At 38.0% G+C, this 72089-nt stretch overlaps 2 pseudogenes; both read right to left on the bottom strand.

Moving 5' to 3' along the window:
- Nucleotides 1-44731: 44731 nt before the first annotated feature.
- LOC141502201 (THO complex subunit 3 pseudogene) lies at nt 44732-45678 on the bottom strand (annotated as a pseudogene).
- Nucleotides 45679-50601: 4923 nt separating this feature from the next.
- Nucleotides 50602-51769, bottom strand: LOC141498642 (tRNA-dihydrouridine(16/17) synthase [NAD(P)(+)]-like pseudogene; annotated as a pseudogene).
- Between the last annotated feature and the right edge of the window lie 20320 nt (nt 51770-72089).

The following is a 72089-nucleotide window of genomic DNA, read 5'->3' as shown; positions in this document are numbered from 1 at the left end:
TTTCTTTATTCCACTAAATCTTATTTTCTCCTTTTGTCAACCTGTTATTGCTTATAACCTGATAAGCACGAAGACATATTCGATTTTTAAAATTATAACTGATGTTTCCATGGAGAATAAAGGCTTACAAAGCACTTTATCTGCATGATCTCCCTTGAGCTGTAAAACAAGCCTGTGAAATAAGTTCTTTATGTATTATTTTCCCCATTTTACCCATAAGGAAGCTGAGGCTTAGAGAGGTTAGAGGGTCATCGTAGAGCTAGCTAGAGCCAGACAAACCTCACAGGCCATCTCATCTACCCTCTTCATATTCATGGAGGTGACTTGACCTCCCCAAAGTCCTACAGGAAATACCAAAGGTAAACATGAACCTATGTCTCTCTGATTTCTGTGCCCAATCCTCTACTATTTTCCTTAAAGCACAACTGCTTATAGTTCCATTTGTGACAAAAATAAAACATTGAAAAGTAAATTTAATTAGGAAATTTCTAATTGTTTCTGGATAAGTTAGGTATTTTTAACATGCTAATGATTTTACGAGGACCCAGTTTTATAAAGCATAGTTTATGTTTTTAATTACAAAAATGACTTAAAATCTATCTTTGCTAGGGGAAGTAGGAAGGGGGACCAGAGGAAGTGACTCTGGGCAAGTCACTCTATCTGGGCTTCAGTCCCCCAAGTACAAAAAAGAAATTTGATTAGATGATTTTTAGGGGTGGCTTCTAGCTCTAATATTTTATTTCAAGTAGTTTATGTTTCATTTTTTTCTCCAAATTGCAGTCTGTACTCTCTGTCTCTCTAAACAATAGTTCTAAAGCATAACCTACCATGAGGTTGTTTTCTCGTGGCTTTAACATTTTTGGAAAATTTGGGTTTTCAAGAAGCCTTGATCCTTGAGGATGTGGTTGATGGGAACATTTCAAGAGGGATATGTTAAAGTCATTGTTCTCCTTCTCCCACCTCCTGCCTAGTCACCTCTTCCATTTATAAGATTATAAAACATCGTTTGTAAAGAAAGGATCCTAGGTAAAAATGAAAAGAATTAAGGAGGATAAATATGATGTTAAGGAACAGCTATAAATTTTAGGCCCATTTCTGAAATGGTAAAAGGACAGCGAAGCCTATGGGAAAAGGACAAGAAAGGCAAAGGACTTTTACGATTATAAATTAAGAGCTGGAAGAGACTTACTAAATAATCTAGGCCTCATCCTAGGTGAAGTGACTTAGCCCAGGTTATAGACTTGAAAGAAGAAGAACCTGAATTCAAGTCCCTGACTATTCTTTCTATCAGATAGTTGTGATAAAACTGTTATGATCTATATTTATAAACCTTTTAAAATGTTTTGTTCTAGCAGTGACAAACTCTTTTAGAAAAGATTTGTATTTATCTTTCAAACAACAGTACATAAAAAGCTGTTTAGGTGGAAGCATTTAAAAAATACCAAAGTGTATACAGAGAAAGAACTGTGGAGTTTGAACAAAGACCAAGGACTATTACCTTTAATTTAGAAAAAAACAGATATCTTATTGTCTGATCTTGCTATCTCTTATACTTTATGTTTCTTCCTTAAGGATACGATTTCTCTCTCATCACATTCAATTTGGATCAATGTACACCATGGAAAAAATGTAAAGACTGGAAAATTGCCTTCTGTGGGGGGTGGGGGGAGGGAAGTAAGATGATGGGGAAATCTGTAAAACTCAAAATAAATAAAATCTTTAGAACTCTAAAATAAATACCAAATTGGGAAGTTACTCTCTTTTGGAATTATAATGACAAAGATATCCTCATCTACACTAGAAACTGGACTTGGTTTTTCTTCTCCATGTTCTCTTCAGAAGATGCAGACTGGAAAAGGGGCAAAGTGAGACTTCCTACACTTAGATACTATCAGTCAGTTGATAAACATTATTAAGTGCCTACTATGGGACAGGTAGTGTGCTATGTACTTTCAGAGCTCTTAGTAGAGGTTCATATAGTATACAACCACTCCCAAGTTGGTAAAGTAGACAACATTAAATTAGATTCATTTTAACTCATTAAAGGAGGGCTGCTAGGTGGTATAGTGGGTAGTAGATGTGTGGGCCTGAAGTCAGAAACCTCAGATTTCACATCCGACCTCAGATACTTATTAGCTGTGCGACCCTAGGCAAGTCACTTAATATCTCTTTGTCTTCATCCACTGGAGAAGAAAATGGCAAGCCATCCATTATCTTTGCCAAAAAACTCCATAAAAGTATTGGGGTATTATGGTTTATAGGATCACAAAGAGGTGGATGTGTCTGAATGACTGGACAACAATTATTATATTCTCTTGAGAGGTTGACACTTAAATCATCAAGACCAAATACAGAGAGGAATGACTGAACAAGTTGTGGTATATGATTGTGATGGAATACTGTCATGCTTTTAGAAATGATGAGGGGAATGGTTTCAGAAAAATCTGGAAAGACCTATGGGAATTGATGCAGTATCAGGAGATTATTGTACACAGTAAATCGATCAATGGTGAAAGACATATCTTCTCTTATCAATACAATGATCTAATACAGCTCCAAAGGAGTCATGATAAAAAATGTTGTCCACTGCCACAGAGGCAGCTGATGAACTCTGAGTGCAAACTGAGGTCTAACTTTTTTCACTTTTTTGTCCTTTTTTTCTTTTGCAACATAGTTAATATGGAAATGTTTTGAATTATTTCACATCTATAATTAATAAGTTTCTTGTCTTCTCAATGAGTGAGAGAAGGGGTAAAGGAGGATAGAGAATTGGGGATTCAAAAATTTAAAAATATGAATGTTAAAAATAAATCATAAAAGTTTGTGAACAGAGGGAAATAGACAATACAGTTTGTGGGACTGGTGAAGAGGCATTTTAACTTTTGCCTTGGTTTTGTGCCATCTGAACAATTTTCTCCAGGTCCATGTCATCTGGAAAACTAGGCCATGACTTAGGCTCCTCTTATTGACAATTATCTTATTCTCTCAGAAACTCTGAAGTAGATGCAGGGCACTTACTAGAGTGCCTCTGATCCTCAGTGAGGATTCAGTATCTCCAGTCCTTGTGAATTCACAAACCTGCTTCCAAGATTGGACATGTCCATTTTGGCAGTCCTGTTAAGTCATCTAAGAAGAAAAGATGACTGGGGCCCCATTGCCTAGGTTTGATGCACTTAGTTGAGCTTGTGTTTTAGTTGCATGTGGAGCAAAGGAGGCCCTCCCTTTCCTACTCCATTGTGAGAATCTGATTAGGGGAGTTATGAGGTGAAGGTGAGGGTCAGAGGAAGAGAGAATCAGAAAGTGAGGCCACTCATTCTAAAGGCTTACCAAGTCAAGTGTCTTCATACTGACTTATGAGTATATTATTTCATCTTCTCTAAGCAACATGTCCTTCAGAGGTGAGTGTGTTTTTCTAGAAGGATCCAGGTCCATTGAACATAGTATCCATTAAACAAGCTACTCTTGTGATTTCTCAGATAATACAAAAATGATCTCCAAGAACACTTCCAGTGACCTAATGGAATTTCTGAGGGTCATTTTCTTGGAACCAATGGAAAGCAATTTTTAAAAATTTTGCTCTCCCGACCTTATGATTGAGGGCAGCATCTTAGATGGGACCTTCAGCTTGGATATTTAAGGTGAACGGTAGTTCAGCTGGATTTGAGTGAGGACTTTGCTTTGTATTTAGTATGAATGATATTGGGGAAATGTCAAATTTCTCGGTAAAGATTTTGACCTCTTTTGAAACAGACTGAGCAGTCTGATAGTACACATGATGGTATAATGAGAAGGTATGGCAGAGACAGTATAGACAAAATTGCTGACAGAATATAATACAAGACTGAATTTAATAAGATGACATTTAATAAGAATAAATGATATGCTGTACATGTGGGTTAAAAACAATCAACTTCACAAGTCCAAGATGTAGGAGGCATGGTAGAACTGCCCTGTCTGAAAAGGAACTGTGGTTTCTATTGGTGAATGGACGAAACACCATTCTTTAGAATATTTAACTAAACTGACAACAGCTATGGTAAAAATAAAAACAACAATGATTATCAAAACTAATAACATAATCCCAGTTCTCTCATTACCACTCCTTTGGGACAAGTTGTTTTTCACAGGCATTTTTTTCCCATTGTACCTTTAATCTTTTCAAAGATGATGCTTCCCTAGAAGTAATGACTCTAGAAACTGTGTGGTACTGAGTTGTGGGAAAGATGCCAAACATAGGACCACCACCAAGGAAGTCATCTTGACCCAGAATCCTCTCAAATACCAGTGCTGGGGCTGTTCATAGAGTGTTCTTTGACAATCCTTTAGAAAAAGTGTATGCAGAGCGAATGATGGCATAACAGAGTCTGAAGGAAATTAATGAACCCTTCATCTTTCTCATTTTACAGATCAAAAAATCAAATCTTAGAGCAGAAAAAGGATTGGCTCAAAGCTAAATGGTTAGTTAGTGGCAGAACTGAGACTAGAGCCCACAAGTTCTGGCTCCCATTCTAAGTCCTCTTTCTGTGGGTGGGTATAATTAATTCGATTGGTGGAGAGAGAGAGAGTAACCAGATATTGCGGTGTGTCTATATCTTTACTATTTACAAACTCTTGCCTGTATGTATGTAGGTGTCAGGGCCTTCATGCATGCATAAGCAAAACAGCTTTTAGAACAGTTAGAAAATAATGCATGAAAAGTGACAGTAGATAGTCTGAAGGTTTCAGTTGGAATCTTAGTTGGGTCACTTATTAATTGAGTAGCAGACCATAGATGTTGGCCTCATTTTTCTCATCTTTAAAATTGGAATGGTCATACCTTATTGGGCTTTATGGAAGGATAACATTCCTTAAACTTTAATGTCCTAGAGTACTGTGAAGTTGTTTTAAGTATCTCCTATGTGCCAGACTTTGTTTTAGGAGCTAGAGAGTCATAGGATAATAGAGCCAGAACTGGAAGACTCTAAGAGGCCACATGGTCTGGTAGCCTCACACTACTGAGGCCAGGAGAAAGTAAAAGTGATTTACCCAGATCATTCAACTAATGAAGCTGAAGCAGAATTTGAACCAAGGTCTTTCCAACTCCAGGCCCAAAGCTCTATCCGCTACACTAGTGGTGTAAAACTCACATTAAAATGGGGCCCACTGGGGGTGGCTAGGTGGCACAGTGGATAAAGCACCGGCCCTGGAGTCAGGAGTACCTGGGTTCAAATCCGGTCTCAGATACTTAATAATTACATAGCTGTGTGGCCTTGGGCAAGCCACTTGACCCCATTTGCCTTGCAAAAACCTAAAACAAAACAAAACAAAAAATGGGGCCCACTAATGTGTATGTAAGGATCCCTGCAGGCTGCCTATATACTTAATTTTAAAATACAATATTATCCTTGTTTTATTCTTATTTACTTTGTTAACCATGCCCCAGTGAAATTTTAATCCAGTTCAGGTGGAACTGGAGTGTTGTGGGCCTTCAGGCCATGTGTTTTACACTATACAAAATTTTCCCATCTCTTCCATGGGGTATATAACATGTGCACAGCTAACTATAATGCTAGGTAGAATGAATTGAGGATAAAAGAGATACCCAGACAAAATAGTCCAAGAAATCTGAGGAAGGTGAGAGGACTTTCAGTTGAGGTGCTTAGAGAAGGCTTCATCTGGGCCTTGGTACCTGAGCTAAAGGAAGAAAAGGACTCTGACAAAGAAAGAATGTGGGAATACATTATGGGCTTTGGGGAGAGCCTGTACCAAAACAGAGAAGAGTAGCCCACAGTTCATTTTGGTTGGAATCTAGAGAACATAATATGTGATATAAAGTTATAAAGAGCTTTGAGTGACAGCCTCAACATTTATTTATTTTTTTACTAGGCTCAGTAGAGTATTATTGAAGATTTTTAAGCAGGGGAATTAAAAATAGTCAGATTTTTGCCTTAGAAATATTATCTTGGGGCAGCTAGGTGGCACCGTGGATAGAGCACCGGCCCTGGAGTCAGGAGTACTTGAGTTCAAATCTGACCTCAGACATTTAATAACAGACATTTAATAATTACCTAGCTGTGTGGCCTTGGGCCAGCCACTTAACCCCATTTGCCTTGAAAAAAAAATTATCTTGGTAGTTCAGTGTAAAATGGATTTCAAGGAGGCGATGACTTCTTTTGAGATCTATTAGAACATTGTAGGTGAGTGGTAGTTCACCTACCTCTCAGTGGCCTGAACTAGAGTGATGCCTGCGTGTTATCTGGAATTAAAGAATTGAGCATATATCTACTTGCCTTTTTTTTTCTTTTCAGTTTAAAATTATCAAAAAGATAGGCCATAGGAATATCTATACACCTTCCTCTTGTGCCCCACTGTCACACTGTGAGCCTGGTCTTTTAACAAAGAATAGTTAAGTAAAATCTACTGATAGAGTAACCACATCTGATTGTATATGCAATGTTTCATACTCATAGTCTCCCATCTCTCTAACAAGGCGGGGAGGGGTTATTTCCTCATCTCTTACCTGTGAAAAAATTGGGTGGTTAATCTGATTGTTCAGTGTTCTGGTCATTGTATCATTCTTTCCATTTATATCGTTTGTAAATATTGTTTGCCTGATTCACCTTACTCTACTCTGTAGTAGTTTCTACAAATTGTACTATGGTTCTTGGAGTTCCTCATATATGACATTTTCTATGATACAGGAACATTCCATTCACATATTGACACATGTTCATCCCTTCTCATATCAATGATATGTATTTTGTTTCTAATTTTTTTGTGACTGAAAAGAGTATTGCCATACATACATGGTTTTTTTTAGGTTTTTGCAAGGCAATGGAGTTAAGTGACTTGCCCAAGGCCACACAGCTGGGTAATTATTAAGTGTCTGAGGTTGGATTTGAAGTCAGATACTCCTGACTTCTATCCACTGTGCCATCCAGCTGCCCCTGCCGTACATGTTTTGATATTATGTAGAACTTTTGTGTCTTTGATATTCTTAATATTTAAGTTCAGCAGCATGATCTCCCTGTCAAAGGGTGAGAATAATTTAATTGCTTTTCTTGTGAAATTCCAAATTGCTTTCCAGAACAGTTGAACCATTATATATGCAATGTATTCATATACCTGTCTTCTCATGGCCCCTCTAATGCTGACTATTGCCATTCTTATTCATTTGCCACAAAACATTTATTTTCCATGACTCCACTGAATTTGTATCATCACATGGGCAATTGGAGCCAAGGACTGAGGGGAAGAAATAGGTTGTTTGGATGAGAGTGAAGGGAAATCACTTGGAGCAGACTCCCTTCAGATTGTTATCTGATGGGATAGTTTGGGGCTCTCTAAAACAGCTGCTCTCCTTTAAAAAAAATCCCCTAAGCACAATTGTTGAAAGCTGCACTATCTCACAGTAGGTTGGATTCTACATGGAACAGCACATAATTACATTTTTGACCTGGACCTTTCATTCAGAGGTATAAAGATACAGTAATCTCACATGTGACACACAGCTCATTAGCTTTGGCTGGTTAGCTCACTTGATTGGAGCGTGGGGCAAACAAGGATAAAGAAACAAGCACTAGTTCTATGTTGGGACAGTTGACTTTGCTCCCTTCCCTAGCTTTGACCTATAACTCTAGTCATGTCAGCCACTGCTCTAATGGGTACTATTAGAGTCTAAGAAGATCTGGGTAAGAGTATGGCTGGCCTTGTAGACTCTCAAAGGGCATGTCCTACTGATTAAAAGTTAATACTGTCTTTGGCTTTATATAGAAAATATCATGGGCTTACATAAAGGAATGTACCCTCTCGTCCCCCCTGCCAGATGTCTGTAGATTGCCTTATGTTTTATATTTATTTCCATTTTTGGTATACATTTTGGATTTGTTTATATATATAAAATTCCAGGTTAGGGTGGATTCTGTTTTGCTTTTAGTTCATGGCTGATCAAAATGTGCTGAATCAAATGGGGAATCTCAAGTTTGAAAGGATTATTCAGCTATTATGTAGTGCAAGGTAAGATTGCTCACTTGTTCACTCTCTTGATAGATTACCTCTTAGAGTTACTGGACTGCTAAAACAATGAACTTTGCATTGGCCATTTTTGAAATCTTCCTTCACCCCCCCCCCCCCCGTTTCTAAAAGAGACTCTAGATAGACTGGCAGTCAGCCAGATCATTTAAGGATGGCAGATATTCTAAAATGTTTTTATTCACTTAAATGTTCCAAAGGTCCTTGCAAAAAAGAAATCTTGATGGTCTGCTTAGAATGTAGACAATTTTCCAACCCTTTCACCTGCATTCTGCTATATATACTCAATCAATTAAGCTTCATGGTAGTAAAGTTAAGGAAGCTGAGAGAGAATTTGCTGAAAGAGATTAATTTATCAAACTCTTCCATGATGACAATGGTGATTTAATAATAAAATCACTTTTCTTTAGAATCTTACTAAAAATGTATGTGTGAATGTCTCTGAATAATTGAGCTGTTTATAAACTTTCCCCATTATTTCCTTGGATACCATAGCAAAGCTTCACTAACTCAGACTGACTTTAAGATAGAAATCAATGAATGATCTCTAAGACTCATGCAAAGCACCAACCCCTAAGACCTTTCCTGACGAAAGCATTTTGTACTTTTCATGTATTTATCATACTTTACTGTATTCTCTATTTATTTATAGTTATATTTTGTTTCCCTGCCTAGATTATAAATTCCTTGAGAGTAGGAACCCATGTTTTACTCATCTTTTTCTAGTCAGTGCCTAGAAGAGAGCCCTGTATATAGTAGGCACTTGATAGATCTTTAGAAGATGAATGAAATACAGCATTCATTCAAACATATGATTAAATGTTTAGAAACAAAACAATTAGCTGGTAAAACTTCTATTAATCTTCTGCCATTGTCCTACCCAAAACCTCATTTGACATCAGTGGGACCCTGAGTACTTGACTACTTTTTGCCAGAGAAGCTTTTCCTCAGGGTTTGATGATGAACTATAAGTCTGACACAGTATAGGTGGTTCATCACCAGAGCATGCATGAGCCATGAAATGATGAATTTTTCAGCCAGATTAATGGAAGACCATCTAGCCAGGCATGGAGGATCTCTGTCATTGGATGTAGTGAGTGCTCATTCCAAAGAACTCATCCTGAAGTCCAGGAGTAAAGGTACTGCCAGTAGAGGGAGTTGCAAATCCTCAAGCAAGGTACAAAAGGTGTGGTCAGAAACTTGAAAGCAATAAGTGTCACTAATAACTGCCAATGTCGGGAAAATTTACCCACTGCTCTTTGAAAAATGACTGTATCATGAAAGGTATTAAGGTCTCTGAAGTCTCCTTTTTGTTCTAAATTTGTGAGCTTAGGAGAGTTAGCATCTAAATGTTGGCCTACATTTTTTTTCCAGACCTGTTGCCTTTGGCAAGCGTGTTTATTGGCTGGGATCCTGGGAAATGGCCTTTCTTCACTTCAAGGGTAACTATCCAATGGCCTGAAATAACTGACATCACCTGTGAAACAAGAACCATTGACTTTTCTTCCCCTTCATGGAATTAGTATTATCATTTGGAGTAATCAGTGAATGAGCAACTAATGATTACCACCCATGGCAACTGTTTATGCATTTAACATCTTGATTTTTGACCTTTAGATAGCATGACATGACATAGTGAATTAGAGTTGACTGAGTTCCTATGTTTTGCCTCTCTACAGCCATGAATGGGTCAAAGTCTATCCTAAGTCTCATGCTACCTTCCCTAGACAATAAATTACAGATAGAGGGTGATGTGTGTAATTTTGGGGTTTGATGTTTTGGATCCTTAATTTTCCTCACCCTCTCACTCTCCTTCCTCGCCTCACACCTCTTTCTCCATCCCAACCACCCCCCCAATGGTGATGGAAAATTATATTAACAAAGGCCATTTGTACAGAGTTTGGCCAGCCTTGGAAGAAAGGTGTTGGATACATGGGCAGTATTATTACTGTATGTTGAAAAATAGCCAAATCCTTTTCTTTCATCCTTACCACAGGCACAAATTGCATGTGGTGTGTTTTTGATTCCAAAAACTACTTGCATTTCTCAGTGATTTTAGCCCATTAAATGGACCAACATATGAAAAAAACATAGGAAAGAAATATAGCTCTTGATACTGATCCTACCAGCAAAGGCACTAGCGATTGAGGCAGCTTCTGATAGCTCCTGGATGCTAACACTTTTGTGGCAACACAATACTGAATATGTAACTTAAATTTATTCTAGTATCTGGAGACACTGTTCTTCCTGGCATATGAATACTAAGCTGTGTCAGATACATCTTGCTGATTTTGCAGCATGTGGTGAGATCCATCAAAAACCTTAGTGTTTTGAGACAGTTAGGCTGACCTTTTGCTATAATCTCAGTCAAATGTAGTTTCATCTGCTCCTGGGAAAAAAGGAAGGCCTTGATAGCTCTCTGTATATTTGTTAGAAGTAGTTGGTGAAGTTTGCCATGCTCCAATGTTATAGCTGAAATTGGGGCTTCCTTGAAGGAGAGAAACATCTCCTCAGAGCAGGGAGAAAGCCCCATTCTTCTTCGTACTATTTTCTGAAATGCAAGGGTCCCTAATATGACAGCAATGGTTCCATGATTGTGCTTTTAATGGAGTGAGCAGATTGCAGTAAGAATGTGATGCTGTTCAGTAAATGTAATGACTTTATGAAGATAAATGTTTCCCTTCCGAGGCCCCTTCTTGTCAGGATACATTTAATACCACCATTGCTTTGAGAACTAAATTCTTGTAGCACTTTGCAGCATATTAACATGTTTTCTTCACCACATGAAATTGCACAAAATAATAATGTTTCGGCATCCCCCTGTACATTTTTATTACTGCCAATGAATAGGAGGAAATTAACCATTATGGCCAACATTATTCACAGGGACAAATTCCTAACTCATTTCCCAGCGAATAATAAATAACAAAATGAATAAGATGCCTTTAATTTCACATGTGAATTATCAAAGATTCCTCCAAGCTACAGAAGAGAGCTAGTCATGTTTATCTGCAAAATACAAATATATGGAAAACATTTACCATGGCTGCCTCAATAATACCCAGTCTTCCCTGGTCTCTGTTAAACAGCAACAAACCACTTCCTTTGAATGTCCCAAGGGAACTGTAGTCTCATTTCAAGATCCCCTAGGCAGGGCAGGGCTTCTTAACCTTCTTTGTATCATGGTCCCCTTTGGTCATCTGAAACACATGGATCCCGTTCTCAGAGTCATGTTTTGAAATGAATAAAATAAATACATAGGATTACAAAGGAATCCAATTATACTGAAATAGAGTAGTATATATCTATATATAATATAAAGAAAACAAACCAAAAAACCATCAACAAGATCCCAGGTTAAGCACCCTTGCTCCAGGGAAATTTGGCATACCCTCTAATTATAATCTTGAGAAGCTATAATTAACTTTGACATTTTGGCCAGAGTTTGGAATTCTCATAGTGACGATTTTATTCTCTAGACTACCTAGAGGCAAAAATTAACATGGGTCAACTCTATAAAATTAATTCCATTATATGAAAAACAATTCATTTTGCCACTCTCTTTTAAAAATTTTATTGTATACTGTTTTAACATTTTTTTCTTTTTAAATTGAGTTTTGAATTCTTTCGCTCTCTTCCACCCCTCCTTTACCAACTGAAAAAATGAGCAATACAATATCAATATGCTTGTAAACTAATGTAAAACCCATATGTCTATAATAGCCATATTGCGAAAGAAGAAAAATAAGGTGAAAAAATTATATTTCATTTTGCACTTAGAGTTCATTGACTCTTTCTCTGAAGGTGGATATCATTTTTTCATCAAGAGTCCTTTGGAATTGACCTGGATCAATGTATATTATTCAGAGTATCTATGTCTTTCATAGTTGATCGTTACAACATTGCTATAACTGTACTTAATGGTCTCTTGGTTCTCATTTCACTTTGTATCAGTTCATATAGGTCTTGCCATGTTTTTATGAAACCACACCCCTTGTTATTTCTTATGACCCAATAGTACTCTATCACAATCATTGGCCATAGATATTCTGCTATTCCCCAATTGATGAGTATCTACTTGATTTCCAATTCTTTGCTTCAATAAAAAAATAACTGCTATTTTTATACATATAGGTCTTCTTCATTTTCCTTTTTCTTTGATCTCTTTGGGATACAAACCTAGCATATTGTTGAATTTAAAGGATATGCACAATTTTATGACCCTTTGGGCATAGTTACAAATTGTTCTACTGAAGGAAAGACCCAGTTCACAACTTCATCAACAGTTTATTGATAAACCTACTTCTTTATTTCTGCCAGCATTTGACATTTAAAATAAGTGTGAGGTAGTACCTTGGAGTTTTTTATTCATTCTTTTTTAATCAGTAGTAATTTAGAACATTTTTTTCACATGACTTTAGATAACTTTGATTTTCTTCTTCTCAGAATGGCCTGTTTATTCCCTTTAACTATTTATAAATTGGAGAATGACTCTTATTTTTACAGATTTGACTCAGTCCTATACTCAATATGTATTTGAGAAGTGAATCTTTTATCAGAGAAATTTACTCTAAATTTTTTATCTTATTTCATTGCCTATGTTACCATGTAGCAAAATGTAGTTTCACTTATTTTCTCTTTTAAATTAGGTATATTTTTTTGCTTTTGCTTTGTCTGAGATCATAATTGCTATCCTAGTCTTTTTTACTTCAACTGAAGCATATTTTTTGTGCTCCAGTTTTTAATTTTAACTCTGTGCCAATTTCAAGTGTGTCTCTTGTAAGCAACATATTGTTGGATTCTGGTTTCTATTCCATTCAGCTACTGTCTTGTGGATGAGCTCATCCCATTCACATTCACAGTTATGACTAATGTGTATTTCCCATCATTCCATTATTTTCTGTTTTTTCCTTCATCCTATCCCTCCTCAAAAGTCTATTTTGCTTCTAACCCCTGCCTCCCTTAACCTGTGCCCCCCCCTGTATCATTCCCTACTTCTTTTCCTATTCACCTTCCCTTTCTATTTCCTTATTGAGTAAATTACATTCCTGAGAGTGAGGTTTGAGCATGGCTTGCTACTACATTTTCCCCTATAGTGTAAAAGCTATTTCTTGTACACCTCTTTATGTGAGAAAGTTTTCCCCATTCTACCTCTCCTTTCTTCTGAGTGCATCCCTCTTTGTCAACGTTTTTTGGAGATTATTCTAGCCATCAACTCCTAGCCATGTTCTCTGTCAATATAAACACCTTTGAACTGACTTAATAATGATAAAGTTCTTCGTTGCATTTATCATCTCATTTCACTTTGAGTCTCCTATGACTACTTTTTCATATTTACCTTTCCACGCTCTTCTTGAGTCTTCTGTTTTATTGTCTCTTCAGCTGCTCTTTTCATTAGGAATGCTTGAAAGTACTCTATTTCATTAAATATCCATTTTTTCTTAGTTTTTCTAGATAGATGATTCTGGATTGTAATCCTAGCTCCTTTGCCTTCCAAAATAGCATGATCGGAGGCCTTTTCTCCTTTATGTGTAAGTCACTAAATCTTGTGTGACTCCTGACTTTGACTCCATGTTATTTGAATTGTTTCTTTTTTGTGAGTTTTAAAATATTTTCTCCTTGCCCTGCTAGCTCTGTTATTTGGTTTTAATATTCCTAAGCATTTTCATTTTGGGAATTTCTTTCAGGAAGTAATTGATGGATTCTTTAAATTTCTATTTTACCCTTTGGATCTAAGATATCAGGACAGTTTTTCTTTTTTTCTTTTCTTTTTTTTAGTTTTGACAATTTATTTTATTTATTTTTATTATATAAATATTTTCTTTGTTTTTCAATTTTATGCAATAGTAGTTTCTAGCAATCATTTGTGCAAGGTTTTTGAATTTTGCAATTTTTCCCCATTCCTCCCATCTTCCTCCCAACACAAGGCAATCTGATAGGCTTTACATTTGTTTCCATGATATGTAGAGATCAAAATTGAATGTGTTGAGAGTAAAAAAGATATCCTTAAGGAAGAAAGTATTAGAGATAGCAAAATTATGTAATATATAAGACAACTTTTTAAAAATTGAAGGTAATATTGTCTTTGGTCTTCGTTTAAAACCCACAGTTTTCTCTGGATAGAGATGGTATTCTACATCACAGATCCCCTAAAATTGCCTCTGATTATTGCATTGATGGAGTGAGCAAGTCCATCAAGATGGATCATTACTCCATGTTGTTATTAAAGTATATAATATTCTGCTAATTTTGCTCATCTCACTCAGCATCAAATCTTGCAAAATTTCCAAGCTTCTCTGAAATCCCATTCCACCTGATTTCCAAAAGAAAAATTTTATTCCATTACATACATATACCACAACTTGTTCAGCCATTCCCCAATTGATGGGCATCCCCTCAATTTCTAATTCTTGGCCACTACAGAGTTACTATGAATATGTGTGGGGTTTTTAGCCTTTTTTCATGATCTCGTCAGGATATAGACCCAGTTGTGGTATTGCTGGATCAAGGGGTATGCACATTTTTATTGCCCTTTTGGGCATAATTCCAAATTGCTCTCCAGAAAAGAGGCCAGTTCTCCTTGATATGTTTTTGAAATATAATGTCCATGTTCTTTCTTTGGTTAGGTTTCAGGTAGTGCAGTTATTTTTAAAATGTCTTTTCTTGAACTCTTTTCCAGTCACTTCTTTTTCCAATAAAATATTGCACATTTTCTTCTGTTTTAAAAATCTTTTTGATTTTGTTTTATTGTTTCTTGATGTTTCAGGGAATTATTAACTTCTACTTGCCCAATTCTAATTTTTAAGGAATTATTTTCTTCAGTGAGCTTTTGTATCTCTTTTTCCATTTGACTTATACTTTTTAAGGAGTTCTTTTCTTCAGTGAATTTTTGGGCTTCTTTTACCATTAGGGTAATGCTTTTTAAGCTGTTATTCTCTTCAGGATTTTTGGTGCTTCTTTACCACATTGTTAATTCTGTTTTCCTAACTTTCTTTCATCACTCTCATTTCTTTTTGCAATTTTTATTCTACCCCTTTTATCTCTTTCTTATAGTCTTCTAGGAATTCTTTGTTGGTCATTTTTCTTTGAGGCTTTTTTGGTTAGCTGTTTTCACGTTATCTTCTTCTAAGCTTATGACTTGGTCTTCCCTGCTTCCATAGTAGCTTTTTATGTCCAAGTTATTTTTTGTGTGTGCTTATTTCTTGCCTTTGAACTTTATGTTAAAGTTGGTCTCTGCTAATTTAAGAGTGGGTAAGTACTCTTCCTATCTTCAGGTTTTTTTGTGTGTTTCTGTTTTCAGAGCTAGCTCAATGTATGCACAAGTTTTCTATGCTTACAAGGTAGTATGATCCTGGGAGATGTATTGTCAGTGTTCTCCTGGTATTTGCTCTGGTTTTTACTCAGGAAGAACTTCTGTTCCCCTGAAGTTGTATGTGCTAGTGTTCCTCTATGCTATGGCACTGTGACTGGTCCCCTGCTCTCTTGTGACCAACCACCAATATTCTTCTACCCCCTGAAACTATGTATGGGTATCAAGTTGCCAATTAATGCCAGTTCTAATTAATTCTAGCAAAGGTTACCCTGTAATCTCTTTCTGATCCCCTTACCATCTTTGGACTTAGAGCCCTGAAAGCTCCTGTTGCTTTGACTACATATGTGTGAGCTCTGGACAGTCCACATCAGTGACACAAACTTCTCTTGCTGAGCTATTAAGTTATTTCACCCTGACATTTTGTTGACTATGCTGTTCCAAAATTTGATTTCAAGTATTATTTTAAACTCTCTTTTTTTTGTAAGACAACAGGGTTAAGTAGCTTGCCCAAAGCCACACAGCTAGGTAATTAGTAGGTGTCTGAGGTCACATTTAAACTCAGGTAGTCCTGACTCCAGGGCTGGTGCTCTATCCACTGTGCCACCTAGAGGCAGAGGAGAATTTGAAAGAATTCAGAAGGTCACATAGCTAGTTAAAGTCTGAGGCTGAATCTAAACTCCGGTCTTTTTAATACCGGGTCCAGTCCTCTAACCACGATGACACAGAACCAGCATAATACAAATAGAAGACTGCCCTCATATCTATACATTCAATAAATGTCTTAATAAGGAGTAAGGAATGAGAGGCATGGATATAAGGAACTTAACCTTAATTGTGAAATCCAGCAAGAGACTGGTGGAGGTAGTATTAATACCCAGTTTCTGGCATTATTAGTCTTGGCATGCTTGCATCCTAGGGGACTGAGTCTGTACCAGTGAAACCAGTTTTCAGTGATTGCCAGTATGTGGTTTTAGGTCAATCCCTTCCCACCCAAAGCCTTCATTTGTACACTGAGTTAGTTTTGTTGGCAATATTAATGAGTTATGTCTGACTCTTCATGGTCCCATTCAGGATTTTCTTGGCAGAGATGCTAGAGTGGTTTGCTATTTTCTTCTCCAGCTCATTTTACAAGTGAGGAAACTGAGGCAAACAGGATTAAATGACTTGCCATGGGTCACCCAACTAATAAGTGTCTGAAACCAGATTTGAAGTGAGGAAGATGAGTTTTCCTGATTCCAAGCATAGTGTTCTTCCTACTTCGATTAGGGATTCTTTAAGGTTTCTTTATGTTATCAAGGTTTCTTGATTATGAAAGGACACAGATTATCATTGCTGCTTTATTGTGATCTGTTCTAATGTCATGTGATACAGACATCAATTGGCCTAAGAAGAGCTTGAAATTAATTAGAAAGCCATAGCATTGCAACAATGAAATTGATTCTCATTTCCCCAGTGCCATTTTTAATCATGTGAAATGTTTGATTCAGAGTCTCATCTGATTTCTTTCTCATGAATGAGATGGCGATTTCTTAAGAAATAAACATCCTCTCTTGTTTGAAGTGACAATGTGGTCTTATTCTGTTGGTGTTCCCAGTTCATTACATTGTCATAGTTGAAATAGAATCAGAGGACACAGCACATTCAATCATTTGCTAAATCTTGTCATTTTTCTCTTGACAATATCTCTTGCATTTGTCTATCTACTCTTTATTTGCACAGCTACTCTCCTAGTTCACACCTCACCTTTTTTTCTGGGCAATGACAATTGTTTCCTCCCTGGTTTCCTTGCAAGCTGCCAAAGTGATTTTCCTTAGACATAGGTTGAACTATGTCATTCCTCTCTTAATAAATTCCATTGGCTACATTTTGCCTCTAGGATCAAATATAAATCCCTCAGCTTGGCTTTTAAAGCCCTTCATAATTTGTTTCCAACCTACCTTTCCAGCCTCATTATATATCGTACTTTCCTTCCCACTCTCAACAGTCTAGCCAAATTGGCCTTTAATGCTGTTTCTCAAACCTAGTACTCCATCTCTGGAGTCTATGCTTTTGCATTGGAATGGCACTTCCTCATTATGTCTGCCTCTTAGAATCTCTTCCTTCCTTCAAGGATCAGTTCAAACCCACCCTCTACATGAAGCCTCCCCCAATTTCCCACCTTCCCAACTGTCAGTATCTTCCTATATTGTATTTATTTTGTATTTACATAAGTTATGTATGTGGTGTTTTTCCAATAAGATACAAACTCAAGAGCAGAGATTGTTTCATTTTTGCCTCTGTATCCCCAGGCTCTAACTAAAGGAAGGACTTATTAAATGCTTGTCGATTAGTTAGCTACTCAATCATAGAAGGGAAAGGGGCTTTTCCATGTCTTTTGGTATACCTATTACACATGTGCTAAGTTCCTAAGAGTGTACAAGATTCCACAACAGGTTTGATCAGAGAAATCATTTTGTGTAACAAACCTTAATGCAGATCAACATCAAGTGAAACCTAAGCCAGAGAGTTATAATCATAACTGAAGGAGTTCCTCATTATCATCATGGATTTCCTGTCCAGAGTCCCCTGAAAGAGAGATTCTCCATAGATGATGAAGCCCTTCAGATGTTCCTGCTTGCCAAAAATGTTGCACTGACCTCATCAGGTCCCAGAATAACTAATGATATTCTTTGGTCTATTCTTTTCATGAAGGTCATAGAGCTGAGTCAGAGTTGATCAGGTGGACCAATTTTATTGGTCATTATCTGACTTTGTTGTGTTTTTTTTCTCAACTAATTACCCAAGCATTTAAGTGCCCACCATCTGGGCTAAATTCAGAAGGTACCAAGATTAAAAAAAAACACACACATGTAATTATACATACAAAATGCAAAATAAATTGGTAATTATTAAGAAGGAGTGGGCATCAGTACTTTGTTGAATGAGAAAAAGTCTTAGGAGAGAGGTGGTGTTGGAGCTCAGCTTTAAAGGAAGCTAAGGTGGGGCGGCTAGGTGGTGCAGTGGATAGAGCACCCGCCCTGGAGTCAGGAGGACCTGAGTTTAAATCCAACCTCAGACACTTAATAAGTACCTAGCCTTGTAGCCTTGGGCAAGCCACTTAACCCCATTGCCTTGAAAAATCTAAAAAAAATAATTCCCTAGCTGTGTGGCCTTGGGCAAGTCACTTAATCCCATTGCCTTGCAAAAAAACCTAAAAAAAGGACTCTAGGATCTTGAGAGATGGAAGTGGGAAAGAGTAAATTCTAGGGTGTTGTCTCTTCAAAGACAGAGATGGGCAATTCAGTGCATTGTGATAGAGAGAGCAAGAAGGCTAATCTGACTAGACAGTAGGGTACATTAAGAGAAGTAATATGTAATGAGTCTAGAACTATAGGTTAATAACTGTGAAAGTTTTCAAATGCCAGACAGAGGAGTTTGTATTTGAAGTTACAGATTATAGAGATTAACTAAAATTTCATTGGGGAGGGAGTATGACATACTCAGAAACCTCATTTGGGCAGTTGTGGGAAAGATATAGCAGCAAAAAGACCAATGAGGAATCTCTGGTCAGCTGAGCAAAAATAATGGGATTGATTGATTCTGTGGGGAGCTAAAGATGAACCTGAAAGGATAATGGTGCCCTCAACAAAAATAGGAATCTTCAGAATATGAATACATTAGGGGGAAAAGATTTCATGTTTTGCCTTGGACATGTTGAAGTTGAGATGTCCATGGAACACTGAGTTAGAAATTTCCAATAGGCAGTTGTTAATGTGGGATACACATGAGGCCTTTGTCTGCATTTTAAACCATTGCTGTAGCCAAGAGGCCACACAAGTTCTCCATATGTGAAAAATGTTTATTCCTAAAGGAAATATAGGGAAATGCTCCCTAGCCTCAGGTACAGAGCACAACCCATAAAACTGGGTGTACTGAGATAGGTGAGTGCCAGTCCTATTAAACACAAAACATTGAATGTTAATGGCTTGTCTTAAATTACCCCATTGTGCCAAATAAAAATGCAGCAATATATTACGAATACCTTAGAGGAAAATCTTTGATTTTTGAAGGGAATGTCATGGGAAGAATAGTTTTAACTCTGCCTTTTCCTCTCAGAACTTGGTTTCTTCCCAACATGCCATTTTTGTAAGGATTCTCTTGGCTTCATCTCAACTTTTCATGGAGAACTCTACTGAACTCACTCCCTGCATCAGAGGAGTTGAGAGATCCATCCTCTTATGCCAGAGTAGAAGCAGTTCAGGTGGCTGGGTTGAACTGATACTGAGCTTATGGGCCACTGATCTATGTACCCTTTGAATCTATATAGAGAGATGAAGAGGCAAGGAGCAGAAAACATCTCACTACCTCAAGAAAGCATGGGGGATTACTAATACCAATTGTCATTTCCATACCACCTCTTCCTACTTCCAGTTTTTGAATCTTAATAACTCTGCCATTAGTGACTAGGTAAAATTAACTGACTGTTTCAGACTGGGTCTCTTGAGCTTTGGTAGGGTGACCACAATGCATTATCTGAACCTCTTATTTGTAGATTCAGAAACCTGATGATCATTTCATCCAAGGATAATCTAACCAACATTTATTAAAGACCAGCTGTGTGTGCATAAGGCACCATAGTGGGGTGCTATTTTATTAGATCTTGGTGCATTCATTGTTGGTAACCAAATTTACAAGAGATTAAATCTTTAACCAGAATTTAATTCAATTAGTTTACAGTGAGAAATATATCTGCCAAACGTACTTGAAGCATATCCTCATGTCATCTTTTAGCTTCAGTGCTTAGCAGAGTTTGTGGTATAGTATAGGTAACCTAAGAAATGTTGAGTGATTCTTTGATCATTAGAACCAACTGCCCACAAAACAGCTCTGAGCTCTTCTCTCTATGGATGCTCTAAGGGAGGGGTAGGGAAGTAAGAAGAGGGAACTGTAAATAACAGCAGGAGAGCCATAAAATGCGAAGTAGGTTTAAAGGGCAAACAGGTGCTGTATGCTGTTGTTTATTGGGCTAGCTTAATTTCAAAGAAAATAAAAGTAGAGTTTTAAGAGGAAACCAGGTTGAATTTTCCAATTGAATAGCCACCAGTTACATCGGAAAGTCTTTGGATGAATCATATTTTCTTTCCCATAACATCTATTAAAAGCACTATACGAATTGCCAAGGCCCCTTATCTGCCATTAGACTGTCGAAGAATGTAGAGCAAGTGTTTAAATTTGGGGAGAAAGAGTCCAGGATGGGGAAAAATGCATCAGACTAGTCTTTGACCGGTGATAGACAACACCTAGCACAAAAAATCAACTCTTGTTGATTCCAGGAGAGCATATGGTTAGTGTAACTCATTCTTTCCAGGGATGTGTTTTTATTCATGTTTTGTTGATGATTATTTGTGTGGTCTTGGATGAATCACTGAGGTCTGCTCCATGGGTCTGTTTCCTCATTTGTCAAATGAGGGACTTGAACTCAGCAGCCCCCAAGATCCCTTCCAGCTCTCCATCTATGATCCTAGGATTTGGGATGTCCCAAAGACAGTGGCTAAACATTGCTTGCCTGAATAGGACTGGTTGACTGAGTGGTTGTCTTCTCTCAGAAGAGCCATGCTGCCATAGCAGCTTAGAGATGCTTAAGAGATAGATGATGTATAAATCCAATTTATAATGACAGCCAGTTAAATCACTTTGGGAAAAGCAGCCATCACTGTTGTTAAATCTTTTCAGGTCAGACACAGATTACCCCAATTCTCTGCATATCTCTAGCTCATCTCAAACTGACTGTAGCCTGAGCTCCTTTCCCATCTCATTTTTTTTTCTATTGACCTGGATTCTTGTAAGCTAGTATTGATTGGCTCTTTAGCTTCTGGCTACCTTATATTCATTGCTGCCTCTTATAATCCTTGTGCTCCTTCACCTTGGGCTTCAATTGAAAGGTTTGGAGGGCAGGGATCCCATTGATCTTCTTAGTTCAGAGTTCTATGCTCAGTAGGTGGTTGATAAATGGTGGCAGAATTGACTTCTAGTTTTCTTGCCTAACCAAATGACTTTCTGGGGAGTGAGGAAGGGAAGAGAAAGTCTTTTGTCCAAAGAACCCTATGATAGGAATTTATTCTATACTTTTCCTTTACTTTCATGGGTGACATTTGTCTTTCAACAATGTGCCTTTGGAATCAACAAAATTTTATTAAGTACCTTCCATGCTCAGTGCTCTGAGGGAAGTGAAGATGAATAAGATGCAGTCTTTTTCCTTATGAAACTCCTTGTCTAGTGGGTGGCTAAGACAGGCATGTAAATGACTGTAATACCAAAAAGGAAGAACAAGAAAATGCAATCAAATTTTGCAGCTTGCCAGCCAGGAATGCAAGCAAGGAAATGGAGCTAGGACCAAAGAATATGATGATGTCATAGGTTTTATAAGTTTTCATTGATGGGGAGGAAAATCTTCCCTCTCTCTCCCCCTTTCGAAAGTTTTCTGGTGTTTTGGAACTCCCTCCCTCCCTCCTTTCCTTCCTTCCTTCCTTCCTTCCTTTCCCAATAGGATTACATGTATTTTCTGACAGCAATGACTCTCATTTGTCCATGGCTACTTCCCTTTTCAGCTGACTGCTATTTTCCATAAATACTATGACATGTTTTCTTAGAAAGCAGTGAGATTGCAAAGCAGAGAAGACAGGACAATGACAAATGAAAAAGATTGCTTTGATCAGTAGACCGTTGGTATCAGTTCAATATCTGGCAGCACTGTACAATTGGGCGTTTTATTTTTGGTGCTGAGAGACCAATATTCTGATCTGGACTATGTGGTCATCGATCAGAGTAAGCCCATGGGGGAGGGGAGGGGAATGTGGGTCTTTACTTATTTTGGTTAGAGTGACATCTACAGTTTACTTAGCTCATGAGGACTCTCAATTAATTTCTACTGGTTTTCCTAGATACTCAGATTAGCTACAGCTGGATTATAATCTCCATGAATACATTTCCTTAATCTTCCTGTTGAATTCTTACCCCACTTTAAAAGGTCCATCAGAGTCTTACAATTTCTCGGACATCTCTAAATCCTCTTATCTGAATACTGGTTCTTTTCTGCCTCCCACCAGAAATGGGATTCTAGCCTCTGATGGGCTTTTCCAGATGAGTTTTCCCTTTATCTCACCATATAACTACCCTCTTCCTCCCCTTCAGTGCACCCTCTGCTCTAATTTGCAACTCTCATTCTTCTATTTGTTTTCTCTTTTGCTATGTTTATGGAATGCAAGTTTATAGAGTATAAGTTTCTCAAGGACAGATAGCTTTGCTCTTGTATTTGTATCCCAGTTTGTGGTGTGTAAGTTTCTTGAGGACAGAATGTTTTGGTTTTGTATTTGTATCCCAGTTCTTAGCATAGTACTTGGAATGTTATGTTAAATAATTTTCCTTCCTTCCCTCTCTCTCTTCATTCCTTCCCTCTCTTCTTTCCCTCCCTTCCTTCCCTTCCTTCTCTCCCTTTCTTCCTTTTATCCTTTCCTCCTCCCTTCCCTCTTTTATTCCCTCTCTTCCTTCCGTTTATTTCTTCCCTCTTTTTACTTTTTCCCCTCCTTTTTCTCCTTTTCCTGCATGCTTTGGACCTTTGATTTTATCAGTGTAGGGAACTTGCATTGTGGCAATTTATTTCAGATTCAAATCATCAATTAGTCTATCATAGTCTTAAAGAGTGCTTGGAGCATTTCCAATAATTGGTATTGTTTGTCTATAGTTCTCAAAGAGGATCATGATGTCAAGGATGTGATACCATGACATGTAAATGAATTGGATTTAAGTGAGATAGGACTGTGCAAAGTCACCAGCCTCACTCTCACCTCTGGAGACATGTAGATCCAGTGGTAAGTGAAAAAGAGCACAAGGGCAAGAGGCTGGAGACCTGAGTTCAAATCTTAGCTTTGCCATTTATACCTTGTGTGACCTCGGGACTGTCATTTAGTTTCTCTAAGTTTTATGACTTGTAGCCCTTTCCTGCTCTAAGTGTGTGTGTGTCTGTGTGTGTGTGTGTGTGTGTGTGTGTTTATTTGTGAGATGTATAACTTGGCCATGATTCTATCATTACTATGATCTTTGAAATTCCAAGATGACCTTCTCACCACTAGTAAGGGTATCTCCTATTTTGATAGCACTTTACAGGTACAATTTCCATCAAGGAATTGTTTTAGACTAGAGTAACAAAGGGAGAAGAAGGGAAAAAGCAATTTCATAGCACCTACTATGTGTCAGGTACTTTGCTAAGAGTTTTGCAAATATTTTCTTATTTGATCTTCAGAACAACCCTGGGAAGTGGTTGTTGCTGTTCAGATATATCTGACTCTTAATGACCCTCCTTTTCTTTGCAAAGATCTTAGAGTGGTTTGCCATTTTCCTCTCCAGCTCATTTTACAGATGAGAAAACCAAGGCTAACAGGGTGAAGTGACTTGTCTAGGGTCACATAGTTACTAAGGAATCCTCCTCACTCCAGACCTGGAACTCTACCTACTGTGCCATCTAGTTGTCCCATTTTATTACCTCCTTCCCCTAATTGTCCCCTTACTATATTTGAGGCAACCTTAGGTTGCATTGTTCAGGGTCACATAGTTAAGTTCTTTCTTTTTATTTTTTTTTTTGCCCAGCAGTGGGGTTAAGTGACTTGCTCAAGGTCATACAGCTAGATAATTATTAAGTGTCTGAGGCTGTATTTGACCCCAGGGCTGGTGCTTTATCCACTGTGCTGGCTTGCTGCCCCTTAACTTAGCTAATTTGCTAGATGCACTTGGGTTTTCAGGGCTCCAGGCTCAGAGCTCTCTCTATCCACTCTATCAAGTTCCTCCTAGTTTCTTCTGCAGAGGCAGCTAAGGCTTAGCCAAAAGAGCAGGGGCACTTATGAGTTTGATTTAGACTCTGGCATGCTCTCCATTCAGCTTTCCTAAGTCTCCTTTTCCTAATTTGCAAAATGTGGGTCACGCTTGTCCCAGGAATGTGGTATGAAAAGGGCTTTGCAATCCTTAAAGTAAAAATGACATGGAAAAAAGAAATGCAAGCTTTCATCTTTGGGGTTTTCACAATACTTAAATCAGTTTATTTATCAATATTTGGACTTGGGATCTTGCAGGAGGGATAGCCTAACCTCCCCACTAGACTAAATTAGTGAAGTCTGCCTATAGTGCCCAAGATGTCGGAGCAGATGGCAAAGGCGTGCCTGTCTCCTCCTTATTCATGGTCTGTTCTCATGCAAACATTTTAAGTTACTTGTGAGGAAAGTCTTTGTTCCTAAGTTGTATTTGATTTAAAAAATTTTAGAGGGGAAATATTTTCCCCTCCAAGCAATTTGGTATTCATCTTATACAATTCATGAAGAGAATTCCCCCCCACCACCACCACCGTGAAAAGGCCTTCACACTTTGTGACTCACCAGGAGCAAAAGGCCTTTTACCAAGTTGACATTTCTTTTACTCTCCTTTGAGCTCCTTTCACCTTGTATCTTTTTATTATAATGTGCCATTGTGTTTTACAGTGCAACTATAATCTTAGCATTAAATGTTAAGGAATTACAGTTTTAGTAGGCATCAGGGAAACCTTGGATTGATCCAGTACTCAAGACAACTACTATTGAAGCAGGGTTTCTCCACTTAAGTGCCTCTGCTACTTTTCACAACCTTTAATCACAGAGAAGCTTTCCCAAAGCTTTTTTGTCAATGAACACTCCATAGCATCAAGTTGAACAGTTAAGGGTTAACCATTCTTTCATTTTAAGCTTCAAAACTTTTCTATTTCAATTTTTAGGAGAAATAGTTTGTATTTATCTAAAGCAACTATCTAATTTTAACTATCTAAGGCAAAATAGACATTTCTTACAAAGCAGAGTCCAGACATCAAAATCTGTCTGACTGCCTCAAACTGACAAAAGCAGTCTCTTGGAAGCAAAACTCAATATAATATTCCTTCCCTCATCCTTGTGGTATATTATTTCTATTCAACTTTGGTTAGTGCTAAAACTAGATCTAGATGTACCTTTGGCAAATAATAAGAGAAGCAAGACTGCCTCACTAATGACTTCATGCTTGAAAAAATGGAAGGTAATGGCAGAGGGCTTCAAAGAGAGATTAAGAAAAGCTTTCACCGAACAAACTAAAGTGGGCAGAGAGATTCAGTGCTTTTTGATACCAGAGGACAAACAATCACAGCATACAGACTACAAAAGAAGGCCAAAATTGCTTGATGAATATGAGTCATGAGTCAGCCTTGCCTTTGTTTGATTCTTCTGCCTTTTCATCTCTATTGTTAAAATATGGAGCTGCCATGTGGCTTATCACATGGGAAGATGAGTATTGCTCAGAATGACCCTCTGATCCCAGTTACCTTTGGTCACTGTCCGATGTTACCATGATATATAAAGGTATATACCATCAATCCAAAAATGAAAACCTGTGTGGAATTAATGACTGTTCTCTCTCAAGGTTTCAGTACGTACAGTCCAATGATGAGCAGGTCCTGGTAAAAGAATGACGCCCATTGCCAGGCCCGTCAGAGTCTCATCTCTGCCATCTGCCTCCCTGGCTCCACAGGAAAGGCCATTGTTCATCCATCTCCTCTGAGACTATGCCTGAATTTTTAGTAGGAAAGCTTCAGTCACAGGCCAGTGTATTTTGCTTCTTAGTCAACATTTCCCTTTACTGATCTCTCTGCCTCTTCTAAATTATATAACCCTCCTCCCAGTTAATGAGCTGTCTCCTCTCAGTTCTAGTAAAGCTTTAGGTGATGGGAAAGAAGAGGCAGAAATAGAGGAAACTGAGTGATAAGTGCCCAGGTAACATTCACTAATTTTGAAATTTCATAGCTGTGCTAGAAGCATAGAGAAATCTTGGGAGCTTATCAACTCCACCTCCTCCATTTTATAGGCCAGACACTGGACAAATAGAGAAGGGGAGTAATTTGCTTAAATGGGAAACTGAGGACTTGGTTGCCTACAGAACGCACCCTTCTATTAACTAGTCCACTCTTCTCCCTTAGTTTGGACTTTCTTGATTTTTGCATCAAATCAAACTGAAGCATGAAATTGAAGAGTGACCAATACCCAAGAGCCTTGCTGGGTTAGGCTGGCTTGAGGCACAAGCCCTGAGACTTCTTATTGGGAAAAGCTCCTTATAAGATTTCTTTTCATATTTGAAAAGGACATTACAGGAATGACCTTTCCTATGAAGCCAGAGGGGCAGATAGCAGAGATGATGCTCTGACGGGCCTGGCAGCAGATGACATTCTCTTACCAGTACCTTCTTGTCAATGGACTGTACATACTTGGATGGGAGGGAATGGATTCTCTGTAGTGTTCACTGTCATAGTGAAGTAGCAATGTGAAATACTTAAATGAGAGGTGGAAGGAAGGCAGAATGAATAAGGAAGTATTTATATCTTTTGTGACATCCTGCACAAATGATGTTTTTTCTGTGAATAGGATATTGAAGCCTTGTTACTGAAAGACTAGTGTGGAACAATTTTTTTTTTTCAACACGCAGATAGTTAATTTGGTGCTTACCATTTTTCTATAATACTTAGGATAACTGAGAATGATCTGAGATTCAAAGCTCTGGAAGGAAAGGAAAATTATCTAGTTAAATCTGTACATTTTGGAGTAGTTATAAATACTGTTGTAGGAAGTTCCTCAGGTAGGTTTCAAACTCCTCAAGTTACTTCCAGCTCTATAAACTCTATGAATTTGAGAATTCCTTTCTCTGGATTTTTTGCTTCTGGCCAAAGGAATATTGAAATGAGATAAATATCTCCCTCCCTCCCCCTCTCCCTGTCTCATCTCTCTTTTCTCATTCTCTTCCCTTACTCCTTTGTGCTTGCTCTCTTGCTGTCTCTCACACATGCTCTCTCTCCTCCTCCCTCCTTTTTGACATACAACAAGTCAAAAGCATTTAATTAGGATTAGTGAGTACATGGATTTGGGAGGGAGTTTCTAGTTCCATATAAGTATATAAAATACCAGAAAAGGACTTCTTCATTAAGGATATGCATTTCAACACTATCTTTAAAAATATAGACCCAAACACATGAATTTCTGCAAAAATGACTTATGTCCCTTTCTTTCCTAGGCCCCTAATTGGATATGATATATTTGACATGAGATGTTCTTTCTTAACAGTTCTATAGAATGCAAATAACAGATTGAATAGCTTTTTTGAGGATCAGCATAGATCAGTACAGAGGATCTGGCATTAGACTGACCAAGTGGTAATGAATTTATTTTGGCTGTGGCACCCATTGGCCTCTGAAAGGGAAGAGAAAAGTCCGAGGGGAAAAGAAAAGAGAGAACAAACACAGATAGATGCATATTACTGAACTAGATGCTTAGTAGTAAAAGAAGCCATGTGGTCTGCTATGGCCTCTGGCTTACCAGAGAGAATGGAAAAAGAAGTCTGGTGTTCATCTTTCCTGTAGTTTCCACAGTTTCAGCCTCTTTGTGTCAGGTGTAGGAGTCCAAGGAAAATGACCTCTTCTTGTGAACATTTCTCTAGCCTTCTCCTCAGTAACCTTTGAGGTTTGGAGTCCCAATCTATGCTTTTCATTTTGTAAGCTAAACCTGATAATTGGAGTATCCAGTAGTGAAATGACTATTCTGAAAGGAAAGATTAGTTTGGAATCCAAAGGGCCCTGCCCAAAAGGGTCCTTCAGTCCAGTTGCACGGCCCATTTAATTAATTAATTTATTTATTTTTGGGGTAAGGCAATGGGGTTAAGTGATTTGCCCAAGGTCACACAGCTAGATAATTGTGTCTGAGGTAACATTTGAACTCAGGTTCCCCTGACTCCAGGGCTGGTGCACCATCCAGATGCCCCCATGATCCATTTTAAATGGCCACTTAGAGGAATGGACTGATCACTGAGGCACTTGTTACAGAGATGAGACCCTGGCCCTGTAGTCAGGAAGATCTGAGTTCAAATCTGGGCCTCAGACACTTAATACTCACCTAGCTGTGTGACCTTGGGCAAGTCACTTAACTCCATTGCCTTGCCAAAAAGAAAAAGATGAGACACATTGAAATCATTCTGCCTCTGCTCTGCTTTCCAGGCAATGTTTGCAGTGATGATTTTTATATGCAAAAAAGGAAAATCAGTATACATATACACTCCTGACTCTGCGTAAAACTCAAAATATGTAGTATCATAGGATTTAGAGTAAAAAGTCTCCTTAAAGATTTTTGGAGCAAAGATTTAGAGCTGGAAGGAACTTTATTGACTATTTAGCTTATTTTTGGTCCTGAATCCCTTTGGTAGCCTGCTGAATCCCATGGCTCCTTTCTTAGAATAATACTATTAAATACATAAAATAAAGTAATAGGATTAGCAAGGAAATAGATTGTATTGAAATATGGTTATCAAAACATTACAAAACAAAGTTTACAGGTCCTAGGTTAAGAGCTTGAGTCCAATCCCTTTATTTTACAAAAAAGGAAACTGAGGCCAAGAAAAGGAAGTGACTTGGCCAACCTAATGCAGCCAGTAACTGGCAAAGGCAGAATTTGCACCTGGGTTTCATCTGACTCTGGGCCTTCCCATGATACAAAAATCCTGTAGAGTCAATCTTTCATTTCTTGTATGGGCCTGTGTGATATGAAATAATCAGAAAGATAATCTGAGAATGTAGGGACAGTATGTAGTGACTTGTATCTGAGCTCAGTTTCAGTGAAGCGTAACTACCAACTGGCCCTTCTGGAGAAGGGGCATTTGGAGTGGTGATTCTAGGGATTGTTGGAAATACTCAGTGTGAGATCCTGCACAGTGAAATAGAATATTTACTAAACCCTAAAAGATCTGAATTCTAAACCCAGATACATCTCTTAGTCACCATATGGTCCATTCCTTTCTTTGGTCTTGGTCATAGATGACAGTTTACGTTTAGCTCGGAAGTCACTGCTTTAATTTTCATTAAATTGGTGAGCTTCTTCACAGTTGGAAGAGGCCTTTAGAGATCACCTCTTTGAAGAATCTCATTTTCTAGAGGAGAATGTTGAAACCCAGAGAGGATTTCTCAAGGTTACCTGGCAAATTAATATTGGAAAGGGATAGATAAAAAGAATTCCTTTTCAGTGGCATAGCAAAGTACATCACTGGGTGGGTTTCACTCTTACCAATTTGTATGTTTGCATGAAAAACAGTTGAGGAAATCCTTACTGAGCAAACTGCAAGATAACCCCCGCCATCAATTAATACTGTAAACACCATTTGTTGGCAAATGATAAGCTTTATTGATAACTCTAATGTGTGTATTTGGAAGAACAATGTTTCCCACAATATTCACATATGTCAACCTAATGCACACTGTTTGAAAGTCACTGTCTTTTATGTTGGAATTACGGACTGACAAAAGGAAGAGCTGAAAATTAATGTGTTTGTCAAAATTCGGTATAAATAATAATTTTGTTCGGCAAACAAGCAAAAATTCTTCTGCCAAACCCTTAACTCCCTAACCTACTATTGAACAAAGTCTGGGACTTGAGATTGGTTATTAAATCTGACCTTGATCAGATTTTTTATTAAGACAGGAGAAAAAAGGGTGCTTAAAAGAGTGAATCGTCATGGGATCATAGTCCACCTACAGCAAGTTGTTTCCATGGCAACAAATCAAACACCATTTCCTCCAGCTCTGGTCTCCTACTTCAGAACTATGAACTTAGCATTGAATAATTATAGCAAAAAAAAAAAAAAAAAAGCAGTAATGTGGCATGGGGACCAAAAAAGAAAGGGAAAAGAAAATCAATCTTGAGGCAGTGATTTATGTTAAAGTGACAATTAACCCCCTCAACTTGGTTGTTTTGCAGTCTGTTCTGGTGGTGACAGGTCCTATGTAGGTATTTGATTTTACAAATTGAAAGCATAATTCTTTTGGCACATGTACCCTCAAAAGAAAAGGATAAGTTGATCCATAATTCTCTCCAAATTAATGAAGTCTAAAAGCTATGGATAATGAATAAAACAGAAATTCAGAGTTGTGTCAGAGCCTTCCAGAGGCAGTAACATATGATGCCCTTCCTGAATTCTTCTCATGTTTTGAAGGATCCGCAAACATACTTGATCCCACTACGTGGTTAGTGTCCCACAACCAATGAGCTATCTAAATTCATAGGCTTCAGTGTCACACTACAAAAATCTTGGTAGAAAGTTAAACTGGTGAATACTATGCCACTTAGAACTTGGAGAATAATTAAAGCTATTTACCTTATCTGTAGCCATGCCATATTGCTGTCTAATTGCATTCCAAGTATATGACTCTTCTCTGTTGCACTTCTGCCAGAGTTCATCTGCTGGGTGACATTGGGTGAGTTATTTTCCTTGTGGATGAGGCCAACTTTTCTTGAAGACTTTGTTATCCTGCTGGAGAAAAAGCCTATCTAATAGGTATCTGGAATCCCAAATCCCTATGAAAGTAGGGAGAATAGAAGTTTTCTGAGGGCAGGTACTCTCTAATTTTCTGTCTCTCACCAGTACCCAAGGGTATAATAGGTATTTAAGCATTTGTGGCCTTTAGTGACCTCCCAGCGATTTTCATTACAAAAGAGTAAAATATAAAAATTCCTTGCTAAAATGAAATGACCAGACCTGAACAGGATATTGTCTATGTGAGCTGACCTGGGGAGAGTGGCATAGGTTTTGGTCCTGGAGACTGTGCCTTAAAATAGTCTGCAGCCTGCAAAGTAGTTGCATAATTGTTGTGTATTGTTCTCTTCTTGTACCCGTGTCCATGTTTTATTTCTCCAAGTAGTGGGAAGTTTTTTGAGAGTTGAATCCCCATACTATATAGCTGTTTCCCTCATTGGACTAGTGCAATGTTATACACACAGTGGGTGCTTTTAGAGATTCTTTTTGGATTAAAGTGAATTATACTCTCTTCAGTTCTGTGAGGTAGAAAAGTGTATATAGAGGTATAGCTAAAGACAGTAAGAAATATGCTAGGAATGACCATTGTCTTAGGGTTACATTGCTATGCTGCCTTCAGTCTAGGCCATAAGAATAACTTGCAATGCTATCTTTTCATCACTTCAGCAACTAACACTCCCTTGGTAGGATCTGACAGACCTCAGTTTATGTGAAATTTTGTTGTATATATTGCATATGATTTTTGTAATCCAGATTACATTATCATTAAACTATTCGTATTCACATGTGAATATGATATGTAGACCTATATATAAAGCATTCATGTATTGTAATTGAGACTGATGTTTACATGTTAGCAAAATAACTGGATGAAAAGTGGGGGAAAATCAGTTCAAATTGATTCATGTAGTTTCCTTTGTGTACGAAACAAAACTCCCATTCATTTGACTGAGACGGCCTTTTGATTTTTATGTAAACTTGACTATCCTGGGCTTAGTTTATGCCTTAGTCAACAAAACTATAGACATAGGCATAGATTCCTTGAACATGTGACCCTCAAATCTGTAATATCTTAGTATGACTTAGAAACCCAGGACTTGGAATGAATGATCCTGCAGCAGTCATTTAGCCCATGTCTTGATGCCTATGTGGAACAACATGAAAATGAAATTTCAAATTCTCTTCTCCTCTCCTCCCTCTGTCCCCCTGTCTTGAGACATTTTGGGAACTGAATTAAATTTTTTTAGTTGCTTTTTGCAAGGAAATGGGGTTAAGTGGCTTGCCCAAGGGCACACAGCTAGGTAATTATTAAGTGTCTGAGGCCGGATTTGAACTCATGTACTTCTGAATCCAGGTCCACTGTGCCACCTAGCTACCCTGGAATTGGATTAAATTTAATTGGAAGAAAGTAACCAAATCTTCAAAAAGAGTCAATTCCAACTGGAACAGGTGTATATGTTACCATTTGGCCCCATTTGTATGAACAAGGACAATGCTCTTCACTGGGGGAAGGAGCTGGTCCAGGAAGGACCATAGAAAGAGTGTGCTGAATGATTTCCCCATAAAATAAAAGAAAAATGATCCCTGCATTACACTTAAAATGGTATTTATATGATTTTGGATAATGAGAGCAATAATGATTATATTACTCCAGTAATAAAAACTGAAAAGTAGTGCACATCTGAACTGACCATATGGGAGACATAAGGACCATAAGTACATACACTTGATGATGTTATGCCATTATGGAATCCTAGTTGCCAAACAGGTAAGAGCTGTGCAAGTGATCTTTCTTTGGGACCAGCTTCCTTCCTGCTCTTTTATGGTACTGAAGTAGTAAATGAAGTGATACCAGAGGTATCAGCAGTCTTTCTAATAGTTCTCTGATGGGTATGCTATCTCTTTGATGTCAATATTCCCTTTGTGATGCATTCCATTTCTGCCTCCCCATTCTGTGTGATCCATGTCTAATCCTGTGTCATCCTGAGAGAGTCCCCCCAACATATGCTGGTGGCCTTCCTAAGCTTTTTTTCTTTTTTGTACCATGTATTCCCTGACTCACTCTTCCAAGTCCTAGCTGACTACATCTGCCCTCCTGCATTTGAGGGTACCTTGAGGTGGTTCTTGGACTCAGTAGCATTTAACCATTTAATGTCGATTACCTTTTAGAGTGGATATTTACTTTGAAGATACAACAAGAAAATATGCACTTGCTCTACGTTTCACCCATCTCCAGTACCTTCAGGGAACACTTCATTGGACATAACCAAGTAAACCTATAAAGATGTTTGATTGCCAAATGAGTCCTTGTCTCAGTTGCCCACTGCTGGCCTGGATTTTAGAGCTCCCTCCTGAAGGTGCTTCAGGACATTGATTGCTAACTTGCACCCTAAAAATGTTAGGATACAGAAATGTCTTCCTGACCATACTAAGTTGGAGGCTGTACTTCTAGCATAACAGAAAGAACAAAGCAAAAAATGAATAATGATTGATTCTATAATGAAATATATAATGAATAAAGTAAAAATACAAAAAAGAAATAATCAGAAAGTAACAAAAATAATCAGAAAATAGCACAAGGAATGAGGCCTATTTCTCAGGACCACCTGGTCCCATAGGGGAGAAAGCCCCAAGGCATTCTGTCCCATGCAGTGTGGTCTCTTACCCAATGTTATGAATGAAAAGAGTCCAACAATGAAAACAACATCCAGAAAAACTGGGACAACAATGATGGCAGAAGGCTTTCTTGCCTATACAGAAACCAGGCACAGAGTGTCTACATTTGTTCCAAGGCCCCTCCCTTATATCCCACCATGGTTCTCCCCAAAGAAGCTATTTCATTCTCCCTGTGGGGAACTTGTATCAATTGAGTGTGCACTTGCACTCAGACTCATTTTTTGACCATTAGAGGGATGTCCATGGGTTGTCCATCAATTATTCTTCTTTTTTCCTGTGATGCTGACTCACTTTTCTTCACTTCTTTGTTTTAGCTTTATCAAGGCAATGGGGTTAAGTGGCTTGCAGAAGGCCACGCAGCTAGGTAATTATTAAGTGTCTGAGGCCGAATTTGAACTCAGGTCCTCCTGAGTCCAGGGCGGGCTAGTTCTCTGTCCACTGAGCCACCTAACAGCCCCTTTATGTACTTATTTAATTACATATTATCTCTCCTATTAGACTGTAAGCTTCTTAAGGGTAGACACTTTTCCTTTTCTTTTATCCCTAGGAATAGGCCCAGCATATGGTAGAGAGTAAATGCTTCATAAATAATTGTTGACTCACCTTTGTTTTGATGCTGTCTTTGGCTTACAAGATGCTTTATTTTATTTTCTCCTGTATGATTCTTTATAATAGCTTGGGTCCATCATAGCTCTCTTTTGGAGATTCAACTCCAAGTCTTCAAATCATTGTATTAGAGATCTTAGAACTGGAAGCAGCCTTAGAGACACACAATATTACTAGAAAAAATTTAGTGTTAAATTAAATTTTGTAATGAAGGCGTTCAAACTCTCTTTTTTTGAGGCAGTCAGGGTTAAGTGATCGTCCAGGGTCACATATAGTTTCTGAACATTAAGTGGCTGAGGCTCAATTTGAACTCAAGTCCTCCAGAGTCCAGGGCAGGCCAGTGCTATATCCACTGGATCACCTAGCAGCCCCTTTATGTACCTATTTAATTACATATTATTTATACTACTAGAACGTAAGCTTCTTAAGGGCAGACACAATGCCTTTTCTTTTATCCCTAGCACTAGGCCCAGTACATAGTAGGGAGTAAATGTTCAATAAATAATTGATGACTAATCTTTTTATTTTGATGCTAAATTTGGCTGTTAAGATCCTTTATTTTATCCTACATGATTCGTTATAATAGTTTGGGCCCATCATAGCTCTCTTTTGGAGATTTGGTTCTCTGTCTTGAAATCATTGTATAATAGATGTTAGAACTGGGAGCAACCTTAGAGATGCATAATATTACTAGAAAAATTTTAATGTTAAATTAGACTGTGTAATGAAGGGGTTCAAACTCTTTTGATGCAGTCAGGGTTAAGTAACTTTTCCAGGGTCTCAGAGTTTCTTTTTTTCTTTCCTTTATTTTTCTTTTTCTTCTTTTTTTTTACAAGGCATTGGGATTAAGTGGCTTGCCCAAGGCCACACAGCTAGGTAATTATTAAGTTTCTGAGGCTGGATTTGAACTCAGTTACTCCTGGCTCCAGGACAGGTACTCTATCCGCTGAACCACCAAGATGCCCTGGTCACACACTTTCTGAACATTAAGTGTCTGCTTCCACATTTGAACTCAGGTCCTCCTGAGTCTAGGACAAGCCAGTGCTCTATCCACATTACCACCAAACAGCCATTTCATGCACCTATTTAATTAAATATTATATCTCCTGTTAGAATGTAAGCTTCCGGGGCAGCTAGGTGGCACAGTGGATAGAGCACAGGCTCTGGAGTCAGGAGGACCTGAGTTCAAATCCAGACTCAGAGGCTTAATAATTACCCAGCTGTGTGGCCTTGAGCAAACCACTTAACCATATTGATTTGCAAAAATCAAAAATTAAAAAAAAACTACAACAAACAAAAAAAGAATGTAAGCTTCTTAAGGGCAGACAGTGTGCCTTTTCTTTCATTCCTAAAACTAAGGCCAGTACTTGGTAGAGAGTGAATGCTCCATAAATAATTGTTGACTCACCTTTGTTTTGATGCTGTCTTTGGCTTACAAGATGCTTTATTTTCTCCTACATGGTACTTTATAATAGTTTCGGCCCATCATGGCTCTCTTTTGGAGATTCGGTTCTGTTTCTTCAAATCATTGTGTTACAGATCTTAAAACTGGGAGCAGCCTTAGAGATGCACAATATTACTAGAAAAAAATTAGTGCTAATTAGACATTGTACTGTAGGGTTCAAATTCTCTTTTTTGATGCAGTTATCATTAAATGACTTTTTCAGGGTCATATAATTTCTGAACTTTAAATTTCTGATGCCTCATTTGAACTCAGGACCTCCTGAGTCCAGGGTTGGCCAGTGCTCTATCCACTGGGCAACCTAGCAGCCCCTTTATGGACCTATTTAATTACATATTATCTCTCCTGCTAAAATGTAATCTTCTTAAAGGCAGACAATTTTCCTTTTCTTTTTTCCCTAGCCCCAGGCCTAATAATACTTGGTAGAGAGTAAATGATTCATAAATAATTTTTGACTCACCTTTTTTTGTTGCTAAATTTGATAAGATCCTTTACTTTATTTTCTCCTGCATGTTTGTTTATAATAGGTTGGGCCCATTATAATTCTCTTGGAGATTGGGTCCCGTGTCTTCAAGTCATTGTATTACAGATCTTAGAACTGGAAGCAGCCTTAGAGATGCACAATATTACTAAAAAAAACTTGGTGCTTAATGAGACATTGTACTGTAGGGTTCAAACTCTCTTTTTTGATGCAGTTAGCATTAAATGACTTTTCCAGGGTCATATAATTTCTGAACGTTACATTTCTGATGCTGGATTTGAACTCAGGACTTCCTGAGTCCAGGGCGGGCCAGGGTTCTATCCATTGTGGCACCTAGCAAGTCTTTTTTATACCTATTTAATTACATATTATCTCTCGTATTAGAATGTAAACTTCTTAAAGGCAGACAATTTGCCTTTTCTTTTATCCCTAGGTCTAGTCCCAGTACTTGGTAGAGAGTAAATGCTCAATAAATAATTGTTGACTAAACTTTTTTTTTGATGCTAGTTTTGGCTGATAAGATTCTTCATTTTATTTGATTCTACATGATTCTTTATAATAGTTTGATCCCTCATAGCTCTCTTTTGGAGATTCGGTGCCATGTCATCAAATCATTGTATTACAGATCTTAGAACTGGAAGCAGCCTTAGAGAACCACCATATTACTAGAAAATATTTAGTGTTAAATTAGATTTGTACTGAATGGTTCAAACATTCTTTTTTGATGCACTTAGCATTAAGTGACTTTTTCCGGGTCATATAGTTTCTGAACATTAAGTTTCTGAAGCTGGGTTTAAACTCAGGTCCTCCTGAGTCCCTGGCGGGACAGTGCTCTATCCAATTTGCAACCTAGCCTCCATTTTGTACCTATTTAATTACATATTATCTCTCCTATTAGAATGTAAGCTTCTTGAGGGCAGACACTTTGCCTTTTCTTTTATCCCTAGTACTATGCCCAGTACTTGGTAGAGAGTAAATGCTCAATAAATAACTGTTGAGTCACTTTTTTTTGTTGCTAAATTTGGCTGATAAGATCCTTTACTTTATTTTCTCCCACATATTTGTTTATAATAGTTTGGGCACATAATAATTCTCTTTTTGAGATTCCCTTCCCTGTCTTCAAATCATTGTATTAAAGATCTTAGAACTGGAAGCAGCCTAAGAGACACACAATATTACTAGAAAAAATTTAGTGCTTAATGAGACATTTTACTGTAGGGTTCAAACTCTCTTTTTGATGCAGTTAGAATTAAATGACTTTTTCACAGTCATATATTTTCTGAACTTTAAATTTCTGATGCCTAGTTTGAACTGAGGACCTCCTGAATCCAGGGCAGTCCAGTGGTCTAGCCACTGTGGCACCAAGCAGGCCTTTTTTGTACCTATTTATTTGCATATAATCTCTCCTATTAGCATGTAAGCTTCTTGAGGGCAGACTCTTTGACTTTTCTTTTATCCTTAACACTAGGTCCTTTACTTGGTGGAGAGTAAATACTCAATAAATAACTGTTGAGTCACCTTTTTTTTGATGCTTAATTTGGCTGATAAGATCCTTTTCTTTATCCTACATGATTCTTTTTAATAGTTTGGGCTCATCCTAGCTCTCTTTTGGAAATTTGGTTCCAAGTCTCGAAATCATTGTATTAGAGATGTTAGAACTGGAAGCAACCTTAGAGACACACACAATACTACTAGAAAAAAATTAGTGTTTAATTCGACTTTGTACTGAAGGGTTCAAACTTTTTTTTTTGAGACAGTCTGGGTTAAGTGACTTTTCGAGGGTGACACAGTTTCTGAACATTAAGTGTCTGTTTCTGTTTCCAGATTTGAATTCAGGTGCTCCTGAGTCCAGGGCCAGCCAGTTCTCTATCCATTGGGCTACCTAGCCCCCCATTTTTAACTTTTTTAATTACATATTATCTCTCCTATTAGAATGTAAGCTTCTTGAGGTCAGACACTTTGCCTTTTCTTTTATCCCTAGCACTAGGCCCAGTACTTGGTAGAGAGTAAATGCTCAATAAATAATTGTTGACTAACCTTTTTTTGATGCTTAATCTGGCTGATAAAATCCTTTACTTTAATCCTGCATGATTCTTTATAATTGTTTGGGACCATCATAGCTACCTTTTGGAGATTCGGTTCCATGCCTTGAAATCATTATTATATTAGAGATGTTAGAACTGGAAGCAGCCTTAGAGACTCAAAATATTAATAGAAAAAATTGAGTGTTAAATTAAACTTTGTAATGATGGGGGTCAAACTCTTTTTTTGATGCAGTCAGGGTTGAGTGACTTTTCCAGGGTCACACAGTTTCTGAACATTAAGTGTCTCTTGCTGGATTTGAACTCAGGTCCTCTGGAGTCCAGGCCAGGCCAGTATTCTATCCACTGGGAACACAGCAGCCCTTTTATGTACCTATTTATTTACATATTTTTTCTCCTATTAAAAGGTAAGCTTCTTGAGGGCAGACACTTTGACTTTTCTTTTATCCCTAGCAATAGGCCCAAAAATATTTGGTAGAAAATAAATGCTCCATAATTAACTGTTGACTCATCTTTTTTTGTTCCTAAATTTGGCTGATAAGATTGTATTCTTTATCCTACATGATTCTTTATAATAGTTTTTGCCAATCATAGCTCTCTTTTGTAGATTCGGTTCCATGTCATCAAATCATTGTGTTACAGATCTTGGAATTGGGAGCAGCCTTAGAGATGTGCAAGATTACTAGAAATAATTTAGTTTTAAATTAGACTTTGTACTGAAGGATTCAAACTCTCTTTTTTGACGCACTTAGCATTAAGTGACTTTTTCAGGGTCATATAATTTGTGAACATTAAGTTTCTGATGCCACATTTGAACTCAAGACTTCCTGAGTCTAGAACAATCCAGTGCTCTATCCACTGTGCAACCTAGCTGCCCTTTTTTTTTTTTTAGATTTTTTTCAAGACAATGGGGTTAATTGGCTTGCCCAAGGCCACACGGCTAGGTAATTATTAAGTGTCTGAGGCTGGATTTGATCTCAGGTACACCTGACTCCAAAGCCAGTGCTCTATCCACTGCGCTACCTAGCCGCCCCTAGCTGCCCTTTTTTGTACCTATTTAATTACATATTATCTCGCCTATTAGAATGTTAGCTTCTTAAGGTCAGACACTTTGCCTTTCCTTTTATCCCTAGTTCTAGGCCCAATAATACTTGGTAGAGAGTAAATAATTGTTGACTCACCTTTTTTTGTTGCTAAATTTGGCTGATAAAATCCTTTATTTTATCATGCATTATTCTTTATAATAGTTTGGTTCCATTATAGCTCTCTTTTGGCGATTCAGTTCCATGTCTTCAAATCATTATATTACATATCTGAGAACTGCAAGGAGCCTTAGAAATGCACAGTATTACTAGAAACAAATTGAGTTTTAAATTAGACTTTATAATGAAGCTGTTCAAATCTTTTTTTTTTGATGCAGTCAGGGTTAAGTGACTTTTCCAGGGTCACACAGTTTCTGAACATTAAGTTTCTGAGCCGAATTTAAACTCATGTGCTCATGAGTCCAGAGTGGCCCGGTGCTATATCTACTTGGCCACCTAAGCCCCTTTTCTGTACCTGTTTAATTACATATTATCTGTCCTATTAGAATGTAAGCTTCTTGAGGTCAGACACTGCCTTTTCTTTTATCCCTAGCACTAGGCTGAGTACTTGGTAGAGAGTAAATGTTCAATAAATAATTGTTGACTAACCTTTTTCTGATGCTAAATTTGGCTGATAAGATCCTTTATTTTATCTTGCACAATTCTTCATAATAGTTTGGGCACATCTTTTGGGCACTTTTGGAGTTTCAGTTCTGTGTAATCAAATCTCATTGTATTAGAGATCTTAGAACTGGAAGCTACCTTAGAGACACACAATATTATTAGAAAAAAATTTAGTTCTAAATTAGACATTGTACTGTAGGGTTCAAACTCTTTTTTTGAAGCAGTCAGAGTTATGTGACTTTTCCAGGGTCACACAATTTCTGAACATTGTCTGTTGCCAGATTTGAACTCAGTTCTTCAAGAATCCAAGGGGAAGCAGTACTCTATCGCCTTGACCACCTAGCCCCATTTCATGTACCTATTTAATTATATATGATCTCTCCTATTAGAATGTAAGCTACTTGAGGGGAGACAATTTGCCTATTCTTTTATCCCTAGCACTAGGCCCTCTGCTCAGTAGAGAGTAAATGCTCAACAAATAATTGTTAACATTTTTTTTGATGCTAAATTTCTCTGTTAAGAATCTTTACTTTCCTTTTTCAGACATGATTCTTTATAATTTTTTGGGCCCATCATTTTTCTCCTTTGGAGATTCATTTCCATGTCTTCAAATCATTTTATTATAGATCTTAGAACTGGAAGTAGCCCTAGAGATACACAATATTACTGGAAAAATTGTGTGTTAAATTAGACTTTGTAATGAATGGCTTCTTACTTTCTTTTTTTGAGGCAGTCAGGGTTATGTGATTTGCCCAGGGTCACACAGTTTCTGAACATTAAGTGTCTGAGGCTAGATTTGAACTCATGTCCTCTTGCCTCCAGGGCTTGTGCTCTAACTACTGTGCTACATTAGGTTAGCTAAATTTTTAAGTAGCTAAGGGCTTCTGGGAGATGAAAGTGAAGTTGTACATCTGTTCCTCACCTGAGAGAAAAGAGAAATTCGGAGACCTACAATAGATTGTTTTGTGTTAGGTGCACCATGAAGGTCCAGAGTTTGAGGGAAGTTGAGCTCAAGTTGTGAAGGTCTTTTAAAATGTCAAACAAAGGAGTTTTTATTTGATTCCAGACACAAGGCAAGCCGCTGAAGGTAGCTCAATAGGAGAATGGTGGTTAGATCTATGCCTTTAACAGCTATGAGGTGGGTGGATTTGAGCAGGGTTTCTTCACCTGGGGTTTGGTAACTGTTTTTTAAAATATTTAAATAACTGTATTTCAGTAAAATTGGTTTCTGTTGTAATCCTCTGTATTTAATTTTATACATTTTACACATATGAACCTCTGGAGGGGTCCAGACTAGTTTGGCAGAGGGGGTCTATGATACACAAAAGGTTAAGAACCCTGTATTAGAGCGTTTATTGGTTTGACTTGAGGATTCTCATTAGGAGGCAATAAAAGTGGTGGCCATACAACTAGAGGAGTAGGCATATAATAAAAACCACTCATTGATTTGAATTGAATAGAGCCCTTTCCTGTCCTTTGTATATAATGACGGAGCTACCACTATGTGAAAGGTGTGTGATTGGAGAATTTTTTCCACTACCGGCTTTCACTTAGCTTCCTACCTGCTAAAGGGGGCAGTACACTTTCATGGCTAATGGCTTCTGTTTGCAAGGTGGTAATTGGATTAGGTTAGTGGTGCTGAGTATGGGATAAAACAAAGTATTTTGTTCATTAGGACTTGAAGTTATTAATTTGGCCTCATTAGAACCATATTTCAGTTTGGGGAAGTAAGCAGCCAGAGATGTAATAGATAATCATATGGAATGATGACACTTACTGATAAATTAAAGTTTTAATTTATCTGATTGAAAATTTTTTATCATCAAAATTTGAAAAAGATATGCATGGACTGCCCTTTAAAGTGTAGTGATATGGCTATAATTAATAGTGCTGATCCTGCTTTTGTCTGGATATACAAATTGCTAATGTAGTTGTAAGTCTTGGAAATGAGAGAACAGAGCAAGCAAATAGTCAGTGATTGCAGCAGTTCTGCCTTTCTATCAGCAGATGGAGTTACCCCCTTTAAATTTTCCAAGTAGCTAAACCTGGTACATTATTGTCTGCACATTAAGGTCCCCTAGGTTTCCCAAACTCCCATTTAAAGATCTAATCACCAGTGTTACAGTACCCTGCAGGTTGCAAAGAATTATTTTCATTCTGAGGAAGATTTGCTGATATTCTGCAGATTGTCAGTAATGGTAAGCTCCAGTACTAATCAGGGGTAGCAGGAGATTGTCAAATGTAAGTAATGGGGCCCTGAAACAGCTTTTGAAAAAAAAAAGCTTTGATGAAAAGTATGTTGTCTTAACATTTCACAGAGGAACAGAACAGCCTTAATGATTTTCTTCCGAAAGGAATACTAGGTGTATACGTACATTTCCTTCCCATCCATTAGTCTGACATGCTAAATTCATCTTGAAGTTTCCCATGTATTTAGTAGTTTTGCTCACTGCAATAGTCAGAACTCTAAGAAAGCATTCCGTTTATTAGGCATTGTACTATATTTTTTTCTAGATCTGGCTACTCAATTGATCAGACCCTAGTTTGGTATTTTTTTTTAGGTTTTTGCAATGCAAATGGGATTAAGTGGCTTGCCCAAGGCCATATAGCTAGGTCATTATTAAGTGTCTGAGACCGGATTTGAACTCAGGTACTTTTGCCTCCCAGGCAGGTGCTTTATCCACTGCGCCACCTAGCCGCCCCACCTAGTTTGGTATTTTCAATGGTACTAACAGCAGATTGCCACCCCAGCTCCAAGAGGACTGACCATGTGGCAATCCTATGCTCTGTTTTGTTCAGTAGTATGCATTAATAGATGTAGTTTCATTTCTTTGCTTTTTATGGTTCCTCTCCTTAAATAATGAAGGCGGAATGTGACATGGTGGTGGAAGAAGTGCCATTGTGATTTTTTTTAGGTTTTTGCAAGGCAAACGGGGTTAAGTGGCTTGCCCAAGGCTACACAGCTAGGTAATTATTAAGTGTCTGAGCTCGGATTTGAACACAGGTACTCCTGATTCCAGGGCCAGTGCTTTTTCCACTGCACCACCTAGCTGCCCCAAGAAGTGCCATTGTGATTGTAAACTTGTAACATAGAAAATGCCATCTTGGGGAAGCTTTAGGGGTAATTTTATGATAGGAGCCCTCCTTTCAACTCCAAGTACTTTCTCTGACTGCCCCCCTCCCCCATTCATGGAATGTTCTCTCTTGTTTTCATACTCATGTCCCTGATGCTTTTACATCTTCTACAATGAAGCCTTTTCCCAACTTTTTCAATTGTAGTGCTTCCCCTGTTTTAATTTTTCTTATTTATGCGGACTTTTAGCTTGTTGCACATCTTTGCTTGTTATCTGCCCCTTTAGATGGTAAGCTCTTTGAGAACAGGGACTATCTTTTGCGTCATTTTGTATCCCCAGCTTTTTTTTTTAGTTTTTGTAAGGCAAATGGGGTTAAGTGCCTTGCCCAAGGCCACGCGGTTAAGTCATTATTAAGTGTCTGAGGTCGAATTTGAACTGAGGTCCTGCTGACTCCAGGCTGGTGCTGTATCCACTGTACCGCCTAGCCGCCCCCCTCCCCCAGCCTTTAACACAGTGCCTAGATTGCATTTTTTTTTGCTTTGGTGTGAGGCTTTTAGGAATTGTGAGTTTTACTAGAGAATAGACAAAACAGGGAAAAATAAAGGATCATTCTTTGTGTTTCCTAGGGACTTTCTTCATAAACTTTAGGAAGCATCACTCTCTTTCCCCCTAATGGTTGTCAAGTACCCATTTTATAGAAAGGGAAAAGTCTCATGGGCCTATTTGAAAACTCAAATACTTCTTCATGTGTCAGCATGTGTCAATACTGGATGCTAGGAAACCCTGGCTTTTAAACCCTTTTTTTAAGGTTGAAGATGATTGAAGTTTCAGATGAAACTCTTTCTTCCCAGAAGGATGCCAATTGAATGCCCATACAAGGACCAAGTTCCTCTCTGTTTTTTTAACTCCTCCTAGCTCCTGGGATGGGTTTTCATACACCAGGAACATCTGGTATTAGTTGACTGATTGGCTAAATTATGTTATCAGTGTGATTAAATGAATAATAATTACTTATGAGAATTGTAGATTTGTACCCAAGTTAACTGCAAGAAAATTAAGGTTTGTGTTATCCTAAAATTGTAATTAAATAGATTTTTTCCTGGTTTTCCTAAGATAAAATATGCTTAAGTTTTCTGGGAAGTTTTCATTGAATATTAGTACTGGAAGGGGGTTTAAAGAGTACAGAATTTGTTCCAGTAATGATCCTTGGACATAATTTTATCTAAACAGCTTGTTTTACATATGAGGAAACAGGCCTGGAGAGAAAGTCACATAGGTGGTATATCTAAGATTAAAAATAGATATTGTTAGTTTATATGCAATATTTTTCCTACTGTCCTGGGGCAAACAGGACAACATAAATTAACCAAACCTTGGTTAATTACACCCCCCCACACACACCCCCACACACCCTGTTGCCCCCACACCCTCTTGCACTAACTATAAGCAGAAGAACAAAGATGTTAATTTCAATAAAAATTCTACAATTGTATATAAAGTAATTACCAGTATATAAATCAGGATGCTAATATGTAAGGTAAAATACTTCTATTGAAATGATATGCTACCACACATATAGAGGTGTAAGAAAACCTTTATTAAAAGTAGCAAATGGTACCTTTGAAATTCTTGAATTTTTCAGAACTTTTAGAAATTATCTGTCCAGTCCAAAGTTTTTTTGTAACTTTTAGAAATTATCTGTCCAATCCACAGTTTTTGACTTTTAGAAATCATCTGTCCAATCCAGTTTTTAGGAACTTTTAGAAATCATCTGTCAAATCCTGAGTTTTTAGGAACTGTTAGAAATTATCTGTCCAGTTCAGAGTTAGTTGAGAGGAGTAAACTGATATCCAGGAAAAAAAAATCCATATAACATTGGATTAAAGGGAAAGAAAATATTTTTGGAAACGTCTCAATCCAGATGAATAAACACTTGAGGTACACTTATCTTTGAATCTTGAACTTTTTTAACTTGGTGTGGCCCTCTTTAACTTGCTTATGAGGCATTAGGAAGACCAAACAGCTTTACAGACCCTGCTTCCAGTACTTTTCCTGGTTCACCGTTTTTGTCATCACAAGCAAAAGCTAGCAGTGGTAATTTGGGATTCCAGGCCACAGAGAAAGTTGGAGACTTACACTGTACCTCACAAATCTGCTCTCCAGTCTCCACTTCTGCAATGTCGATGAAATGATCTTCAGATCCCGATGCAAGCATTTTCCCATCATGGCTGAAACTGAGGCTTGCCACAGGCCAATCCAGCCTGGAGAGGCATCTCACACACACCAACTCACTCAGATCCCAAAGACTCACCAGAGAATCGGCACTGCCCGTGGCGAAATACTTTCCGGTCGGATCAAAGTTGATGCAGATGCAATTAGAAGTATGCGCGCTGAGTGACTGCACAGGCTTCAATTCTGGATAACTGAGGATCGTGATGTAGCCATTGCCACTCGCAAGGAAGAAGAGATTATTCTCGTTATTCCAGGAGATCTCGTTGACCTCATGTGTGAAGCGCTCCTCAGCCTTGGCCTGGTGAGTGTGGGCATCGAAGAACGTAACAACATCTCTGCGGTTGCCCACGGCGATGGTGTGGCCATCCGGACTCCAGCAGATGTTTATGTTCTGCCCTTTTGTGGGGATGTTACTCACACACTTGTTCAGGCGCACATCCCAGATGCGAATGCTCCTGTCCTTGGAGGCAGTGACGAAGAGACTGGGATTGTTCGGGTGCCAACACAGCTGATCAATGCTATTGGCATGCCCTGTGTAATTGTATTCTTTTACCAGGCAGTCGGGTTTCAGCATGAAGACGCTGGCTGTCTTATCGGCAGATCCGGAAGCCAGGCGCTCCCCGTCACAGCTCCATGCTACCGAGAACACTCTGGCGGTGTGAGCCTGGTACTCCTCAGTTTTGCCGTACTTACGAAACTTCTCCTGCATCTCACAGAAGAAAGGCGAAGGCCCCTTGCGCCACCAAGCCGCGGCAGCCATGACAGCGAGGACCAGACAAACAATGGCTGGAAGGAGGAAGTAGGAAAGAAGGCAATGAGCTGGACTCTCAGAACAAATGCGAATGAGAGGAGTGGTTCTGCGCAAGCGCAGTGATGTTACCTTGGAACTTTACTAACACATATCCTTGCGGAGGGGTGAAAAAATTTTCACCTCCACCTCACTCAGCATTTCCCTTAATTTCATAGAGGAGAAGAGCAAGCCCCATGTCTGGAAAGTAAGTCAGAGTAATGGAAGTCCCTACTGGGTAGTGCTGGTGCGGCCATTGCTGTGGCGGGTCCTTAGTTGTGACGTTTGATAATCACATCTCACAGCCTAGTAACCTTTCGCCATTTGAATGAGTTGCGGACTATTTTTTTAGGGTTTTTTTTTTTTGCAAGGCATTGGGATTAAGTGCCTTGCCCAAGGCAACAACACAGCTAGGCAAATATTAAGTGTCTGAGGTCAGATTGAAAGTCAGATCTTCCTGAGTCCAGGGGCGGGGCTCTATCCACTGTGCCACCTAGCCACCCCCAGGACTACTTTTTGAAAAGCTGAAATGACAGGTAAAGCACAAGACTTAAGACCCCATGGAAATGGGAGCTAAGCTGAAATTTCAAGTGGTAACAGTCTGTTAGAAGTGCCATAAAAGAAATCTTAGGCATCCCCCGAGATTGCTGAAGGTCCTTTTGGGAGTCCATGTCCCAGAACTGGGAGCTTCACAGAAGTCCGGATGAAAATAGCCATACATGGGGTGGGGGTGGGGTGGGATGAACATCAAGGACTTAGTTTTATTTCTGTAGGAGATTAATATGTGCTCTTTTTTTCTGGAAATAATTGTTCCTGCAATTAAATAAATGCATTTAATATGTAGAGATATTTACTTAAGAAGTAGAAAGTGACTATCCTTGAAACCCTTCTTTTTTTGTATTATATACTTTGTTTTCCAATTATATACAGTAGTAGTTTCTACTTATCGTTTTTTTGTAAGATTTTGAATTTTACATTTTTCCCCCCACCACCCCTTCCCTCCTCCTCCCCCTCACAGAAGGCACTCTGATAATCTTTACATTGTTTGCATGCAATGCATTAATCGAAATTGAATGTGTTGAGAGAAAAATCATATCCTTGAGGAAAAAAATAAAATATTAGAGATAGCAAAATTATGTAGCACATAAAACAACTTTTTTGTAATTGAAGGTAACAATATTTGGTCTTTGTTCAAACTCCACGGTTCTCTCTCTGTATACTGATGGTATTCTCCAGTGCAGAGAGCCCCAAATTGTTCCCGATTGTCGCACTGATGGAATGAGTGAGTCCATCAAGGTTAATCATCACCCCCCCCCCCATTGCTGTTACGGTGTACAGTGTTTTGCTGCTTCTGCTCATCTCGCTCAGCATCAGTTCATGCAATATTTTCCAGACTTCTCTGAAATTCCATCCCTCATAGTCTCTAATAGAACGATAGTATTCCATCACGTACGTATACCACAGTTTGTTCAGCTATTCCCCAATTCATAGACATTTATTCGATTTCCAATTCTTTACCACCACAGGGCTGCTATGAATATTTTTGTACAAATGACATTTTTACCCTTTTCCATGAACCAGCAATGATATTGCTAGACATTTTTATTGTCATTTGGGCATAATTCCAAATTGCTCTCAGAAACGTTGTATCAGTTCACAGCTCCTTTTTTTATTTTTTGTATTTCTATTTAAGACAGTGTGGTTAACTGACTTACTGAAGGTCCCACAGCTAAGCAATTATTAAGTGTATGAGTGCAGATTTGAACTTAGGTATTCCCGACTTCAGGGCCAATGCTTTTTCCACTGTGCCACCTAGCTGCCCCTTTTCTTTTGATTTTTACAAGGCTTAAGTAACTTTCCCAAAGTCACACAACTAGTAAGTATTAAGTATCTGAGGTTGGATTTGAAGTAGGTCTTCCTGACTCCAGGACTGGTACTTTATCCTAAGCGACTCCTACTGCTCCCTAAATACCCTTAATGGGAATGCTTTCTCTCTTGATTTTTTTCAATTTCTACTGCCTATATTTGTTTATCATTTCACAAATTATTTGTTTAAAAAAAACCCTTGTGTCATGTCTGCCTGGCGTTGCGTAGGTGCTGTATAATTATTTGTTCACTTCTCTTCTCTTTGTTTATGAAGGACGTAGATGGGACAGTGGATTATACTCTACATCTGGAGTCAGGAAGATTGACTTAATATCACTATATATACTTGTTACCTATTTTTATTTTTTATTTGTATTATAGTAATCACAGACATTTTAGGTATTTTATTATTGTTATAGTAAGCACTTATACATGTTACCTTTTTCATTATTATAGTAAGCACCATTTACATGTTAACTATTTTTACTTATTTTAGGAATCACCACATATATGTCAGCTCTTTTTATTATTATTGTACTCAGCACTAATCCATGTTATCTGTTTTATTATTGTTATTATAGTAATCACCATATACGTGTTAGCTATTTTAATTATTCTTATAGTAAGCACTTATACATGATAACATTATTATTGTAAGCACTTCTACATGTTAGCTATTTTTATCATTATTATAGTAAGCACCATATACATGTTAGCTATCTGTATTATTATAGTAAACACCACATTCATGTTAGCTCTTTTTGTTATTATAGTAAGTACCACATACATGTTAGCTAGTTATTATCATAGTAAATATCATATACATATTAGCTATTTTTATTATTATTATAGTAAATGCCATATATATGTTAGTTAGTTTTATTATTACAGTAATCATAAGATACATGTTAACTTTTAATATTATTGTTTTGGTTGTTGTTGTAGTCATCGTCATCATTCTCGTCCTTGTCTCCCCACCAGATGAGTGTTTTCTCTGTGAGAGCAAGATTTGGTTTTTGCCTTTTCCTCCTATTTCTAGAATTTAGCATAATGGTTGGCCCAGAATAGTAATTTCTTAAGTGCTTGTTACTTAACTTTGATAAATGTAAATTATGGAAACCCTGCATAATATAAACTTGTGAGGTGGATCTCTTTCAAATTATTCATCCAACACTAGGATAGAACTTCATTTTTGAAAATACATGTTCGAATGTTATTTAATACATCAGGACAGCTCGGGAGTGCTGCAATGCATAGAGGGCTGAGCCTGAAATCAGGAAGGCTCATCTTCCAGAGTTCAAATGTGAACACTTACTGTGTGATCCTGGGCAAGTCACTTAATCCTGTTTGCCTCAGTGTCCTCATCTGTAAAATGATCTGGAGAAGGTAATGACAAACTGCTCCAGTATCTTTGCTGAGAAACCTCCCAAAAAAGTCAGGCATAGGGGCGGCTAGATGGTGCAGTGGATAGAGCACCTGCCCTGGAGTCAGGAGGACCTGAGTTCAAATTCGGCCTCAAACACTAAATAATTACCTAGCTGTGTGCCCTTGAGCAAGTCACTTAACACCATTGCCTAGCCAAAAAAATAGTCAGGCATGACTGAAGAGAATATCAGGAGAACCTTGTACATTTGGGGGTGATGTCATGTGAACGCTTTATAGTGTAAAGGTGGAAGGATATGCTTCAAAATCAGAATGATCATTTTCCTCTTAATTTCTTCCTTTCGTTCCCTCTTAGTGGTATTGCTATTCCTCCCCCCTCCCCCCCCAAAAAAGATAAAAAGGCAGAAGCTTCTGTTTCAGCAGTGCTTGAATGGAACCACTGCTCCTTTGGGGTATCTCCTTTAGCCATGTCTCCATCTTCACCTCCACTAACCAACACTTCCCATTAGATCCTGAATGTGATTTCTTGGTACTAGTCTTTTGTCACTTGACCTTCTGAATCCTTTGCTTGAAATGTTCTAATACTTTCCTTTTTAAAATATATTTTTATTGTTATCATCTCTTTTGACATTCCCCAAATTTCTCCTAGAATCTCTTTATTCCCATTTCTTTTTTAAAATACTGTTTTCGGGCGGCTAGTGGATAAAACACCGGCCTTGGAGTCAGAAGTATCTGGGTTCAAATCCAGTCTCAGACACTTAATAATTACCTAGCTGTGTGGCCTTGGGCAAGCCACTTAACCCCATTTTCCTTGCAAAAACTTAAAAAAATACTGTTTTCAAAAGAAAAAAAATTACTCATATTGTATGCAATGTTTCACACCTATGACCCTCTTCCATGCAAACGATTGTTTGTGTGATGTTTCTGTATCTGCTTTGTCATTTTTGCAATATTCATTTTTGATTGTTTTGTGTTTGTCATTCTTTTCACCTTGTATTGGTATATACTTTCTTTTTTATGATATAAAAAGATTATTTTTGTTCCTCCTTTCTAAAACTAAGGGTCTAATGAAGACAGTGGGCAAGCTGGTTCAGACTGGGAAATTGGTCCCCAACAGTATTTTCTTCTGTGTTAAAGTAATAGATTTCCCTTAGTTTCCTTAAATAAGACTTATCTAAGAGTTCAACAGTAGCAGCAATCCTGCTAACATTATCAAGATTGTGGCTCTCCAGGAGAGACCCATGAATGATAGAAGGGGTTGAACTGTGCTCCAGCTGGTCCTTCATCCTGTACTACATGCATCTTCTAAGAATTCACCAGTTTCTTCTCCCCAAAAGCCCTGTGACTGGGATTCCTGCAAGCCGAGTCAGTCACCCTTCTATGCAGGAAACTTCTCTGATTTGGGATGGAAAAAGAGTCCATGATCTAGAGGATCTACCATTTCTTTGAAGGCTTTCTTCTTGGCAGCAGCCTTGACCCAAGTTAGAAACCATTTTCTTTCTTTATTGGGTTTCCATATGGTTTTCCATACAAAAACCAAAATTTTTGTTTGGATTCCTCAGTTTCTTTTTCTGCTTATTCTTTGAAAGTCTGAACTGTTATCCTTCTCCATCCTGTGTGATGCAATTGATACAGCCATATTCCTTGCTCAACTCTTTAGATCCAGGTGGTACATAGAGCTGACAGATGTAAAGGAAGAGAGGCAGTTCCTTGTTGGGTTTCTCTCCTTTCTTTGGGCTGGATATTTTCTTCTTATCTCATAACTTCAGCTTTCTGCTAATATCAAGCATCCTTCCAAGGTCTTGACTTTAGGTGGCTCATCCTGAGACTATTTATATATCTTAAGGGCATGATGTTACAACTTGGAGAGGTAAGGGAGGATATAGGACAGGGTGGTACTCAGAATCTTCAGATATTCTTCAGTCATCTCCCATGCCAGTGGGCCTTGGCTCTCAAACAAGGCTAGGTTGTGGAGGTTACTCTCTGCATTCTTTACCCCATGCACCTCTGGATATACTTTATTCACATCTAGAAAGTATTGAATGTTTCTATTTGCAAATACAGGGATATTCACTGTCTTCCATATGGTCTTCATGTGTTTGTTCCCAGGATGCGATTTCAAATCGTGGACCCTTCTGTTCTTGGTATATCCATTAATAGTTAATAGGCAGCAGTCAACCTTCTTCAGCAACTGATATATCATAGTTTTGTCATTTTCTGTGAAGACATGGATTTTGCAAGTAACCAGAATAAAAAGTTTCTCATGTGCCAAAAGAATTGTTCTCTGGAGTAAATCCCATCTTCTTCTAAGAAGAATCCATAATAACCTCTTTTTGCTATTATTTGAGGACAATCCAAATTCAGATTTAGGATATCACACTAACTTTGAGCCAGGAGAACAGCCTTGACAAACACCTCAGAATCTATGACTTACATGTAACACAGCTGAGCTTAATGGTGACAGCTCAATAGTCTTTAAGATAGTTGGCTTTGATCTATCATGGGGGCAGCTATATAATGTCTCTTCACAGCATCTGCCTCTGGAACTCAAATGCCTGCATCTTTGGAATCTTTTCTAGACTGTCTCTCCCGCAGTGGCTTCAAAGACTCTGTCAGGATCTGTGGCCACCACTGCAGGACCCTTATTTCCAGACACATATTTCTGGCTTGACCTTGAACTCCATTGTCATCTTTGACCTGGGGCCACACCTCTTCTTGTAGGCAAGCTGTATGGGTGTTTTTCCTCTTTAAAAATGTTTCTGCCATTAACAACCATTTATTTTCTCTGTTCCTCCCCGCCCCCCTCCATTGGGAAAATAAAACAAGGAATGAAAAAAAATAAATAACAGCAAAAAAAACCAAAACCTAAAACAAAAACCTTGCAACAAATGTGTAGTCAAGAAAAATATTGCTTCGTGGGTCATGTCCAAAAAGCTGTCTCATAATTTATCTTGTGTCCATCAAATCTCTGTTAGGAAGTGAGTAGCATGCATCATTTTGATTACCTTGGGATCCTGGTTGATCATTGCCTTGATCGGTGTGCTTAAATATTTAGAAAATGTTTATCTTGACGGTGTTGCTATTATTGTATCAAAATTCTATTCTTAGTTCTTTTCACTGTGCTCAACATCAGTCCATAAAATGCTCTCCACTTTTCTCTGAAACCTTGCCTTTTTTCATTTTTGTATTACATAATAGGATTCCTGTACATTCACATACCATAAATTGTTAGCCTTTTCTCAATTGGTAAGAACCCACTGCATTTTAAATGTTTTTATACTATCAAAAATGAAAGGGAAATAATGAAAAAACATGTTGGAAGGGACCCAACAGTATCAAATCTCAAAGTCAGCTACAGATTTTATATTATTTTATTGACTCCACTTACCTCATTTTGTTGTTGTTATTCAATTGTGTCCAACTCTGTTACTCTGTGGACCATCACACACTATTGCTGTGTGTAGGGGGTTTTCTTGGCTAAGATACTGGAATGCTTTGTCATTTCTTTTCTAGTGGATTAAGGCAAACAAAGGTTAAGTAACTTGCTCAGAGCCAGACAGTTAATAAATGAATGAGGCTATATTTGAACTCGGGTCTTCCTGACTCCACTTTCAGCACTTTGTTCACTGAATTACCTAGTTGCCTCCTTTACCTTTCATGTAAGTTTCCCCATGCTTCTCTGTATTTCTCATATTCTTCAATTCATACAGAAATATTTCATTACATATTTGTAGCAAATTTTATTTAGCCATTTCCCAATCATTAAATGTTTACTTTGTTTTTTATTTGATTAACACAAAAATGCTGCTCTAAAATTTTGATGTAAATATTTCCTTCCTTTTTGTCATTCTTGGAGGATATGCCTAGAAGTGAATTTCTGGGACAAAGGTTGTGTGAATGTTTTAGCAACTTGGTTTACATAATTCCAAATTACTTTTCAAAATGCATCAGTTCATAGCTCCAACAAGACATTAAAGGCCTGTCCTTTTATTACTCCTTCAACATTCACTATTCCTATCTTTGAATTGGTTGGATATAAAGTGGCATCTCAGGTTTCTTTTGATTTGTATTTGCAGTCATTGCTAAAAGTTTGAGAAATGTTTATTTAAATCATTTGATGACTTGTTCTTCCTTTCCTTTTGAATACCCTGTCACTGACTATCCCAATGCCTGGAATTCTCTCCCTCTTCATCTCTGCTTTAAGACTTCCTTTAAGTCTCACAGTCTTACCTTCCACAAGAAACTTTTCCCAGCTCCCTTATTGCTGGTTCTTCCCTCTGTTGTTTATCTACTTTTTCCCATTATATAGCTTTTGGGGATGTAGTTATTTGCAAATCCAGTATTCTAACACCTGGAGAAAATTTCATCAGGGTGTGTGTGTATGTGTTTGTGTGTGCTTGTGTGTGTGTGTGTGTGTGTGTGTGTGTGTGTGAGAGAGAGAGAGAGAGAGAGAGAGAGAGAGAGAGAGAGAGAATATGTTTTCATTTCCATGCCTTCTCTATCCATGGGAGAAAGTGACAGAAAGGAGAGATAAATGGTGAGGTTGGAATTAAAGGAAGGTGAATTGAAGACAGGTAATATGAGGATGGCAGAGGACAATTAGGTATGAGGACAGTAAACCAGAGATCCATAATGGGATTCAAATATATGCCCTGGATGTATAGATCCTTGGACAAGACTTAGGTTACCCTACTCTAGTTAACACTTTGGACAATAGCACAGAGGATTCATTCACTAAATGGTTTTATGTTTATCTCTGTACACAGAGGGTGGAGCCCAATATTGGTTATTTATGATAACTGCGAAAATGATTAAAAGGTATTCGTCATTGTGATAGTATGCTGCCATGGCAAAACCATAGTGTTAAGTGCTCTTTAGTCTAATGTGAAATAGCAGGAATTGGGAATAAATTATAATTTATTAGGGGATTTCAGTTTACTATTATATGCAAAAAATAAACATTCCCAGAGGAACTTTCAAAGGGTCCAAATGAAAGCTAAGTACTGAGATTTTTTTGCCTTTGGTGGGCAGGTACTTAGGCTAGGTGCTGATTTGAAAGCTTAACCTTAGTATAGTTTCTTGTCTCAACCTCCCTTGATTCTTACCCTTTCATTTCTAGTGCTGAAGTAAAAGCTCTCTTGGGAAATGAAGCTTGAAGACTCATTTTAAAATAATTTGTGGAAGTTAGTTATTTGAGGATATTACTACCCTGAGAGATAATGGAAGTTCAATGAATATCTCATGCTTAGATTTTTCTTTCTTTTTTTTGCAAGGCAATGAGGTTCAGTGACTTGCCCAAGGCCACACAGCTAGGTAATTATTAAGTGTCTGAGGCTGAATTTGAACTCAGGTACTCCTGACTCCAGGACCAGTGCTCTATCCACTATGCCACCTAACTACATGCTTAGTTTTTCAAAGAGGATTTGGCCAAGTTCTATATCAGAGATTGATGGTGAAGGTAAAAGGTAATGGGTTCGCTTAGAAAGTGGGTTGAATGAAAAAGAAGACATTTTGTTTTTCTAACCCCTAACTTTGGTCGCTAGCTATTAAATCTTCTCTGATATGTGGTGTTTGAATATAATTGTGTTTCTAGAAAGTGTCCATTATTATAATATTAAATAGTGAGTTTTGACCACCAGTCTCCTGATGAATTTTGTGCATGTTTTGCTTCTTCATGCCTTTACCCTATGATAATAGAGGGGAGAGAATTGTGTCCCATTTGCAGTAGAAATTCCATTTTGCTTAGAGCTTGTGAGGAAAGCAATGCTACTTGGTATTCTGTATCCTTTTTTTTTAATTATGACAGACAAGCAACTGACATAAAATATTTCAGCAGTTTAATCCTTGCATCAAATACTCTGATTTAATTTCATTAAAGCATGGGGAAATTTCAATGTTTTACCAGAGGTTAAGTATCAGATTTCCATATTTGTCTGGAATTCACAAAACAAGATTTGTTAGGGTTATGAAAGTCTCACAACCATCTAGGTATTTTGTTCTTCCAGCATTACCTTTTTAGAATATAGAGACTAAAAGGAACATTTTGTCCTGATATCATAGGAAGTCATTAGATGCAAAGAGGTAGGATCTATATTTTGTCTCTGAAATTCCCTCCAAGCCAGCAAGTCAGTACTAGCAATATAGGCTAGAGCTCACCAATGAAAATAGTACTAGGGTTTGTAGTAACAAAGGGAGATATTGGATCTGAAGAGGCCTCATGTGTTCTTAAGCCCATTTTTTATTTATGAACTCTAACTTTCTTCTCTTAAAACATTTTTGGGGCCTCTGCTTGGAATTTTGCCCTTCCTCTATGGAAAAATTCTGCTATCATATCTTCACAAGGTTGTATTAATTACATAATAATCCTGACAAGTGATCATCCAGTTTTGTGGGGACTTTTTTGCTTTTAGTTTTTGCAAGGCAGTGGGGTTAAGTGACTTATTGACTGAGGTCAAATTTGAATTCGGGTCCTCCTGACTCCAGGACTGGTGCTCTATGCACTGTGCCACCTAGCTGCCCTGGTCATTCAGTGTTTAAACTTTGCCTTTAACAAGGAAAAGGCAGAATGGAATGGTTAAAGACCCATTAGTTACTTATATTCCAGTTGACTTGAACTGCATTGATTGGGAACTCATCATCTGCTAAAGAAACCCACATGTATTTTTAGAGAATTGAAATTGGTAGGAAGTTTCTTTTCATATTAAGTCTTGTAATTTTTACTGAACTTTTGGACCCCGTTTGGGATTTTATTAGCAGAAAACCTTCTCCATTTTCTTTTTCAGTTCATTTTACAGATGAGGAAATTTAAGCAAAAAGAGGTAAAGTGACTTGCCCAGGGTGACCAAGTTACTTGATGTTTGAGGCCAGATTTGAACTCAGGAAGATGCCTGTCAAATTATAGGCTCAGTAGTCTAAGTACTATGGTACTACTAGCTGCTCTCTGCAACTTCTGCCTATTGACTGTTTCCTTTTACACAATAACCCTTCAGAAACATGGAAACAGCCCTCGTGGCCCTTCTCATGTAGATGCTGAAGCTAACTTGACTTTTTCCAATCCAGTTCATGTGTATATCATGTCATCACTTACCTGATGCCATCATCTGCTTTGAAAAAAGACTAGTATCATCATCATCATCATCATCATCATCATCACCATCATCATCACCATCGTCACTTCAAATATTGTTCTATGCTTTGTGGTTTGACAATAAAGTTTTGAATAAAATGAGTGTGGTCTTGGTATGCCAAGGCAACTGCAAAAACTATTGTAATCTCAGGTTGTTTTATGACAGGACTGTGTCCAGAAAAAGGAAGACATTAATCTTACTGTATCCTGTCCTGGTGGTATTATATTGAGTTTCTAGATTGGAGGAAGGGAATTGGCAAACTAGAGTATGTGCAACAAAAAGAAACGGGATAGTGAAGAACCTGAAGAACATACAATCCCGGGACTGAATCGCAGATCCTCAGGGGCTTAGCTTGAAGTTTAGCTTGATGCTTGGTACATGGTTTCAAGTATTTGGCAAGTTGTCATGGAGAAGACTGCTTAGATTTTCTCAGTTTGACCCCAAAGGGCAGATCCAGGAACAGTGGCTAGAGCTTTTAGGTAGTCTGGCAGACTAGGGTTTGATATAAGGAAGAAAATTGTTGTTACACTTAACTTGTTCAAAGACAGAAAGGGCTGCCTTAGGAAAGAGATTTTTTTTCTCCCTCACTGGAGGGTTTCAAGCTGAGGCCAAATAATGAGTCAGCTGGGATGCTATAGATAGAGGGGATTCTTCCAGAGGTAAAGATTGGACTAGTTGACAGCTGAGAGATGTTTGTAGCTCTGTGATATGAGATTTTGCTTTCTAAAATCTAAATAGCAGAAATAGAGCTGAAGGTCTACATTTTTGGGGAGGGGTCGTGGTGTAGGGGAGTCATGGGGTTCTATCCAGATCCAGTAGCAAGTGGGGTTCATGATCTCCTTTGGAGAAATGGTCTTCTAAGCAAGCTTCTTTTGTTTCCCCCAATGTAAAGCCTTTGGCTACATCTCCCAGTTGCTGTACCTTCAGGTCCTCTGAACTGCTTCCTTAATTGCTCCATTGGCACTCACCAAACCAGCTTTGGCTCTGGGCCATTTATGCATAGGAGTCCAAATGGAGGAGGGAGGCAGGAGGACGAGCTAGGAGCACATTACTCAAATAACTCTGCTCTTTTTTTTTGCATGAAAGGCTTTCACATCACGCAGGAAAAAAAACTGGCGTGGAAATCCATCATCTCCTGGCATTGAAGTAGAATTATAGGGAACATGTATATTTATCAGAAAACAAATGGGAGCATAGCAGGTATCTGAACAGAATTTTTGTGTGTAATTGTTATTTTCCTCAAAAAGCTTGACAGGAAAGTCAGGGTTATATGAAAGACAGAGAGGCAAATTATTGCAATTCTAATACTCTTTATTGCTCGAAATGTATGGCAGCTGTGGGGAAAAAGGCAACCCATCGTCAGATAGAAAACTGTCCATAATCAATAAAGTCTCAACTGAAATCTATCAAACCCTTGTAGGTGGCCACTATCTACCAGCAGAGTAAAGAGGAAAGGGAAGAAGAAAAATCTGTTTTATTCTATGTACAGTGACATTCTAAACTGCTACCTGTGATGTATGTGATGGCTGTTTTTCTCATGTTATACTGAGGAATGTTATTTCCTTGGGTGGGTAACAGGGGTCAAGAGTGGGGCAGAGAGTTAGGGAGAGCTTCCTGGAGGAGATGGCATTTGAACTGGCTTTTGAAGAATAAATAGAAGTTCCCTTACATTGCCAGAATAATTTTCTGTCTCTCCTTGCCAAAGGTGGGGGGGACAAAGGTTTAGGTCAGCTCTTTGCCTTGTAGGTGAATGTATTCTAGAACTGAATAAAGAGTGCAGCATTCAGGAAGTCATAGAAAGGAGCACTTTCAAATGAGATGAACTATTCTAGACCAACCATGCTACATCCAGGATAAAGAAAGTGAATAATAGTTATCTTAGTGCTCTCTCTCTCTCTCTCTCACACACACACACACACACACACACACACACACACACACACACCTACTCCACATCAGCCCAGGAATGGTAAAATAACTTGAAATTCTTGCAAGACTCACTTGCTGAAATAAAAAGGTTTTCAATATTGCTTTAGAAAAACCTAGTTTAATTAGTTTCCAAAATGAATGACCTACAAGATACCTTCACAGAATTAAGTATATTGACTTTTGGAAACGTAGGAGATTGAATTTGGATGATATCTTATACTCTTCTCAAAGGTTATGACGTTGATTCTTTCATTTGATCTACACAAGAGACCCATGAACTGGGAGAGGCAAATGGTCTTATTCTCATTAAAAAAAAAAACTCTGTGAGGAAACAGAAACATAGAGTTGAAACTACTTACCCAAGGTTGTGTCCCTAGCTAGCAATCTAAAAACGATTATTAAGCACCTACCATGGACCAAGCATTGTTTTAGGAGAAAAAAGCAAATTGGACCCTGCCTTTGGGAAACAAAGATACACATATGTAGGTATAGACATGACCTGCATAAATCATGCAGAAGGTAACCTTAGGTGGAAGGGAGCTAGCCATTAGGGGGTTGGGGGATGAGTAAAGACTTCATATAGAAGTTTACATCATTGAAGTTGAGTCTTGAAAGAGGAAGGGAGTAAGAAGAACATTGTAAGCTTAGAAGAAAGTCATCACTAAAGCTGATTGTTGGAATTAGCAACTGGGGAGTAATAGATGAAGATATTAGAGAGGTAGGAAGGGGTCTGATTGTACAGAACTTTCAAATGCCCATCTGAGATGTTTGTGTTTGATCCTGGGTAATAGGGAGTCATTAAAGTTTATTGATGGGAGACTTGGTAGAAAGGGCCAGGTTGAAGCTTTAGGAGAATCACTTGCAGTTGTGTGGAGGATGGATGAGAGAAGGGAGAAAATTTGAATAGGTAGTGTGTCACTGTCATAGTTTTGGCAAGAGGTGCTAAGGTTCTGAATTAGGCTAGTGCCCATGTGGGAGTGGGGGGGGGAAGGGGATGGATGTAGATAGAGATAAAAAATAAGAAGGTTTGACTACTGGTGGAATATGTAGGGAGGAGAATGAAGAGACAAAGATGGAACCAAGCGAACAAACCTGAGTTGCTGGAGGGGTGGAGAAGCTTCATCTTTAATAGGAAGGTTCAGAATCAAAATAAGTTGAAAGGGAACAGATGATTTCTGATTCAAATGTGTGAAATTTGAGATGCTTATGATATACTATTAGAAATGTCTATGAGGTAGTAGATGTATGGTATTGGAGCTCAGAAGAGGTTAGGCAAAAATACATATATAGATAGATTTATATATGTATATATATATATATATATTCATCTATGTAGATAGATGCATATATAAGAGAGACGAGAGAGATAGAGATTACACAGACAAGAGAGATAGAGAGAGTGATAGAGACAAAAAGATACTTATAGAGAGTGGGGAGGGAGAGAGCTAGGATTCTATTCCTGGCCAATAATGTCTGGGTCTGGTGCTCTTTCTACTATTTCTTATAGATAACATATATATGTGTGTGTGTGTGTGTGTGTGTGTGTGTGTGTGTGTGTGTGTGTGTGTGTGTATCCCTTTAATGTTTATAAATTACTTTCCATTCTTTCATTCCTGTGGAGTAGATCATATAGATACTTTTACTTCCGTTTGGAGTTGAAAAGACTGAGTTGGAGTTGGAGGGTGAGACTTTCAGAGGTTGTGAATTGCCTGAGATCATACAATTCAGAAGTGGTATACAGGCAGTCAGATGGTACAATGGTTAGAGCACTGGACCTGGAGTAGGGAAAACCTGATTTCAAAAGTGGCCTCAGACATTTACTAGCTGGGTGACCCTAGGCAAATTATTTCACTTCTGCCTGCCTCAGTTCCTCAAATGTAAAATGGAGATAATAGCTCCTCCCTGACAGAGTTGTTATGTGAGACTTAAAAGGGATATCTGTAAAATGCCAGCACTGTTCCTGGCACATTATCAGCACTCGATGATTGTTTCCCCTCGCTCCCCTACCCTGGGATTCGAATATAGATCTCTGCTGCCTTGGTACTCATTGTAGGTTACCATGCTGTCCCCTTATTTCTCAAGTTAGATTCTACTCCTAGAGCATCAATGCAAACAATTATACTTACATTTCAGTTCATTTCAATGCATAAAATGTGGGGACAAGTATTTTCAGATTTCTGTCTTGAAGTCTAGTATCCTTATTCAGTCATTGACTTTACTTCATGATAGGGCTTAGCATATGATTTGTCATTTTGTTTGTTCACTTTGCACTATTTCAGAATGGGCTTTCCATCTTTATATTTCTTATGATATCTATTCTACTGTAGCTTTTTTCTTCCTGTTCACTTTGTCTGCTGCTGTTTCCCCTGTTCCGCTGATCTTTGCCAACCGTCCTGTTGCCCAGCCCTTTCCCATAGCTTGAGCTCCTAGTTTGGGGGAACTCTGCTTTCCTAATTGATGGACTTGTCGTATGGACCGCTAGAGAGGAATAGAATCCTTCCTCTGCCACTTTGTGGCTCAATTTTCTCTTGTATAAAACAAGGGAGTTATCCTAGTTATCCTCTAAGTTCTCTTTCAGCAGCAATTCTATGAACTGCCCCTTGCCAATTTCTTCTCATTGAACTTGCCTGTCATGGAACCCTCCAGACCAGTGAACTTGGCCTTATTCCCTGCATCATTGTGCTTATCCTCCCTAGCACCCTTTTTCCTTCCTTGGAAGGATCATCAAAACAGTACTTCCATTGTCTCTATAAAAATGGTGACAGGCAATCCTCCTGTGGGTACTTTCATCATCCCTGAGACTTTTCAAATCAAAACACTTTATCCTGTGTGTTGTCTTCTTCATAAGAGTGTCACCTGGCTTTTACTTGGATCCCTAGCACTGAAATGCTTTCTTATTCATCCTTTTTTTCATATTTCATCTTGCAGCCATTTTTCTTGTTTCTAAGATTTTAACTTATAGCTGTTTTTGAGTCATTGTCTTGAATCTTGAGCTTCTCTATCCCCATAGAAGCTCTTTATCATTGGCTTCTTTTTTTGTTTCCTCATTCCTCCAACTGCTTTCTAGACTTTGGACTTTGTTAGTGCTGGGCTGAGTTGTCTTCTGGGAGAGATGTTTTACCTCAGTTTCTGTTCTTTTATATCATACTACTCTCACTGTTACAACTGGGGTCCTGAAAGCTTTTCTTGATCCTCATGTGGTCATCCAGGGCAACTCCATTCATTGTTCTTCTGGTTCAAGTTGTGAAAGTTTCTGAGTCCTGTTCTGGTAACTTGTTTCTGCTTGAGAGATTGTTGCTGGACTATCTCATATTGAACCACTGGAAGAGCTTCTGATCTATTGACTCTGCTTTGGTCTCTGATACTGTGATCTACTCTGGCAATAGGAGCCACACAGCTACCATTTGCTTCCCAGAACTTGTCCCTAGGGCCAAGCTTGGGATCACTCATCTCTCCCCTGGATCTTCAACCTAACACTGGGTGGTGGATGATTTATCTGCCAGATGACACCCATTTGTGCTTACTAATCCCTTGGTGCCAGAATGCTTCCCTATGACTGGCCAGGTTCTGCCACTCAGTTGTATTCAGAGGTCTCTTTCTCTCTCTCTGTAAGCTACCCTAGGTTGGAAAAATACCTTGAATTTTTGGATTTTTCTATTTAGAAATCTGGTTGAGACATTCTCTGGAGGACAGCTTAGTGGCACAGTAAATAGATTATCAGTCAGGGAGTCAGGAAGACTCTTTTGCTTCTTGAGTTCCAATCTGGCCTCAGATCCCTGCTATCAGTGAGATCCTGGGAAAGTTACTTTACCCTGTTTGCCTTAGTTTCCTTAATTGTTAAAGGAGCTGGAGAATGAAATAGCAATCTACTCCAGCATCTTTGCCAAAAAGACCCCAAATGTAGTCACAAAGAGTCAGATGGAATTGAACAACAAATTCTCTACATAATTGTTGAAGACCTGTAAGGGAACAGTTAGACTCCATTTCTTTCTTTCATTCCCTCTTCTTGGCTCTGTTTCTTTTGCTTTTGAAAATAGATTTTTATTGATGATTTTGATTTTTTATATCAGTAGGCCTTTTCTAAAGCTTAAGGCCATTCTTATACTGTACTCACTCCCATTATTAATATCTGTAATTTCAAGAAAGATCCTTGATCATTTGTAGGGGTTGAGAGACCTTCCTGCATAGTTGGTCACTTTGTTGTATTCAGATTCCTGGGCAAATCCCATTTTCTTGGCATCTGTCTTCTGTGATTGGTGCACTGAAAACATTGGACCTCATCTGCTGTGGAGGATCAGGGACCTGTGTCAGAATGGTAGAATGGCAGACTGTGGGCGGCAGTGAGTGTTCAGCTCTTCACCTCAGCAGCTTGCTCTGATTCAAAATGAGGATTTTCATTGTTCATTTAAATCTGTATTGGGATGAGTCACTGTGATTAAAAGCCCTGGAAAAAACCAATTTGGCTAAAAGCAGCAGTCCTGGCACTCATTCACCTTGACTGTCTCTGCAAAGAGAAGCAACTCTCTGCTCCCTGGAAAAATTTTGGGAGAAATGATTTCTGAAATACATAATTAAGAATTCACTTCAATTAAGCTCAGTAAATATTAAGTCCTGACTCTACATGGTGCTTGGACATGGTGATGAAATGAGCCAAGGTCCCTGCCTTCACGTAGCTGACAGTTTAATAAGACAAAGTAACATGTACAAGGAGGTGGGTGATAAGGCTAAAGGAGAGAGCCAAATAGAATGTCTTTAAAAAATCAGGTCCAGTCAGATCACATTCAGCTCCTCCTATGAGAAAGTAATAACAATAGTAACTAGGAGATCAGTTAAAAAGTGATGTCGTATTCTCTCTCTCTCTCTCTCTCTCTCTCTCTCTCTCTATATATATATATATATATATATATATATATACATATATATATATATATATATATATTATTTGCTCTTCATTCACTCAAGAAAATTTCTTCAGTGCCCATCTGCAAGGTATTGTGCTAGAGACAGAGAAAAAACCAATTTTTTAAAGTGTTTGCAGTATTTTGGGAGGATACAACATTAAGATGTCCTGTAGGAGACAACATCCAAGCTAAGCCTTGGACTCTAAGGAGAGGTGAGAAAGGACTGAATTTCAGGTAGAAATTTGCATACAACCTGTGCAAAAGTATGGTAGAAGGAGATGGAATACCAAATTCAATGAGCTGTAAGTAGGCCAGTTTTATTGGAAAGTAGAATATGTGAAGGGGACTAATGTGAAATCAATCTGAATAGATAGTATGGTGTCAGATTGGACAGGATTTTAAATGAAAAAAAAATGAGTGTATTTTATTCTAACAACAATAGGGAACCCTTGCAAATTCTCTAGCAGAGAAGCAACATGGCGAAACTTGAAGTTTCAAAGTCAAGTTTAGATTTCATATGATCAGAAATAAAGAACTTCTGTACTTTGGTTTCTCTTTTTTCCTGGCAAGAGAATATACTGAAGAAACTGGTATTTAAGGAGGATTGCTTTGGTACCCTAAACTGAAGGTAGCAAAGAGGGAGGAGACTAGAGAGATGAAGAGACGATGCCGGAGGTAACAGGGATAAGACAGATTCCTGTCTTGAGGATCAGTGTCTTTTCCTCTACTTAATAAAGTCAGAGCCATTAAGAGCTTCATTAGGAGATTTTGTTTGAGTAATGACCCAAATTAGACCGCTAGAACATGTCTCTACATTGTCACAACCTGACCAGATTGTCGGGATCTTACAGGGTTATTTCTGTATAAGTCTGTCACCACTGGTGAAGACCAAAGAATCTAAACCAGCTGCATTGTGGTCTGATGAATTTGGTCCTATATCCCAAATTGAAACACACATTTTTTGGGGGGAATTGCTATTATTGCTATTATTATTATTATTATTATTGGTTTTTTAACCAAAAAGAGGGTTGAATATAGATTTCATTCAGCAACATAAATGGAATGCAAGAAAAGTTTTTTTGTTTTGGTTTGCTCTCTTGTATAGGATAAACTGATCGAGCCCCTCATTTAGAAAAGTTTCAGTATGTCATAGCAAGGCCTATTCAGGGATTATTGACACTAAACAACTAAAAATCATGTCAAGATCTGCTTAGAGACCCTTTAATGCATTGGAATATTGACTCCATAGAACATAAGGGTTTCTGCAGAGGGAGACTGCAATAATCATGTTCTCTTCCAGGAGCCCCATAACAATGGAGGTTGTAAACTTGACAATGTGAATTAGATTATTTATTTATTTTTATACAACAGATGTTGTTTGACCTAGAAGAAGGAATAATATTATAGAAATTGAGATCAGTCTGAGGGAAAAAATAAAGATGTCTAAAAATGAAATACAAATAACAGCTGCTGGGATTGTATTTCTAATATATCAGTGTTGACAGTTTTCTTATTCTCAATTGAGTTTGGCAATCATGATGAAGTATTTGAAAGGGAAAATTATTATAAGAGGGCTGTGGTGGTGGTGGTGGTGGTGGTGGTGGTGGTGGTGGTGATGGTGGGCTTAAAGAGTGGGAAGGGACATAACACAGCTACAAGGGAGCTGTTCCTCAGCACCCTCAAATGACCCATTCTTAGGGTGTCCTTGATATTCTGGCCTGAAGCCCTGGCAACAAACTCGGGACCTAGAGCAGATGTTCCCAGCAGGTCTTAAAGGGCAAAACCATCTCCAGCAGTTTTCCATGTGCTTGCCTGGAAATTCAGGAGACCTCAAATCTGCTGAGTTTGGGGGTATGCACACTTCCTGCTTTGTTTGAAATTGCAAATCTCTCTTATCCTAGCTACAGTAAACTGGCAGCAGATGCAATTATAAAACTGTCCAGTGATTCCAGAAAGGAAGTTCAGGGCAGAATTTAATGCCAAATCAGATGGCATTAAATATATTGAAAGATACAAAGAACTCAAATGAGACTGACTTTTTGAGAAAGAACTATGTCTGTCTGTCTGTCTGTCTCTCTCGATCTCATTCTCTCTCTCTGCATGGATATACATATACACAGAGATATAACATTTCTTTTAATATCCTTGAATGTGTACATCCTTGTGATCCTAGGTTCTTGAAAGCTCTGCCAATGGTCATACTAAGTTTTAAAGCTTTTAAACTTGGGTCTGGTTGCAGAATTTTTGATCATCCAAGAATCAACATAGCCGTGTACAAAGGACCCATTATCTGAAGAATGGGTATCAGGTGATGAAATTTTTTTACCTTTAGTAACTCAAAAAGACCATCTACTAAGTTATAGAGAAGTAAAATTTGTACACATTGACAACACCATAAATCTTTGAATTACCTCCTCCACCAACTTGGATTTCCCTGACCCCCCACACACACACTTTAAGTAACTGATCTTCATGAGCTATGATAGGCAACATATATATATATATATATATATATATATATATATATATATAATGTACATATATGTATTCACATATACACATATTCTCATCTGTCTATCATCTATCCATCTATCATCTATCTATCATCTAATCTATCATCTATCATCTAATCTATCATCTGTCTATGTATCATCTATCATCTAATCTATCATCCATCTATGTATCATCTATCATCTATCTATCTATCTAATCACCTTCTGGTGATGGACTTCACTGTTATCTAGGCTAGTCCTTGGATAGCAGATGCTTGTTATCAGGCCCATAATCAAAGCCTTTCTAGCTTGGTATTGGTCTTACCTGAGGTTGAATTGCATGAGTATGAACCTGAAGAACCTCTGTGCTACAGTAAAGTATTTGACTAGGATTTGAGTGGACAATATGTGTGCATAATTTTTATGTATATATTATATGTACTTATATTTTTATTTGTCTTCCTACCTACATTCACTTTTCACAATCTATAATATGGATGTACATATAGATAGATAGATACAGATATATCTATATCTATGTATATATATATAGATATGTAAAAAAGGCATATATAGAAAAAAACTGATAAACTGAAAACTTGTGATGAAACAGTGGCCTAGCTGTTGGGACAAAGAAGAAAACTCTAAGCATAGGATTGTCAGTTGTGGTGTTTAGTGGCTCAACTTTTGAATCATGATATGTAGTAAAGGGTGGAATCTGAATATACAGTGTTGCTTATAAGGTTTTTGCCTGTGGAAGGAAAACCGCTTCTTCTCTTCTGCCTGACTAGGCCTTGGGTACAAAGGCTTACCCTCTTCCTGAAGGAAGGCAGTCTCCTTGCTAAAAATCACTCAGTGTGGGAATGACTCATGTGACTCTGATCTGTCTGGGGAAAGTATAAAAGGCAATGGAAAGCATGATAGTCTGATGAAGGGTGAAATGTCTCCTTTTAAAGTTGTTTCCCTTTTCTCTCTCCATAGATAGTAATGCTACCCATAAAACCCATACATTTGCGGTGGACTGGTGTCCTGCTGTTTTGGTAATTAACAAATATTAAAGGAACCCTTTCTGAAGTTTTCCTGCAAAATCCCACATTTTTGCTGTACCACTGAAAGGCTCATTACTAAATATTTGAAATCTGGGTGGATATACAGTGTTTTTCAGCTCCCAGAGCCATCCAAATCCATAAAACTATTAAGTGGATGAATTCCATCTTTGATTTTTATACAAATGTTCTTAATTTTATCCATTTCTAATGGATTGTTGTATGATGGAAGAGGAATTTATGACGTTCACGACCCATTAATTTCATCTTGACTTCATCGATTTCCAAGGGAAATAAACGTTTCCTTGAAATTGATGACACGGTTTCTTTGTAGGGCCGTTTCATCAAGTAATATCCCTAGATCTAAGGATTTTGTTGTTACATTAAGCAGGAGAAACATTGCATTGGTAAGAAAGGAGAGAAAATGATCCTTATTGCCAAGGTAGCTGAAAATATAATTCTTGTTCAGTGCTGTGATCCTTACAGATGGACCTTAGATTCTTTTTATCAGACTGATCTGTATATGGGGGAAAAACACCATTAGGATCAGAGTGTACATCAATGATACATCTTGCCATGTTTCTTCTCTCTGGCAAAATTCAGTCTAAAGCATTCTCTGGATAAGCACAGAACTACTTACATAGTCTTTTATAGGGGTGTTAAAGCATCATTGTGGTCCTTGATAGCATGACAATCCATACTAATATAGTTACTTCAATTCCATAATGAAAATCTCACTTGCTTCAATTTTGGTTCATTTCCTCTAAACTTGACCCCCAGGGAACAGGAAAAATGGGTGATTCTTCTGGCCAAGCTCAGCTTGGGCTAATTTTAGCAAGGTATGTGAGAAATAGCAAGTAGCAAACTGGAAAGTCAATGTATTTACTTTCTGTTTAAAATATGTGATATGCCAGATGACTGAAGAGATGCCCTAAAATAATTGTAGGATGGTACATTTTTGAGCCCCCTTTTTGTTACAGTGGAGTTGTCTAAGAAGTGGAAGCAGTGTTCCTGGTAGATTCATCATTGTTGGAGATGCCATTGCAAAATGGTTCATGGCAAGGTATCTCTACTTCTCAATGAAATTCAGAGTTGATTCTCTCTATTTGGTCTTATGGGAAATAAGACTTCTTTAACTCCATTTCTGTCCAAATCTACCTAGGCACCATATCCACTCAGTTCATCACTCTCTACTATTTTTTAGGCCTTCGCCTTCTTCTTTGCTTGCCTACCTTGTCATTTTCAGTGTGATTATAGCTACTGACCTGGGGTATACCATAGATTATATGGTATTCCCTTTCCGTTTATTATTTGCTATATTAGAAAATAGTCTTGAGAAGTATGCAGAGCAGAAATTTGTCTTGCTTTTGGTGATCTCTTCTTGTCTTTCCCGAGGTACATAGCTCTCAGATCCCCCATTGAAGCTTTTCTTTTTAAGGTTAAACATTGTCAGGTCCCTCACCCTCTCCTCCTAAGGGAGGGTCTTGAGGCCCTACTCCATTCTATTTCCTCATTTATAGATGACATTCAACTCATCAGTGTTTTTCTGCAAATATGTTGCCCAGAAATGAATATAATGCAGTGGATTTTATCTGACCATGGCAGAATGCAGCAAGATTGTCACTTCTCTTGTCTTAGAAGGCCTCTTAGGAGGTTAGTGCAATCGATAATTCAAGCAGGTGATAATGAGGTCCTGTCCTTTGATGGTGGCAGTGAGAATAGAGCTTGGATAAATGGGAGAGATGCTTCTTGCCATAGATAATGAGGTTCTGTCCTATGGCGGTGGCAGTGAGAATAGAGCTTGGATAGATGGGAGAGAGATTTCTGCTGGAGAATTGACAACACATGGTAAGTAATTGGATAAGAGAGATAAAAAGAAGGAATAAACAGTAACAGTGAAGTTTGGAACATGGTTGAACAGGTAAATAAGTAGTGTCACAGACAGACATATTGAATTTGTGAATATCATCTAGAGTTGAGAATGAAAGCCAAGTTTGGAAATAGATCTTTGAATTTGACTATCATAGAAGGAGCCATGAAACCATGGGAGTTAATGAATTTGAAAAGGATTCAGAGAAAAAAAAAGCCAAGGAAAGATCTTGGGGGGGTTAGTCTGTATTGGGGAAAGGATAAGCCAGTGAAGGAGAAAGGGAAAGGAGGTAGAAGGAGAACATAGAAAGTGTGTTTTCTCTGCATCCAATTGAGGAGAGAACAAAAAAATGGATATCAAAGTGACTTTAAATGGTACAGATGTAATGGATGATGATTGCTCTTGAACAGTTTTTTGGGGGAAGGAAATGCCATTTTATGGTAATTTAGAGGAAAATTTGTGTTGCTTTGTCATTCTGTACAGAATTAGAAGTATTAGCCTTTGCTGTCACTTGAAAGCCGTGTAAAGACTCGGGGAGTTAGGAGAAAAAAAATCCCTTCATCCAATTCTTAGTCTCAAGAATAAATATGGAGGGAAATGAGCAACTGTCAAGAGAATTTTCAGGGCATGCACTGTATCATAGAGTTTCAGGATTAGAATGAACCTTAAAGCAAATGAGACAGAGGTTCTGGGTTCAAATGCAGCTCTGCTAATTACTAGATGATCAAGTTACTTGCAAGGTACTTGTAAAATGAAGTGGTAACACTAGTTATTTTCTATTTTTTCTTTTGTTTTTTTTTCTAATTGCTTGTAAAACTAGTTTTCAACATTCATTTTTGTAAGATTTTGAGTTCTATTTTTTTCCCTCCCCAAGATATCGAGTAATCTGATATTGGTTACACAGATACAAGGATATTAAACATTCTGCACTAGTTATGTTGTGAGAGCAAAGTCCAGACAAGGGAAAAAACATGAGAAAGAAAATATTTTTAAAAAATGTAGGAAAGTGAAACTAGCTTGATACAGTCTGTATTCAGACTCCATAATTATTTCTCTGGATATGGATGGCATTTTCCATCACAAGACTTTTGACATTTGTTTTAGTTATTTTCAAAGGGTCCTTTCAGCACTAGATATTCTAGTGTAACCTAAGCATTTTACAGAGAAGGTCACTGAGGCCCAGAGAAGAAGAGTGAAGTTAAAATAATAGAATGTTGTATCTGGAAGATAGATACTTTAGGGATGAATGAATCCAGTCCATTGTTTGTGTTCTAAGGGAGTAAAGAAGTCCTTTGGTCTAACCCCTCCCATCTCATTTTAAGGACTAGGGTACTGAGACCCAGAGAGGGGAAATGACTTACTCAGTGTTCTACATCAAATTCATTTGTGCTGAGCTAGGTCTAGAATCCTGCGGTGCTGGTGAAGATATGTAGTTAGATCAACATCAATTTTTGATCAGAGGTCAGTGGATGTTTACGTATGCTTTGTAATTACCGACATGGGATTCTTTTTAAAGTATGTGCTCTCATCTATGAAATGCTATTCATCCACCACCCACTGCCTCCCCCCGGGATTATTAACCTCCAGATATAATGGTTTATATTTGGGCATATAATTTCTGAAGGAGGAGGTGGGGAAAATATATTCAAGATGCCTTTATAGTATGTATTTGATATTAAAAGCAAGAAGAAAGGGAATTAGAAAGTCAGCCTGCATGACAGGTAGAAAGACTATATGTTCAAGAACCTCTGGCTCTATAAATACAGCAAGCAGGGAAATTAACTGTCAGAGGGCCTCTATTGAAATCCTGATAGCAGACTTGTAAAACTCAGTCCTTCTCCAAATGCCTTTTGGGATTCGGTTGCATGTGTCATCTCAGAAGATTTTACTTATTAGCTAGCCCTTTGCTTTACACAAGTGACTCAAAACAAATGACAAACTCCCAATTACTGCTTGGTAACTGACTTGGGGAGAAAAGCAAGGAAGAGTTATTTAATTAATAGTTGAAAGAACCTTTAAGAGAGAAGAGTTTGTACTATTTTAGGGTCACAAATTCAGACCTCTTAGGTGGATTTAAATAGTGAATTATTCACAAAGTAACTAAACAAATAAGTGTCTACCTTGTGTAGAAATCCTTGCAGGCCCATATAGATAATGATCTTTAGTTTCATCCTGTCTTTGGGAAGCAGGTACCAATGATGAGTCCTTTATTTATTAGAAATTCTAGTTCCAGGGGTGAGGGTAGATGTATCATTGTAGAATATTTCATCTTGTCATCTTATGATAGATCATTGAGATAGAGGTGATTGGCCTAAGTTTGAGTGCAACTTGTGCATATAGAACTTAGGTTTTTTGTGTTAATGTTAAATAATCATGTCAGTATTACATAATATTATTTATTACGTTAAATAATCATTTGTATGGTTTGCTATGTATGCAAAGAGAGAGAGAGAGAGAGAGAGAGAGAGAGAGAGAGAGAGAGCTGCTCAGTGTAACATAGCAACATAGCAAGTAAGTGTCTGTGGCTGAATTTGAACTCAGATCTTCCTGTCTCCAGGTCCAGTGCTGTAATTCCTGTACTACACAGCCACCTAGAGAGAGAGAGAGAGAGAGAGAGAGATGGATTGATTCGTGTTTGTTTTTTTGTGGCTGGGGACTGAACTTTGTTTTGTATCCGCAGCAGGGAAAAACCAATTACCAGATTCATGAATTGTACTTCTATATGTACTCCTATTCCCAAGGCTAATTATTTAAGAGCTTCTGCTCTGATTACTGCACTTTGTTAATGAAATTGTGTTTATATTTCACGCTAGGGAGTCAGGTTCAGCAAATGTGTTCTTATGCTTCTGGTTTTAATCATGTTTGTAGTCTAACGGAGAGTTACTGAAAATTAGTGTTCTATGGTGGCAAGAGTTTAAACTTAGAAGACCTGGACAAAAGTGAGAACTTTGTAAACCTGGGAAAGTCACTTAAAATCTTTGATTATTACTTTATTTGTCTGTAAGATGGGGATAATCATATTTGCCCTACATACCTCCCACAGGTCTTATACAGGAAATGACATATAAATCATAAAGGGGTAAGATAAATTGTAAAATATTAACTGAAGTTGAACTCTCCTTTGGCCAATTGAAAATACAGATAATTGACACACATTTCTGAAATGTGAATTATTCTTTTTGTCTTCTACTTTCCAGAATATTTGTTTTCAAGAAACGGGTACCTCAGCAATTCTTCACAAGTTTTTCCTGTGTTTTGAATTTGTTCTAATATTTCTTGTTGTATTATTGAGTTGTCAAATTTTATTTTTGCTAGGCTCTTTCCCCTTAAGGGTAAGGGTAAGCCTTGCTTTACTAAGTTTTCCCCCTATATTTTATTTTAAGCAATTAATTTCACATCTCATTTCTCTTTTAATTCTTTTATTACACCTTTCAGCCCTTCTCAGGTTCTTGTGGCAAGTTTAGTCTCTGTCTTTGGATTCTGATTGTAGTCCCCCAAAAATTATTCCCTTGGTTTGGACTTCTCTTGCTCTATGTTTCTTCATTGTATTGTGTGTTTCTTTGCTTGTACATTTACTCAGTCTCTTTTGTTGCTATTGTTAGTTCCCTCTTTCCTTAGCCCCATCTCCCCTGAGTGTGTTTAGTTCCTGAATCTCTCCATCTTCAGGAATGCCACTGTAGAATCAGTTGAGCTAGGAGTGACTTGGGAGTGCCCTTGGTTG

Source organism: Macrotis lagotis, chromosome X (assembly GCF_037893015.1).
Source record: "Macrotis lagotis isolate mMagLag1 chromosome X, bilby.v1.9.chrom.fasta, whole genome shotgun sequence".
NCBI classification, from domain to species: Eukaryota; Metazoa; Chordata; class Mammalia; order Peramelemorphia; family Peramelidae; genus Macrotis; species Macrotis lagotis.
The sequence above is the reverse complement of the archived record's forward strand: the minus strand, read 5'-3'. Positions and strand labels throughout refer to the sequence as shown.